This window comes from Chiloscyllium punctatum, chromosome 9, assembly GCF_047496795.1.
Source record: "Chiloscyllium punctatum isolate Juve2018m chromosome 9, sChiPun1.3, whole genome shotgun sequence".
NCBI lineage: Eukaryota > Metazoa > Chordata > Chondrichthyes > Orectolobiformes > Hemiscylliidae > Chiloscyllium > Chiloscyllium punctatum.
The window spans coordinates 57,940,145-57,998,349 of record NC_092747.1 but is presented as its reverse complement, the minus strand read 5'-3'; the positions used below and the strand labels follow the sequence as shown (position 1 = coordinate 57,998,349).

The 58,205-nt window shown below is 41.1% G+C and overlaps 1 protein-coding gene across 1 annotated transcript; it reads left to right on the top strand.

The window, feature by feature from the left end:
• Positions 1–6,855: 6,855 nt before the first annotated feature.
• On the top strand, positions 6,856–56,866 carry tmem182a (transmembrane protein 182a). The gene is made up of 5 exons (XM_072577593.1): positions 6,856–7,414; positions 23,392–23,512; positions 35,709–35,807; positions 40,903–41,040; positions 55,962–56,866. Exons 1-5 carry the CDS (start codon positions 7,079–7,081, stop codon positions 56,186–56,188), a joined length of 921 nt encoding a protein of 306 aa, XP_072433694.1. The 5' UTR covers positions 6,856–7,078; the 3' UTR covers positions 56,189–56,866.
• The last annotated feature ends 1,339 nt before the right edge of the window (positions 56,867–58,205 follow it).

Below are 58,205 nucleotides of genomic sequence, written 5' to 3'. Positions count from 1 at the left end.
ACTCTCAATCAACTGGACACTGCTATGTTACGAGCATTAGGTAGAGTGCTAGACATCAAAGTTTCCAGTTCATTTATATGCACTTACAGGCAATTTAAATGGCAATTAGTCATTTAATGATCTAATGGTTAGCTCTTCATGGTGGAAGCTTCAATTTATTTACCAGGAAGGTATCTTTTGCTAAATGCAAACTAAACCAGCAGTTTAGTTCAAGACTCCATTTTGATGATCTCAAGGATCATGTTGGCATTTGAAGTATCCATAAACATTCAGCTCCGTCATCTTTCTTGTAGGTTCCATGGAGGCAGGTTCTCTGACCTGACAGGATCATGCTAATAGGTTTACTAATGTCCTTTAGGGAAGGAAATCTTGTCATCCTTACCTGGTCCGGCATACATGTGACTCCAGACCCACAGCAATATGGCCAACTCTTAAAAGCCCTCTGGGCAATTAGGGATGGGCAATAAATGCAAGAGATTCCACATCCTGTGAGTGAATAAATGATAAAAAAAATACTCAATTTGTCTCTCAAACATAAATGTTGCATTGTGGGTAGGTTATGAAATCATCTGACTTTCATTTCTGTCCAAATAAGTGAAAATTAATGTTGAATGATTTATGAAATGAACAGATGATTCACAACAACAGTTAATGCCAAGTAACAAACTGGAATTTTAATCCATAGTTTCATTTTTGTGTTTTGGGTTTCCTCTCAATTTTATTTAATTATTCCTATGGCATGTGATTTAGATTGCGTGATGTTATATAACGAACAGCATCTAGTGTGGTCTGCTGCATGGTGACTTGGATGTTGATAAAAAGTCTCAGTACCAGTAAAAATAGCCATCTCAGTGCTGACAAACTACTTTTTATAACTAAGAACTGACCATATTCATTGACAGTATTGTATGTGTAGAGCTAGGTTTGAGGAAAAAATGAAAACAAACTGCATTTACAAAAATCACAAAATGTAGTGGCAGCTCAGGCATAGATTTGGATTTCATGTAATGCTCCATAGCTGCTATCATTTTATCTGCAACAGCTTTTATCCATTGGGAATCTGGATATTTGTAAAAGGCTAAGAGGACCATGTGACACCCTTTGCTTGTTAACATTGGGATTAGTAAATATCTCACCAGTCCAGAATGCCTCTGGTAAGGTCCTTTCTGTATTTTGGATTTTTCTGGATTATAGAATGACATTTGAAGGCCTAACTGCAAGTAACTGGGCAGAAAAATCTTATAGCAATAAACATTTAACATAACCTTACATATTGGTAAAGCAATATAATGCATTGAGATCCCTGTAGAGATGGATAACTTTGAAAAAAGATGAATTTTCCAAACAATTAGCAAAAATAATCAAAAGCTAAGGTTTCACAGTTTAAGACTTTTACTGCAAAAGGCAAATCAAAACAAACATAAATCAATCATTAGTTAACAGACAATTAAGAATACAATTTAAGAGGAAATTTCAGATTAATTAATGCAACCCTGATATGTCTCTGAACCCTTTTCTCTGTGCTTCAGACTTCTGGAAGGTGTGTGGCATTATAATAACAAAGCTGATATTACTCTCTGTTCTCCAACAAGCTCACTTCTCCTTACACGAGATTGCAACTTCCAGTCTATTTTAAAAAGCATGCCACTCAGTTTCCATTTTCTAGATCTGGCTTTTACCAGCAAGAGTCAAAAAGTGTGACGCTGGAAAAGCGCAGCAGGTCAGGCAGCATCCAAGGAGCAGGAGAGTCGACGTTTTAGGCATAAGTCCTTCATTAGGAACAGCTTATGCCCAAAACATCGACTCTGCTGCTTCTCAGATGCTGCCTGGCTTGCTGTGCTTTTCCAGCACTACAGTATTTGACTCTGACTCTCCAGCATCCAGAATCTTTACTTTCTCTCCATGACAATGCTTTTTATCAATTAGACTCCACTTGTCAACCATTCAATACTGTCTCTCCATGCGGTATGAATGCTTGGTTTTCCTGCTGAATTGTTGTTCTTGCAAATTGTCCTGATGAGTGTAAGACAAAAAACTTCAATAAAATATGTCCTTTTCAGAGTTACTTGGCGAATAACAAAGTGATGAGCAACTGTAACAGTTACATTTATCGACCTTTGCCTTGTAACTGAGAATTACCAGAAATTGTAACTGTAATTGCAATTTGTTAACTTGATTTGCTATGTTTTCCTCATCAAGAAACCACATTATTGCACATTTTCAGTGACGATGCTTAAACACTTTAGATCTAATAGTGTACATTTTATTTATGCCCAATTTTTTTTTTACTTACTAATACTAATACCATCATTTTTTGTCAAGTATAACTGGAATTTAAGAACTCAAACTAGTAATGTGAAATTCCTATCTCAATGCTAGAAGGAATAAAACATCATTTTTTTGGATGAAGATACTAAGTTGATATAATTGCAAATGCTGGATTTTTAAAAATAAAGTACATATGTTAAGCTGTTGCTATTGTCAGTTCACCTTCAATCATTGAGACGTCTCATAATTCACTGTAAGGACTGTCACGTTCACAATGGAGCTGGACATATTGATATTCATATGAACGAGAGAGTCCACAAGTTCACATGGGCTGGTTACTGAAGAAGACGAAAACATGTTCCTGCTAATTGCAATATCACTGTTAGTTTATTAAGATATTTAGTGACTGTCTTGTGTAAAATGTGACATACTTGTGAGAAATGAATCCAAATATTTTGAAATTCTGATGTCTTCAATCATGAATTATATTCCACATTCTCGACTTTGAAATAAAATATTTCATTATTTGTGTGTCATAATAGGGTGTGGGGTTCAATTGAAAGTGAACAAGCATTTATTTATTGCCTTTGTAAATTGGCAGCATACATAAATATGCCTGAGTAATATGGAAGAAATGAAATAGCTGTTACTCAAAGGAATTGCTGGTAAAGTGACAAGCAAAATAGTTATACAGCATGGAAACAGATTCTTCAGTCCAAACGTGTCCATGCTGACCAGATATCCTAAATTATTCCAATCCCAATTGCCAGCATTTGACCCATAACCCCCTTAGCCCTTCCTATTCATATATCCATCCAGATGCCTTTTAAATGTTAACATTGTACCTGCCTTCACCCGAAACGTCGATCTTCTCCACCTCCTGATGCTGCCTGGCCTGCTATGTTCTTCCAGACTCCTGCCTATCTATTTTGGATTCCAGCATCTGCAGTTTCTTTTTGTCTCTTCACCACTTCTTTCGGCAGCTCATTCTATACGTGCACCACTCTCTGCATAAAAAAGTTACCCCTTAGGTCCTTTTTAAATCTTTCCCCACTCTTTTTAAACCTATGTCTTCCAGTTTTGGACTGCCCATCCTAGGAAAAAGATCTTGGTTCGTAACCCTATCCAGACTATTGCAAGTGAGAAATAATGTAATGAATTACACCATATCATGGCAGTGTCAATTTAAGAAAAAGGCATATATTGCAAGTAAGACAGAATATACTTGAAACTCATTAGTTCAAGCAGCATTCAATAAGGAAACATGAGTCAGAACCCAAAGATATTGCAATGATCAACATTTAAGAAGAAGAAAGGAATGAAGAAAGACATGAAGTACAGGAAATGACACGATGATCTGTGAAAATGTGGATCAAGAAATGGCAAAAGTGCAGAAGTGATAAACGCATAATGAGAGGATTCAAATGAATAATAAAAAAAACAACCGAAGGAGTTTTAGCTTCTATGTGGGATGCTGTGGCCACTTTTAATGGCCAGCTACCTACCTGAAACAGGCATGCTTATATGGATTGTCAGTTTTGGGCCACAAAGGTTGAGCAGCCTGAAGGCCAACAGGCTGTCAGTCCCTTCATTCATTTCCTACAGTAACCCCATTTCAAAACTTGAGCTCTGCCTTGCACTCAGAGAGAGTTCAGGTGGGGGGGGCATGGTTGAGCAGCTGTGAGGCTGAAAGGTTATGTGTGTGAGAGGAGCACGGTGACACTGTGAGACCTAAGGTGGAGACAAAGTATTTAATCATGCCAAGCATTTCAAAATCAATCTTTATATTGGCTTTTTTTGGAGCCAGAATCAGGCATCAAGGATTGGTCAGTTAGGCAATACCCATCAGGTCATAAAACATGGGGACTTAAAGGAACTTGTAGCATATAATAATGCAGCCTTGTTAGATCAGAGCTCATGACCCAGAAATTATCTGGTGACCCATAGTTTGGGAAGCCCTGTTCATGGAGATGAGGTTTCACATATTTCAAATCTGAGGAAAGAGGAGCTGCACTGCATGTGTTTTAAGGGGGTGGGGCATATACACAGCTAGGCTACCCCACTATCAAAGGAAACTTAATCCGCCCAACGGACTGCCAATTGAAAGGACTATCCGACAATGATAACATGCTTAGGGGAAGCTCCAAAACTAACTAAAGGTAAGATCCCTGTTTGTCAGCAAACAGTATAGTTCCACAGCTGAGAGATTTTTTGTTCATTCATTCACAGGGTGAGGGTGTCACTGGCTAGGCCAGCATTCATTGCCCATCTCTAATCACCCAGAGGGCACCCAAAGAGACAACCACATTGCTGTGGGTCTGGAGTCATGTGTAGGCAGACCAGGTAAGGATGGCAGTTTCCTTCCCTGAAAGGACATTAGTGAACCAGATGGGTTTTTCCAACAATTGACAATGGATTCATTGTCATCATTAGACCTTTAATTCCAGATGTTTTTAAAAATCAAATTCTACCATCTGCCATGATGGGATTCAGATCCGGGTCCCTAGGATATTATGTGGGCCTCTGGATTAAGGTTGTCAGTTTACTCGCTGAGTTGGCAGGTTTGTTCTCAGATGTTTTGTCACCATGCTAGGTGACGTCAACAGTGAGCCTCTGGTGAAGCGCTGGTATTCTGCCCCATTTGCTATTTATGTGTCTTGGTCTGTTGTGGTGGGTGATATCACTTCCGGTTCTTTTTCTGTGAGGTTGGTAAATGGGGTCCAAATTGATATGTTTGTTAATGGAGTTCTGGTTTGAATGCCAGGCCATGCATGTCTTTGTTTAGCCTGTCGCTGGATGGACGTATTGTCCCAGTTGAACTGGTGTCCCTCTTCGTCTATGTGTATGGATACTAGTGATAGTTGGTCATGTCTTTTGGTGACTAGTCGGTGCTCATGTATCCTGGTGGCTAGTTTCCTGTCTGTCTGTTCAATATAATGTTTGTTGCAGTCCTTGTAGTGTATTTTGTATATGGTGTTCGTTCTGCTTGTTGTTACGGGGTCATAGAGTCATAGAGATGTACAGCATAGAAACAGACCCTTTGGTCCAACCTGTCTATGCCGACCAGATATCCCAACCCAATCTAGTCCCATCTGCCAGCACCAGGCCCATATCCATCTAAACCCTTCCTATTCATATACCCATCCAACTGCCTCTTAAATGTTGCAATGTCCTTGAAATTCATCAGAATTTGTTTCAATGTGATGGTAGCTTTGTGGGCTACCACGATGCTTAGGGGCCGGAGTAGTCTGGTTGTCATCTCTGAGATGTCTTTAATGTATGGCAGGGTGGTTAGAGTCTCTGGGCGTGTTGTGTCTTCTTGTTTAGGTCTGTGGTGTAGGAGTCGGTGGACTGCGCTTATCGGGGACCCATTGTTCCTAATACGTTGTATAGGTGTTTTCCCTCGGCTTCTCATAGTTCCTGGATGCTGCAGTGTGTGGTGGCTCATTTAAATAATGTCCCGATGCAGCTCCATTTGTGGGTATTGGGATGATTGCTCCTGTAGTTGGGTATTTGGTCAGTGTATGTTGCTTTCCTGTAGGCGCTGGTTTACAGCTCTCCATTGGCTTTTCGTTCTACTGTGACATCAAGGAAAGGAAGTCTGTTGTTGTTCTCTTCCTCTTGGGTGAACTTTACACCAGTAAGAATGTTATTTATGTGTTTGTGGGTTTCTTCTAATTTGTTGGATTTCATGATGACAGAGGTGCCTGGATTAATAGTCGAGCGGTAATACCCTCAGCCATCACCTGCCTAATCCTGAATACAGGAATAAAGCTTTCTTTACTGCAATTATCTAGAACAATGGTGAGATTACGTCTGGAATATTGTGTGCCATTTTGGTTCCCTTACCAAAGGAGACTTATACTTGACACACTGGGAATGCTACAGAGATTCACCGGATTGATTCCTGGGGTGTTAGGGCTATATTGGGAAGAGAGATTCAGCAGACTATGCCCAAATTCTTCAGAGTTTCAAACAATGTGAGGCAGCTCATCAAAACACAAAAAATCTTAGAGGTCTCAACAGGTTGGAAGCAGAAAGGATGGCTTCCTCTCTGGGGGCTTTTTCAACCCAGGATCACAGTATCAAAATAAAGGGCAGGTCAGACAGAACTAAGATGAGGAAGGAAATTCTTGCATTGGAAATTAGTGAATTTTCCAAATTCTCTATCCAACAGGGCTGTGCAAGCTCAGTCATTGGAGCTCAATTACTTAAGACCGAGATTTGGAAACATGAATGCCATCTCGGAATATGAGTTTGGAGCAGGAAAATGGGAAAAGCTAAACGAACAGCCATCATCTAGAATGACAGAGCAGGGCTTGAATGACTTAATGGCTTAGTCCTGCTCCATGTCCCTCCTCAATTCAAATCTCTCCATTAGATACTTAAAATGTATTTAGTTCACCCAAACCTTTCGCCATCCCAGCTGTTATCACCTTCGGTGGTCATTCCTTGTTTTATAATGCTCCTGTGAAGTTGCTTTGGGAGGTTTCATTGCATTCAGGCGCTGTACGAATATAAGTTAGTGCTGCCTTTCCTCCTTTCCCCTCGCCAGAAACATGAACAATCCGCTGAGGAGACAAGTGGGCCAGGTGTGAGGAAATGCGGAATGTCTGTGCTGCCTTTCTGCACAGAGCGACCAGGAGCCCGTTTGGACAAGCTGCAGCTATTTGCAGCGCGGCGATGTCATCTCTTCAGTTGAATTCCATTCTCCAGGATTCCAGGACTTTTGCGATCCACACGAAAAGGGAGAGGCCAGTGAGGCCTTCCTCAACCGCTGTGCACATGGGAATTACAATATGTCCCACTCATGGTTACAAGAAGGTCGGTTATTTTTGAAACGCCGCACCCGTGTGCAAAGAGGAGGGAAGGAGAGATCAGATTCCTGAAACAGGGCAGACACACACACACACACACACAGAGGGATCTTGCTGGAGAACTTCCTTCGGGCAATTACACAACGGTGAAGAATATAGAAGAAACCAAGTATTTCATTATGAAACTCAGCGTGGTGCTCTTCATCGCCGGACTGTTTGGAGCTCTTGGAGTTCTCCTCTTTCTAGTTGCTTTCGGCACAGATTACTGGCTGCTGGCCACTGAAACATGTCCCTCTCTCCGAAATAGCACGGATCCAATCCCCGCAGAGGTTAGTGTCAATCTCCATTACTTTGCAGACTCCTGCAACCAGAACTAGTGAAGGAGCACAGAATAAAATCGTTCATACTGTACAGCTAAGTGTGTTATCATTGCAACCCAGAAACTGAAAACGCCTTTTCTTTGTCGAAAATTGAAAACGCTTTACTTTCTTTCAATTGTGCACTATCTGTTCACAAAGCCTGGGGAACATGCAATGATTTTTGTTCACTAAAAATCCAAAGCGCTTCTGACCGTTTGAAAAGAAAGATCAGAGTGTAACATGCCGTAAAGCTTGAAACTTCACAATATCAGTTCCGAGGAAGAGTCACTGGACCCGAAACGTTAACTCTGATTGCTCTCCAATGTAGTTGCCAGATCTGCTGAGCTTTTCCAGCAATTTCTGGTTTTCTTTCTGAATTCCAGCATCCGCAGTTCTTTCGTATTTTTTTAATCCACAATATGCTGTTCAGCTTCTTATAGATTCTGACAGCTGCTGTATTAAAGCTATGCACAAACGATAATGCAGGCTCATAATGATTTTAGCAAGTCACAAGTTTAACAGTTTTAAAAATCCTTATATAAAATGCATGACGTTACCAACTGTAAATTGCACTTCTTACTGCGTGTATTATTATGTTGGACAAAACAACAGCAAATGTTGCACTATAGTTATGCAATACACTTTAAATATATATTGGAAAAGCAAACTCGTTTCCTCAGCCACATCTATTGAGAAACTGGAGTTATTTATCATTACAAATGCAGGATTTTTTACCTCTTCAAAATTCCATGATATCCTCTCATGCAGTGTGTGAGTGCTTTTTATTGTGAATTACGTTAAAACGGATGAAGCGAAAAGTAAATGAAGATAGGTACGAATTACCGACGTCGTAATGAAATAATTCAAGGACTAAAAGCTTGAAATTGTCAAAAAAAAACGGCATTGTAGGTGGTCTTTGGAGTGAATGTGAATTTGGAAGTTCTGTTCAGGTTCAGCAGTGCTTTCGTCAGAGGTAAATGTAAGGAAATCTAATCTAAAAAAACAGAAATCACTGGAGAAATTCAGCAGGTCTGACAGGGTGTGTGGAGAGAGAGCCGAGTTGGCTTTTTGCAATCCAGTGACCCTTCCAGGGACCTATTAGATCTGCTGAGTTTCTCCAACAATTTCTGATTTTTGTTTCAGATTTCCAGCCTGCAGACTCTATTGTGACCGCTATTGGTAATAACCTGGTTGAGACTGAGATAATGGCTGTGCAGGGTGTGAAGTTTGCAAAAGACCACAGAGTGTGGAAAGACTGAAAGATGGGTCTTCCTAATAATCAATTGCAGGGGAGTGTAGTTCATTCAAATTTGTATGTTGGACCAGAAATGATGGAGGTGGATGTTGGCAGAATTCGTATGGAATCTCGTCCCATGTTGGTGGACAATGTTGCAAGCGACCAAGTAGATGAGGAAGGGGACAAACATAAATTCATGTTGACTCTAAATGACACAGTGTTAGGAAGAGAAACAACTGTTCGAGGTGACACAACAGTGAATCTGTGCAGATATTGTCTTTGCTGTTGGAATTCGTGTATCTCTGCACATTGGAGTACATCTGGGAAAACTTAACAAACAGTGAATCCACAGTTGATCTTGGAGGAGCCTGGGTGGGAGAGTTCATAGCACAGGAACCGATAAGTGAATAGTTCTTAAGTGTAGCTTTGCTGTAAATCTACAATAATGAGTAGAGGTGGGTTCTTTCTTGATTATGTGTTTTATTGACATCTGTCTCTTGATTAAATTTTTTTAAAACGCCACAAGTATTAAGTTAGCCGGGAGCAGTGTTTTTTAGAGCAATAAGATAGCACTATTTTCTGGGTCTGTTGATTGTGAAGAAGCAAAAATGGCCTTTAGTAGAGTGATATGCTCATCTTATTGGATGTGGGAATTTAGGGAGAGTGTACATGTTACTGAGGACTATATCTGCAAGAAATGTCTTTGGTTGCGAATCCTATCATGTTGAATGGATCATTTGTTGTGAGAGAGGCAATCAGGAATTTACAAGAGCTAGGAGGTGTGATAGATGGTAGTTACAGGAAAGGAGAAAAGCTGCAGATCCAGTCAGGTAGGTGGGTTAATTCCAGGACTGTTAGGAGAGATAGGCAGGTAGCGCAGGTGCCTTCTGTGGCTGTCCCCATTTCCAACAAGTATGCTGCTTTGGAAAATGTAGGAGCTGATGGACTCTCAGGGGAATGTAGCACAAACAGCCAAGTTTCTGGTATCAAGAGAGGCTCAAATGTAATGAGGGGTACATCGGGTTCCAAATGATCAATTGTGATGGAAGACTCTCAAGCCAGAGGCACAGACAGACATTTCTATGGCCAGCAGCAAAAAATCAGAATGGTGTGTTGCCTCCCTGGTGTCAGGATCAAGGATGTACTAACTATACCTCCTATGTTCACATCTAAGTCATTTATATAAATGACAAAAAGTAGAGGACACAGCACCAATCCTTGTGCACTCCACTGGTCACGGGCCTCCAGTCTGAAAAGCAGCCCTCCACCACCACCTCTGTCTTCTACCTTTGAGTCAGTTCTGAATCAAAATGGCTAGATCTCCTTGTTTTTCATACGATCTAACCTTGCTAACCAGTCTCCCATGGGGAACCTTGTCAAATGCCTTACTGAATTCCATATAGATCATGCTCTGCCTTCATCAATCCTCTTTGACACTTCAAAAAACTCAATCAAGTTCATGAGACACGATTTCCCATGCAATGAGCCATGCTGACTATCCCTAATCAGTCCTTGCCTTTTCAAATACATGTGAGTCCTGCCCCTCAGGATTTTATAAACCTCTGTAATGTCACACCTCAGTCTCCAGGGAAAAAAGTCCCAGTCTATCCAGCCCTGCTTTATAACTCAAACCCTCCAGTCCAGGTAGCATCCTAGTAAATTTTTTCTGCACTCTTTTTCAATTAATAATATCCCTTTTATATTAAGGATGCTTGTGTGCTACTGTGGTAAATGCTTTTTAACAAACTGTTGTCTTCTAGTGTTTTGTTCCTTAACACAGAATTACCACTCTCATATGAGATTGGTCAGTAGCATAGAGTCAATTTATTTGAAAATCTCAAACATGTTTACTGAACAGACAAACTAATAGCTTGCAGTTACAGACCAAATTATTTTCACATCCTTCAGCTAGCATGCTGCTGCTTGGACACTTCATGACTGTTAGTCATGAGATATCTTCCTGGCACTCGGCGTATTAACATACATAGCACGTAAAACATTATCACTTTCTCCCTTTCCAAGACAAAATTAAATGCACTGCGTGAAAACACATTTACTTTAGATAGTTGCAAAACCATTTGTACAGAAACAAGAAATGAAATACGTGCAAGTTTAAAAGTCTAAGAGTTAATATAACCTATAGGTGATTTGTCAATCAGTTTTGCATTCTTGTGATGATGTTACCTTCTGGAGATCTAGACTTTGCACTTAGTATTTCTTGACCAGTATGGTGTTGGTCTTTTGTTTGCTTTTAGAATGTCGGTTGTTGTAATGTTGACCTTCTGCATCTTCATTATCTGACTGTGTTCTGCGCACACTTTGAGTTCTGAACAGTTCCCAGAGTTGTCTTCTGTTTCTCCTTAACGTTGCTCCATTTGGCATTGTGACTTTGTACAAACTACGCACACAGTATACTTTGCATACCTCTGTGAATATTGACATTCCTTAGGGAGGATATATGACCCTGACTTTCTGTACTATTCTCAGATCAAGCAGTTCTACACCATCTTCATTCACCCTTGGTTTTTATGAGAAGTTTATGCTTCATTTATTAGAAATTGGAGAGGGGATAGCTGTCTGGATTGATTTAACTTGCCTTCCAAGGTGATCTCAGCTGGCAATAAGAAACCCATATCCAGAGTTCCAGCTGCTGTATATAGCATCGTGATGCAAACATTCTGTTTTGTTGTCCGCACTTTGTAATAAATGTACTTCATAATAAAATTTATGGAGCAAGTCATTCATTCAGTAACACTTTTGGATCTGGGGTAATATGCTGAGGCTTAATAGCGATTTATGCCCCATTTGGCACAAATGTCCCCAAAAGGTCTGCCTGTATATTGCGGCCCATTGTCAGGTGTGACTTCTTCAGATACACTGAGTAGACTGAGTAATGCACTCATTGTGTTGGCCAGAAAGACCCCTGAATAGTCCTTTAACTGTCTGACAGTTGGAAATTTGAAAGCGTTGTTGGTGACCAAGAGAATAAATCAACTGTGCTAACTACAACTGTTAAATAAATCAGTTGTGATTTTGGATGAAGCGACTGATGGAGCTTTGTGAGGGTATAGAGGTTCTTTGTTTCAATGTGGTTGATAACTCTGGCACTCCGCAAATATCCTTAAATTCTTCTCAATGTTATTGTTGCTCTGTGGTCAATCCTCAGTATCCCATGCTCAGTGTCTTGCTCGCTCTATGCCTGTATGCTCTGAGTGACAATATGTCTTGGTGAAAAACCTTGGGTGCAAGTATTTGTTTCTACTTAAAAATTAGACTTCTGAGACACCAAGTTCATCTCTGTATGGCCAAAAACACCTGAGAGTTTGGCACATTTTGTATCATGTCAGGCCATTCTTCTATGATAACTTTCCATTATGCTTTCAGTCATGGTTCATTAATTGTTTCTTCTTGAAGCTGGTTTCATTTGTGTTGGCCAAACTTTGTCAAATTGACCTTAAGCTCACCTTATACCTTGATAGCTATACAGTGTATTTATAAGTTTTGTAGAATTTCTATATTCCAATTTAAATTCAATAATCTCTCTGAAGTATCAAACTATTTTGAAAACAGGTTTGCAGTAGACATCAAAGTCATATCCCTATACTTTGACTAGAAGTTGTTTTAGTTTTGGAGGTGCACTTGTTTTTGATATTAACAAGGTGGTATTTTACTGAAACATAAGTCACAATGCTGCAGAGTTTGCTTTAAGAATAAAACAAGGTTTGTAGGGGAATAAGACGGTGTTATTTTCTGGGTCTGTAGATTGTGAAGGAGCAAAAATGGCCTTTAGTAAAATGATATGCGCTTCTTGTCAGATTGGGAGTTTAAGGAGAATTTGTGGGTTACTGTAGATTATATTTGCAATAAATGCTGTTGGTTGCGAATCCTATCAGATCGAATGGATCGGTTGGAGAGACAGTTAGAGACAATGAGGAATTTGCAACAGCAACGGTATGTGATGGATGGCAATTATAGGAAGGGGGGAAAGTCTCAGATATAGTCACATAGATGAGTTAACTCCAGGAAAGGTAAGAGAGGTAGGCAGTTAGTGCAAGTGTCTTCTTTTCAAATACGTATGCTGTTTTGGAAAATGTAGGGGGTGATCGAATCACAGGGAAATGTAATACGAACAGCCAAATTTCTGGTATTGAGATTGGCTCTAATGCAATAAGGGGTACATCGGGTTCCAAGAGATTGATTGTGTTAGGGAACTCTCTAGTTCGAGGTACAGACAGACATTTCTGTGGCCAGCAGTGAAAAATCAGAATGGTGTGTTGCTTTCCTGGTGCCAGGATCAAGGATGTCTCAGAGGGTGCAGAATGTTCTCAAGGGGGAGAGACACCAGCAAGAGGTCATTATCCACAATGGAACCAATGACATTGGAAGGGAAATGGTTGAGATTCTGAAGGGAGATGACAGAGAGTTAGGCAGGAATTTGAAAAGGAGATCTTTGAGAGTAGTAATATCTGGATTACTCCCAGTGCTACGAGCTAGTGAGGGCAGGAATAGGAGGATAGAGCAGATGGATGCATGGCTGAGGAGCTGGTGTATGGGAAAAGGATTCACATTTTTGGATCATTGGAATCTCTTTTGGGGTAGAAGTGACCTTCTTGGGGTACAAGAAGGACAGATTGCACTTAAATTGGAAGGGGATTAATATACAGGCAGGGAAATTTGCTAGAGCTGCTTGGGTAGATTTAAACTGGTAAGGTGGGGGTGTGGGACCCTGGCAGATAGTGAAGAAAGAGATCAATTTGAGACTGGTACAGTTGAAAATAGAAGTGAGTCAAACAGTCAGGGCGAGAAGGGACAAGGTAGGTAAAACAAGCTGTATTCCTAATGAAGGACTTTTGCCCAAAATGTCGACTTTACTGCTCCTTGGATACTGCCTCAACTGCTGTGCTTTTCCAGCATCACTCTAATCTAGAACAAGGGACAAGGTAGGACTAATAAATTAAACTGCATTTATTTCAATGCAATGGGCCTAACAGGGAAGGCAGATGAACTCAGGGCATGGTTTGGAACATGGGACTGGGATATCATGATCAGGGATGGACAGGACTGGCAGCTTAATGTTCCAGGATACAAATGCTAAAGGAAGGACAGAAAAGGAGGCAAGAGAGGAGGGGGAGTGGTGTTTTTGATAAGGGATAGCATTACAGCTGTACTGAGGGAGGATATTCCTGGAAATTCATTCAGGGAAGTTATTTGGGTGGAACTGAGAAATAAGAAAAGGATGATCACCTTATTAGGATTGCATTATAGACCCCCTAATAGTCAGAGGGAAATTGAGAAACAAATTTGTAAGGAGATCTCAGCTATCTAAGAATAATAGGGTGGTTGTGGTAAGGGATTTTAACTTTTCAAACATCGACTGGGACTGCCATAGTGTTAAGGGTTTAGCTGGAGAGGAATTTGTTAAATGTGTACAAGAAAATTTTCTGATTCAGTATGTGGATGTACCTACTAGAGAAGGTGCAAAACTTGACATATGCATGGGAAATAAGGCAGGGCAGGTGACTGAGGTGTTAGTGGGGGAGCATTTTGGCGCCAGCGACCATAATTCTATTCGTTTTAAAATAGTGATGGAAAAGGATTGACCAGATCTAAAAGTTGAAGTTCTAAATTGGAGAAAGGCCAATTTTGTTGGTATTAGGCAAGAATTTTCAAAAGCTGATTGGGGGCAGATGTTCGCAGGTAGAGGGACAGCTGGAAAATGGGAAGCCTTCAGAAATGAGATAACGAGAATCCAGAGAAAGTATATTCCTGTCAGGGTGAAAGGGAAGGCTGGTAGGTATAGGGAATGCTGGATGACTAAAGAAATTGAAGGTTTGGTTAAAAAGAAGAAAGCGTATGTAAGGTATAGACAAGTGAATCCTTAGAAGCATGTAAAGGCAGTAGGAGTATACTTAAGAGGGAAATGAGGAGGGCAAAAAGGGGACATGAGATAGCTTTTGCAAATAGAATTAAGGTGAATCCAAAGGGTTTTGTGTGGAGTCACAGAAAATGGGAGCGATACTAAATGAGAAAAATCTGCATCAATATTTACTGTAGAGAAGGACATGGAAGATATAGAATGTAGGGAAATAGATGTTGACATCTTGTAAAATGTTCATATTACAGAGGAGGAAGTGCTGGATGTCCTGAAATGCATAAAGGTAAATAAATCCCTAGGACATGATCAGATGTTTACTAGAACTCTTTGGGAAGCTGGAGAAGTGATTGCTGGGCCTCTTACTGAGATATTTGTATCATTGATAGTCACAGGTGAGGTGCCGGAAGATTGGAGATTGGCTACCGTGATGCCACTGTTTAAGAAAGGTGGTAAGGATGAGCCAGGGAACTATAGACCAGTGAGCCTGATGTCGGTGGAGGGCAAGTTGTTGGAGCGAATCCTGAAGGACAGGATGTACATCTATTTGGAGAGGCAAGGACTGATTAGGGATAGTCAACATGGCTTTGTGCATAGGAAATCATGTGTCACAAACTTGATTGAGTTTTTTGAAGAAGTAACAAAGAGGATCGATGAGGGCAGAGTGGTATTTGTGATCTATATGGACTTCAGTAAGACGTTCAACAAGATTCCCCATGGGAAACTGATTACCAAGGTTAGATCTCATGGAATACAGGGAATACTAGCCATTTGGATACAGAACTGGCTCAAAGGTAGAAGACAGAAGGTGTTGGTGGAGGGTTGTTTTGCAGACTGGAGGCCTGTGACCAGTGGAGTGCCACAAGGATCGGTGCTGGGTGCACCACTTTTCGTCATTTATATAAATGATTTTGGATGTGAGCATAAGAGGTATAGGTAGTAAGTTTGCAGATGACACCAAAATTGGAGGTGGAGTGAACAGCGAAGAAGGTTACCTCAGATTACAACAGGATCTTGATCAGATGGGCCAATGGGCTGAAAGTGGCAAATGGAGTTTAATTCAGATAAATGCGAGGTGCTGCATTTTGGGAAAGAAAATCTTAGCAGTACTTATACACTTAATGGTAAGGTCCTAGGGAGTGTTGTTGAACAAAGAGACCTTGGAATGCATGTTCATAGCTCCTTGAAAGTGGAGTTACAGATAGATAGGATCGTAAAGAAGGTGTTTGGTATGCTTTCCTTTATTGGTCAGAGTATTGAGTACAGGAGTTGGGAGGTCATGTTGTGGCTGTACAGGACATTGGTTGGACCACTGTTGGAATATTGTGTGCAATTCTGGTCTCCTTCCTATCGGAAAGATGTTGTGAAACTTGAAAGGTTCAGAAAACATTTACAAGGATGTTGCCAGGTTGGAGGATTTGAGTAAAAGGGAGAGGCTGAACAGGCTGGGGCTGTTTTCCCTGGAGTGTCGGAGGCTGAGGGGTGACCTTATAGAGGTTTACAAAATTATGAGGGGCATGGATAGGATAATTAGGTAAAGTCTTTTCCCTGGGGTGGGGGAGTCCAGGACTAGAGGGCATAGGTTTAGGGTGAGAGGGGAAAGATATGAAAGAGTCCTAACGGGCAACCTTTTCATGCAGAGGGTGGTATGTGTATGGAATGAGCTGGCAGAAGGAGTGATGGAGGCTGGGACAATTGTGATGTTTAGAAGACATTTGGATGGGTATATGAATAGGAAGGGTTTGGAGGGATATGGGCTGGGTGCTGGCAGGTGGAACTAGATTGGGCTGGGATATCTGGTTAGCATGGATGGGTTGGACCGAAGGGTCTGTATCCATGCTGTACATCTCTATGACCCTATGACTCTAAAAGGAATTAAGATAAAATAGAATAACCCAAGCTTTCTTCTTAAACTACAAATTGAAAGAATTTTAAACACAGAAAAACATATAATTCCATTAATCCCAAAACACACCTTGATAAATTGGGAAGAAAAAAATAGCTTTTGTATTGTATCCAAAATACACCCTTCATTCAGTACCCAAAAACAAAATTTATACTGTATCCAGAAATGTCTTTTGTGGTGTTTACAGCAGAGTCGCTGACTCTAATGCTTCAGTAGTTTTAAGTCAACTTGTGATTTTAACTTATAGACTGGAACTACAGTTAGCTTCTTCTGAGAGCTATGAATCATTTGAGCTTAAACTTACTCAACTTTAAGTAATCATTTTAGGGTTTTATCTCAAAACTTATGACCGTTTTATTTATCCTTCCTTTCTCAGGAGCACAGCTCTAGGCAGCCACCTTCATCCAAAGATTTCACAGAATTGCTCAAAATTCAAAGTGAAACAAAAAAGAACCTCTCTAAGTAGTCAGTGTTTCCCTTAAGTTTGAAAAACTCACTCCTGAGCTTCTGACTGGAACTTTTTTTAATCTTGTTCATTCTTAAAATGCTACCAATGTACATAACAATATAAATTCCAGAGCTACACCTCAAAAACTGCTTTAAAAGACATCCACATGGCTACAGAAATATTCACAAGTTAATTATTAACTTCAAACACGCAGAAAAAGCCATTGAGTCATCAAGTCCTATAGCATGGAGACAGGCCCTTTGTTTCAAAGTAATCATGCTGATCAAAATGTTCATCTATGTTAACCCCATTTCCCTGCACTTTGGCCCATATCCTTCTAAACCTTTCCTATCCATGTATTTATTCAAATTCCTTTAAAATGTTTTTAATGTACCCACCTCAACAACTTTTGCTGGCAGCTCATTCCACATGCATACCACCCTCTGTGTAAAAAAGCATTACCCCTCCGGTTCCCTTTTATTTTTCCTCTCTAACCTTAAATTGATGCTCTCTAGTCTTCAATTCCCCAATCTGGGGAAAAAGACTCTTTCCTGTTTAATAACATCCTTCCTATAGCAAGGTGACCAAAATTGAACACAATACTCCAAGTGTGGCCTTATCAACATCCTACACAACTGCAACATAACTTCCCAACTTTTATCCCTATGTCCTAACTGATGAAGGCCAGTGTGCCAAAAGCCTTCTTCAATGCTGTCTACCTGTGACTCTACTTTCAGAGAACCTTGCACCTGAACTCCAAGGTCCCTCTGTTCCTCTACACTCCTTAAGGTCCGATCATTCACTATGAAACTCCTACCTTGATTTGACTTTCCAAAACGCAAGACCTCATACTTATCTATATTTACTTCATTTGCCATTTCTCGGCCCACTTCCCCAGCTGATCAAGTACCTTGCTAATCCAGAATCCAAGAACCCAAAATTGCAATAAGTTATCTTAGAAATATATGTACATCACATCATTTGAATCACACCATATGTTGCTTGATCAGATTCTGATTGACATTTTAACCAAAACATTATGCAGTATCTGAAAGCAATATCTTCCAAATGGTGTTTGAATGCAGTGATTTCTTGAGATTTCTTTGCCAAGTGAACCGACCAATTTGTCATCAGCTTGAAAAATAATTTAGCTCCAATAAATTTGGGATTCTATTTGTCTAATTTTGGAATTTTGTGTGGGCATACCTTTAATGAAAGATTTAGATGTCTCTCAACCAAACATATTCTGATGTGCCACCTTTCTTTCACAGTATTGCACCAGTCTGTGTGCTGGTTTCCATCACCTGTAATACCATTACATGCTATTTTGTCTAGCCTGCTTTTAAACTTCTCCTGTATGTGAATATCCCACTTTTCGGAAGTTCAATTTATGGAATTGCATCTTCTCTTTGTGCAATACAGTGTCATCTGTGAAGCTTCATATTGCAACAAGTCTGTCTGGATACATTTGTTCTAAGTCCAGGATGTATTCTTGACCTTTTTATTGTGATCGATATCTTGGCGATTTTTTTGAATGGTCAAATTGTTGTGTAATGTGCGAATAGTCCCATTTTGCTGGTCCATTTGTATCCACCAGGTGGAATGCTGATGGTTTCCATAAATAATTGCCATAGCTTTATTTCATTACCAAATCACCAACTGAACAACTAGGTGAATGGTTCTTGTGGGGACCATGGCCTGCCCCTACCTCTGAGCCAGGAGGCCTGGCTTCAAGTCACACTTTCTCCAGAGGTATCGTGTAATAGAGTCATTGAGATGTATAGCATGGAAACAGACCCTTCAGTCCAACTCGTCCATGCCGGCTAGCTATCTCAACCCAATCTAGTCCCACCTGCCAGTGCCTGGCCTGTTTGAAAAGGCTGGTTTAGAAAAATATCTGGAAGGAATGAGTGAACCGTAATGTCAATTGCACCCAATCAGTCAATATCACTATTGCAGGTTGTATTATTAACTTCCAATGAGATACAGTATTCATAAATCTAGATGGTAGGATATCTGCACTGGTATTGGGCTTGTCCTTACCAATTTTCTTCAGGCATATGATGTTAAAAGTGGCAAAAGCTTTTAATTGCTTGACTTCACAACACATTCACAATGTGGAACAGATGTTTAATGTCTTGAAGGCTTATCCATTCTGAATTTTCACCCTGGTCTGTCTTGCTGTAAACCTTGTAGAAGTCAGAGATCTGCCTGTTGAGAACAGATTTAAGGGAGCTTTTAGATAATAAAGGGAGCAGGGGTGTGGATCTCAGCCAGCATCTCTTCCTGATTCATTGTCCCTTCATTTGGCACTGAGTGTCTTTGATTGAGGGATCCCTTCTTCTCCACCGCTACCCATTTCGTTGGAAATCTGCAAGCAAAGCTAGCAAGGTTTTGCATTTAGGCCCCCAATTCTTGCCATGGAGGAATGAGACCTATAAGTGGGTACATTTATCACAAGAGGGCCTTCCTGCCCTGGACTCGATTGCTCATTTGGCTGGAGTGGAAAGGTGGTGAGCTCCTCATCCCACACCCTCTTGTTTGGTGAAATTAATCCCACCTGCCTTAAAGCATGCCACCAGGTACGATTAATATTGTTTTTTACTTTCATGTTTTAAAATATCAGTAAACTTCAACTGCTTTGTTACATTTAGAAAAGATTAACATTTCAGCTCTGTGGCAGGCACAGACCACACTTTAATTTATAAACATATTTTAGATGAGATGGGGATTTGCGTATGCGAGCTCTTGCTCACTGACTAATAGATGCCAGACAAAGAGTGATCCAAAACGTTCTCAGTGGCAGAACAGGTAAACAAAGATTTTGCATCTCCCAGGCTGAGATGGCAGAAGAAAAGCAGTAGCAAAAACTTGATCCTTGTCACCATGGCTGCCAAAATCTAACCATCAACCTGTCAAGATCAAGGACAATGAAGACATAAAGGTCCGCAAGTTAAACAAAGTCATATGCATGCTTCCACAGGGTCCATCAGCCAAAGCCTGTGGTGAAAGGCTAGGGCTGTGAATCTGGGAGTCCCTCAGCAAGACTGCTCACACAGATGCGAGATATATGTAGGTCTTTGGACGTTCGTGATGGGACAGAGATATCTTTAGGTAGTGGCATCCGTCACTTGCTTTGGGATCTGACATCACCAAGTCCTCCCTGGCCATTATAGTGGTTAACAGTCTTCCAACGCAAGAAAGTTATTCTTTCCAGCCTTTCTAATGAAATTCACACCTCAGTGTGTGATTTTTGGCAATTCAGCAGCCATTAATAAAGCTGGACAGGATTTATTTTAATTGGTGTTAAAGATGTGAGAAAAAAGAATTATTTTGGAAATGTCTTTATTTTCTAGCTTTGTGCCGGTCCCACTCTAAAACTGAAAGTTCAACATATTATTTCAGCTCTTTTGTTCATGCTTGGACCAAGGTTGAAATGGTGTTGTGCTGACAGTGCCCAATCTGAGCATCAGTGAGCAGACTTCCTCATTGATTTACAGAGGACTGATGGGAGGTTCTTTGGATTGAATTTTCCTAGACAGGATAAGCTTGAGCCGCATTCCACATTGTCAGGTAAACGTTGGTGTTGTAGCTGCACTGGAACAGGTTGGCTAGTGGTGCATCTAGTGTGGTGCTGGAACATTCCTGATGAAGAGCTAATGCTCGAAATGTCGACTCTCCTGCTCCTTGGATGCTGCCTGATCACCACACTTTTTGACTCTGATCTTCAATACCTGCAGTCCTCACTTTCTCCTAGGGGTGCAGCGAGTTCTGGAACATGTCTCGAGCATTGCAACTAGAATATTGTTATGGTCTAACGCCTTTGTTGTATCTGTGTGCTTGCCAGCTTCTTGATATCAGATGGAATGAATCAACTTGCAGTTCTGATGAAGATGGTTATAATTCTTCAACCTTGCTGTTTTGTACTTTCATGCTGTGCCGTGATTTAATTGCGACAAGGATTTTTGTGAAATCTCTTTGTCTTAATTGTTTAATTGTCCAACACAACGAATAAAACCTTTGCATTGTATCTTTTAATGTCAGAAATACATTTCTTAGCCACAAAACTAACTTTTTTATTATGTGTATCAAAACAGACTGCTGTGAACTATGTTCTAGCTAAGACCCAAAAATCTCATGATCAACACTTTGGCAACTTGCTCTATTTTAGATGTAATGCAAATCGATGGGAAGCTGGGTTAAACTTTTAACGCTGCTTAATATAGATCAATGAAGTCCAAAAGATTTGTGAAATCATTGGACTTTATCCGAGGAATTCAAACAGTTAGCTGTTTTCATTAGCCAATTGCAGAGCAGTACTGTCAAATATCTTCAAACAACTAATTACTCATCTCTTACATCCCCTAATGAGGTGTAGGAGAGACGGAGGAAATGTAAATAAAATAGCCATTTAATCCCTGCAAAATCTAATGTGACTAACAGTAAAACAGTCTACACTTCTATAGAATGCATTTTATTAAACTTGAGCTGGTGCAAAAATAATTTGCAAGGATATTGCTGGTTTTGGATGGTTTGAGTAATAGGGAGAGGCTGGAAGGGCTGGGGCTTTTTTCCCTGCAGTGTGGGAGGATGGGGCGGGGTGGGGGTAGGTGCGTGAACCTTATAGAAGTTTATAAAATCAAGGGCAGCAGGGATAGGGTGAATTCCTCGGGTGGGAAATCCAAAGGTGAGAAGAAAAAAATTTTAAAAAGACTTGAGGGGCAACTTCTTCACTCAGAGAGTGGTGAGTGTATGGAATGAGCTGCTAGAGGAAGTGGTGGAGGCTGGTACAATTACAACTATTAAAACCCACGGGTATTTGAATAGGAAGGATTTAGAGGGATAAGCGCCACATGCTGGCAAATCGGAAGAGATCAGATTGGGATGTCTGGTCAGCGAAGGTGAGTTGGACCAAGGGGTCTGTTTCCATGCTGTATGACTCTATGACCCCATAAAACCATTCACAATTGAATGTAATGGGACCGCAGAGCTCAGATCTGATCTTTTGGATATGGCATTGGTTATCTCTGTCCATAGCATGCCATCTCCATTGATTAGCATGCATATTGTCCTGTGTTGCAGATTCACCAACTTGACACCTTGGTGTTAAGAATGCCTGGCATTGCTCCTCATTCACACTCCTTATGGAACTGGGTTAAGTTCTCTAGCATGATTATAATGTCAGAGTGAGAAGTAGATCAGGTCATAGAGTTATATATTGTGTTAGAAAACAGTTTTGTAATTGGTGGCTTATAGCAACCTAATTGTGAGCTATTGGATCTGTTTTGAATCCATCCCATTCAGCAGGATGGTAGGGCCACACAACATGATGGTGGTGCGTTCACGAAGAAGGAGGGGCTTTGTCTGTGTAAGTACTACACAATGGCGGCTTTGCTCAACCCTGTCATGGAATGATGCATTTACAATGGGTAATTTGATATGTATGGAGTTTAGATAGTTTTTACTGCTCACATTGATGCTCTCACCACCTACTATAGGTCTAGCCTTTGAGGCTTTGTCTTGCAGAACATAGTCAGCTTGGTTACTGGAGATACAACTGAACCACTTTTGGTAACATGCCTTTGCTACCCTCACTGTTTGTTCGAAATGATCTTCATAATGGAAGAATATTGTTTCATCAGCAGAAGCACAATGGAAGGTGGTAATCAGCCAAATATTTGCTTGCCATTATTTGACCTATTGCCAATGTTAAGGACTGTCATGATAACTCCCTAAAATGTGTTGTCAACTCTGTTGAGTCCTCCAGTGGAATAGAGTCTATTCAGGGAAAGTAAAGGAGTGGCCAAGGATGAGTCTGGGCTCAGTTTTAAATGCTTGTCTGTTCACCATTCCTGGAAGTGCTTTAAGATGCTTCACTGCATTAAAGATCCCACAAGAGAATAAAATGAAGTTGTTAATATTTTTTGATTTGATAAATAGATGCCATTCACATGAACAGATTGTAAACAAACTAGTATGCAAATTACTTGCATGTGTTTCCCTCAAATCTTTATAGTTGAATGATTTCTGTGGGTTTGTTCCTGAAATATGGCATAATGGTGGCACTAAGAAGAACAAAGCTCATGTGAAAATCCATGGTAATCCCACAATTTGCATGCATCATAGGTAAATGTTTTCATAGCTACTGGAAGAGTTTGCAAAACATTTTAAATTGCAATGTTTTGATTACCAGTTAATATATAATAGATGTCTTCATATAAGTTCATCAATTCAAACATAATTTGATTTAAAAATGTACATGAAAGGTTCTATTTCAAAAGTACAGATGTGTATTTGAGAAAAACTTATAATGATAAAAGTGATTTTGTCAGTTTTTTTGTGATCAGTAAACTTAATTAGAACATCAACAGAATTTCAACAGTGTAAAATTTAAAACAATAGTAATGACATTGCAAGTTTTATGCTTTCTTGTATTATGATACTGCAAGTGATGGAATGATGAAATGTTTCCTTTCATGTTTAGAAGGGAGATATCATTGTACCTCCCCATAAAGCTGGAGCCACTTTTCATCATGAGGGCTTCTTCTGGAGATGCTGGTTCAATGAAGCTGTTGTCGATGACAACATCTGGAAATTCTGGTTCAGTAAGTAAGATTATCTTCTCATTTAGAAATTTAGAAAAAGTAACGATAGTTCCATCATGAACATTTTCAAATGTTTTGAATAACTGGGGCTATGGGAAGTGCTTCAAACTAAATAGAGGAAGGGAAGGTTTGGGAGAGGGGAAATATTGACTTACAAAGGAAATAGATATGGCAGTGTTACATGGCAGCTATTTGGATAATGATACTTACAGTAGGACAAAGGTACAATGTATACAAATCTGAAAATAAAGCACAAAGTAAAATCAAAAAGAGAAAAAATAATTAAAAGGCAAATTTAATAGTTCTTTATTTGAATATGTGTAGCAAGGAGAACAAAATAAACCAATTAATGGCTGAAAGACAGGTTAGCGGTTATGATCTTACAGCCATTACACAGACATCGATACAAAGAGATCAAAGCTGGAAACTAAATATTCAGGGATATGAGACCTTTCCACAGGACAATCAGGAAGGAAAGGGTTCTCTGGTAGCAAAGTTGGTATAAAAGAAATAAGATAGCAAGAAATTATCATGCCTTGAAAAATGCAGAATCCGTATGTGTGGAGGTAAGCAATACAAAAGAAAAGAAATCCCTCGTAAGGGTAGTCTTCGGCCCGCTGACAGCAGTAAAATGGGGGACAGAGAATGAACCGGGAGAAAATGAGGACATGTAACAAAGACCATATATTAATCATGAATGAATTATTTAAATTACTTAGAGTCATAGAGTCACAGAGATGTACAGCACGGAAACAGACCCTTCAGTCCAACTCGTCCATGCCAACCAGATATCCCAACCCAATCGAGTCCCACCTGCCAACACCTGGCCCGTATCTCTCCAAACACTTTTTATTCATCTACCCATCCAGATGCCTTTCAAATGTTGCAGTTGTACCAGCCTCCACCACTTCCTCTGACAGCTCGTTCCTCTGCGTGAAAAAGTTGCCCCTTAGGTCTCTTTTATATCTTTCCCCTCTCACCCTAAACCTATGCCCTCTAGTTCTGGACTTCCCCACCCCAGGGAAAAGACTTTGTCTATTTATCCTATCTATGTCCTTCATGATTTTGTAAACCTCGATAAGGTCACTCTTCAGCCTCCGATGCTCCAGGGAAAACAGCCCTAGCCTATTCAACCTCTCCCTATAGCTCAAATCCTCCAATCCTGGCAACATTCTTGTAAATCTTTTCTGAACCTTCCAAGTTTCACAACATCTTTCCAATAGGAAGGAGAACAGAATTGCACGTAATATTCCAACAGTGGCCTAACCAATGTCCTATACAGCAGAAACATGACATCCCAACTCCTGTACTCAATACTCTGACCAATGAAGGAAAGCATACCAAATGCCTTCTTCATTATCTTATCTACCTATGACTCCACTTTCAAGGAGCTATGAACCTGCACTCCAAGGTCTCTTTGTTCAGCAACACTCTCTAGGACCTTACTATTAAGTGTATAAATCCTGCTAAGATTTGTTTTCCCAAAATGCAGCACCTCACATTTATCTAAATTAAACTCCATCTGCCACTTCTCAGCCCATTGGCCCATCTGGTCCAGATCCTGTTGTAATCTGAGATAACCTTCTGCTCTGTCCACTACACCTCCAATTTTGGTGTCATCTGCAAACTTACTAACTATACCTCTTATGCTCACATCCGACTCATTTATATAAATGATGAAAAGGAGTGGACCCAGCATCGATCCCCGTGGCACTCCACTGGTCACAGGCCTCCAGTCTGAAAAACAACCCTCCACCACCACCCTCTGTCTTCTACCTGCAAGCTAGTTCTGAATCCAAATAGCTAGTTCTCCCTGTATTCCGTGAGATCTAACCTTGCTAACCAGTCTCCCATGGGGAACCTTGTCGAATGCCTTATTGATGTCTATATACATCACGTCCACTGTTCTGCCCTCATCAAACCTCTTTGTTACTTCTTCAAAAACTCAATCAAATTTGTGAGACATGATTTTACATGTCCAAAGCCATGTTGACTATTTCTAATCAGTCCTTGCCTTTCCAAATACATGTACATCCTGTCCCTCAAGATTCCCTCAAACAACTTGCCCACCACCGACGTCAGGCTCACCAGTCTATAGTTCCCTGGCTTGTCCTTACCACCCTTCTTAAACACTGGCACCACGTTAGCCAACCTCCAGTCTTCTGGCACCTCACCTGTGACTATCGATGATCCAAATATCTCAGAAAGAGGCCCAGCAATCACTTCCCTTGCTTTCCACAGAGTTCAAGCGTACACCTGATCAGGTCCTGGGGATTTATCCACTTTTATGCGTTTCAAGACATCCAGCACTTCCTCCTCTGTAATATGGACATTTTTCAAGATGTCATCATCTATTTTCCTACATTCTATATCTTCCATGTCCTTTTCTACAATAAATACTGATGCCAAATACTTGTTTAGTATCTCCCCCATCTCCTGCAGCTCCACACAAAGGCCGCCTTGCTGATCTTTGAGGGCCCCTATTCTCTCCCTAGTTACCCTTTTGTCCTTGATGTATTTGTAACAACCCTTTGGATTCTCCTTACTTCTATTTGCCAAAGCTATCTCATGTTCCCTTTTTGTCCTCCTGATTTCTCCCTTAAGAACACTCCTACTGCGTTTGTACTCTTCTAAGGATTCACTCGATCTATCCTGTCTATACCTGACATATGCTTCCTACTTTTTCTTAACCAAAGCCTCAGTTTCCTGAGTCATCCAGCATTCCCTATACCTACCAGCCTTCCCTTTCACCCTAGCAGGAATATACTTTCTCTGGATTCTTGTTATCTCATTTCTGAAGGCTTCCCATTTTTCAGCCATCCTTTACCTGCGAAACATCTGTCCCCAATCAGCTTTTGAAACTTCTTGCCTAATGCTGTCAAAATTAGCCTTTTTCCAATTTAGAATTTCAACTTTTAGATCTTGTCTATCCTTTTCCATCATTATTTAAAATCTAATACTAATAGAATTATGATCGCTGGCCCCAATGTGCTCCCCCACTGACCTCAGTCACCTGTCCTGCCTGATTTCCCAAGGGTAGGTCAAGTTTTGCACCTTCTCTAGTAGGTACATCCTCAGACTGAATCAGAAAGTTTTCTTGTACACACTTAACAAATTCCTCTCCATCTAAACTCTTTACACTATGGCAGTCCCAGTCTATGTTTGGAAAGTTAAAATACTCTACCATAACCAACCTATTATTCTTACAGATAGCTGAGATCTCCTTACAAATTTGTTTGTTAATTTCCCTCTGACTATTATGGGGTCTATAATACAATCCCAATAAGGTGATCATCCCTTTCATATTTCTCAGTTCCACCCAAATAACTTCCCTAGATGCCTATCCGGGAATATCCTCCCTCAGCACAGCTGTAATGCTATCCCTTATAAAATACGCTACTCCCCCTCCTCTCTTGCCTCCCTTTCTATCCTTCCTGTAGCATTTGTATCCAGGAACATTAAGTTGCCAGTCCTATCCATCCCTGAGCCATGTTTCTGTAATTGCTACGATATCACAGTGCCATGTTCCTAACAATGCCCTGAGTTCATCTGCCTTTCCCTTTAGGCCCCTTACATTGAAAAACTGCAGTTTAATTTATTAGTCCTACCTTGTCCCTGCCTGCCCTGACTGTTTGACTCGTCTCTGTTCTCAACTGTACCAGTCTCAGATTGATCTCCTTCCTCATTATCTCCCTGGGCCCTACACCCCCACCTTACTAGTTTAAATCCTCCCAAGCAGCTCTAGCAAATTTCCCTGCCAGTATATTAATTCCCTTCCAATTTATGTGCAATCTGTCCTTCTTGTACAGATCACTTCTACCCCAAAGCAGCTAACAATGATCCAAAAACATGAATCCTTTTCCCATCCACCAACTCATCAGCCATGCATTCATCTGCTCTATCCTCCTCTTCCTGCCCTCACTAGCTCGTAGCACCGAGAGTAATCCAATATTGCTACCCTGAGGACCACCTTTTTAAATTCCTACCTAACTCTCTGTAATCACCGTTTAGAATCTCAACCTTTTCTCTTCCAATGTCGTTGGTTCCAATGTGTACAATGATCTCCTGCTGGCCCCTCTCCCATTAAAAACATTATGCACCCTCTCTGAGACATCCTTGATCCTGGAACCAGGGAAGCAACACACCATTTTGATTTTTCACTGCTAGCCACAGAAACGTCTGTCTGTACCTCGGACTAGAGAGTCCCCTAAGACAGTTGATCGCTTGGAACCTGACGTACCTCTCATTACATTAGAGCAAGTCTCAATACCCGAAACTTGGCTGTTTGTGCTACATTCCCCTGAGAATCCATCACCCCCTACATTTTCCAAAACAGCATCCTTATTTGAAATGGGGATAGCCACAGAAGACTCCTGCACTAATTGCCTAACTCTCTTACCTTTCTTGGAGTTAACCCATCTATATGACTGTATCTGAGACCTTTCCCCCCTTCCTATAACTGCCATCCATCACACCCTTCCTCTTGTAAATTCCTCATTCCCTAACTCTCTGTCCAACTGATCCTTTCAATCTGATAGGATTCTCAATCAATGACATTTATTGCAGATGTAATCCTCAGTAACCCGTAAACTCTCCCTAAACTTCCGCATCCAACAAGAAGAGCATACCACTTTACTAAGGGCGATTTTTGCTTCTTTCTCTGACTCCTCCCTTGACTTCCTCGACGTCTGTTTCCATTTCTGGGAAATGTGGTGGCTGCCGTATCCACTAAAAACCTACTGACTTCCAGAGTTACCTTGACTATCCATCCTCACACCCTGCCTCTTGTAAAGACTATATTCCATTTTCCCAGTTTCTCCACCTCCATCACATTTATTCTGATGATGCCACATAATGCAAGGGGCCTCAGAAAAGTTCACCTCTTTCTTCATTCAATATTCCCTAATACCATAGTTGACAAGGCTCTTTGTTCCATCTTACACACTTCTACCCTTACCTCTTCGCTTCCCTCTCACAACACTGATAAAGTTTCCTGATCCTCACTTTCCACTTACCCAGAATCCACATCCACAGGACCTTTAGTTGCCTTTTTTTACCATTTTCTGCTTAATGCTTCCAACAGACACATAATCCCCTCCACTCTCTTGTCAGCATTTCACAGGGGCCATTCCCTCTGGGGCACCCTGGTCCATTCCTCCTTCACTCCTAACATTCCCCACACCCCTATTGCACCATCCCCTACAATCACAGAGGGTGTAACATTTGGCCATTTACTTCATCCATTCTCACTATCCAATGGTCCAGAGACACCTTCCAGGTGAAATAGCGATTTACTTGTACTTCGTTCAATCAATTCTACTGTTTTCACTGCTCACAATGTGGTCTCCTCCACACTGGGGAGACGAAACACAGACTGAACAACTGCTTTGCTGAACACTTAAGTTCTGCCCAGCAAAAATGAACCCAAGTTTCCAGTTACCTGCCATTTCAATACACCACCGTGTTCCCTAGCCAACATCATTGTCCTGTACCTGTGGGAGTACTCCAGTGAGACTCAGCGCAAACTGGAAGAACAGCATCTCATTTCCCCTTGGGGACCCTGCAGCCTTCAAGACTCAATAGGGAGTTCAATAATTTTAGAAACTGATCACCTCCTTCCTTGTCCTTTACCCACCCCCATACCACAGGCCCCTTCATATAACAACTTTAGTTTAGAAGTGAAGGAGACAAAAGCAGGTAATTATAGAGCAGTCATCTTAACAAGTGGGTGGCACGGTGGCACAGTGGTTAGCACAGCTGCCTCACAGCGCCAGAGACCCGGGTTCAATTCCCACCTCAGGCAACTGACTGTGTGGAGTTTGCACGTTCTCCCAGTGTCTGCGTGGGTTTCCTCCGGGTGCTCCGGTTTCCTCCCACAGTCCAAAGATGTGCAGGTCAGGTGTAGTGTTAGGTGAGGGGTAAATGTAGGAGCATGGGTGGATTGCGCTTCGGTGGGTTGGTGTGGACTTGTTGGGCCGAAGGGCCTGTTTCCACACTGTAAGTAATCTAATCTAAGTTATTGGCAAAATGCTAGAGTCTATTATATAAGGTGTAATAACAGAGCATTTAGAAATACTTACCGTGGCTTTAAGTGCTGCTCCTTTGTGGGAGAAGTAATTACTGATTTAATGAATCTTATATCGATTTTGGAATGTTATAAAGAAAGATCAATAACAATAATAATACTTCAAATGGGAGGAAAGAGAGGGGACAGGAAACAAAGTTTTTGGAGAACAACAATATGGGGAGGTCAGAGGAACAAGTAGTGCACTTTCACAGCTGACTGAATGTGAAATTACAAATTTGGAACTTTGGAAAAAAAGAGTCAAAAAAGAGTCAACTTTAGAACTTTGGAAAAAAAGAGTCAAAAACAACAGCTGTTTTAAAAGGAAGAAGAACAGACAAAGGAAGCACATGGTGAGGTCAGTTCAGGAGAGAGAGAGAGAGTGAGAGAAAGAAACCCACATTGCTAACTGACACAGTTAGCAGTTACTGCCTTTGCTGTTGACTTCATGTATCGCTGGACATCAGAGTGCATCTAGGAAAATTAATAAACAGTGAAATTCAGAACTGATCTTGGAGGAACTTTTTGGAGAGGTTGGAGCACAGAAATAGATAAGTGGATGTTTTAAGCGTGGTCTTAAAATAAGTCTGCACTTGTGAGTAGAGTGGGTTATTTCTTAATATTATGTTTTACTGAGCTATGTCTCTTGATTAAACTTAAAATATAAGCCATAAGTATTAATTTAACCTGGAGCAGTGTTTTGTAGAGGAATAAGACAGTGCTATTTTCTGGGTCTGTAGATTGAAAGAAGCAAAAATGGCCCTGAGTAGAGTGATACGCTCTTCTTGTCGGATGTGGGAATTTAGGGAGAGTTTATGGGTTACTGAGGATTATATCTGCAATAAGTGCCATTGATTGTGAATCCTATCAAATCAAATGGATCAGTTGGAGAGGCAGTTAGAGGCAATGAGGAATTTACAAGAGCGAGGGGGTGTGATGGATGGCAGTTATAGCAAGTGGGGCAAGTCTCAGATACAGTCACATAGATGGGTTAACTTCAAGAAAGGTAAGAGAGGTAGGAAGGTAGTACAGGAGTCTTCCATGGCTATCCCCATTTCAAACCAGTATGCTGATTTGGAAAGTATAGGGGGTGATGGATTCTCGGGGGAACGTAGGACAAACAGCCAAATTTCCGGTATTGAGACTGACTGTAATGTAATGAGAGGTATGTCGGGTTCAAAGCAATCGATTGTCTTAGGGGACTCTCTAGTCCAAGGTACAGACAGACCTCGGATCAAAGATGTCTCAGAGAGGGTGCAGAATGTTCTCAAGAGGGGGAGGGCCCAGCAGGAGGTCATTGTACACAATGGAACCAATGACATAGGAAGGGAAAAGGTTGAGATTCTGAAGTGAGAATACAGAGAGTTAGACAGGAATTTAAAAAGGATGTACTCGAGAGTAATAACATCTGGATTACTCCCAGTGCTACGAGCTAGTGAGGGCAGGAATAGGAGGATAGAGCAGATCAATGCATGGCTGAGGAGCTGGTGTATGGGAGAAGGGTTCACATTTTTGGATCATTGGAAGCTGTTTTGGGGTAGAAGTGATCTGTACAAGAAGGACAGATTGCACCTAAATTGGAAGGGGACTAATATACTGGCAGGGATATTTGCTAGAGCTGCTCAGGAGGACTTAAGCTAGTAAGGTGGGGGGTGGGACCCAGGGAGATAGTGAGGAAAGATTTCAATCTGAGACTGGTACAGTTGAGAACAGAGGTGAGTCAGACAGTCAGGGCAGGCAGGGACAAGGTAGGACTGATAAATTAAACTGCATTTATTTCAATGCAAGAGGCCTAACAGGGAAGACAGATGAACTCAGGGCATGGTTAGGAACATGGGACTGGGATATCATAGCAATTACATGGCTCAGGGATGGACAGGACTGGCAGCTTATTGTTCCAGGATACAAGTGCTACAGGAAGGACAGAAAGCAAGGTAAGAGAGGAGGGTGGGGTGGCATTTTTGATAAGGGATAGCATTACAGCTGTACTGAGAGAGGATATTCCCAAAAAATACATCCAGGAAAATTATTTGGGTGGAAGTGAGAAAAAAGAAAGGGATGATCACCTTATTGGGATTGTATTATAGACCCCCCAATAGTCAGAGGGAAATTGAGAAACAAACTTGGAAGGAGATCTCAGTTATCTGGAAGAATAATAGGGTGGTTATGGTAGGGGATTTTAACTTTCCAAACATAGACTGGGACTGCCATAGTGTTAAAGGTTTAGATGAAAAAGAATTTGTTAAGTGTGTACAAGAAAAATTTCTTCTCTTGTACTAGAGAAGGTGCAAAACTTGATCTACTCTTGGGAAATAAGGCAGGGCAGGTGACTGAGGTGTCAGTGGGGGAGCACTTTGGGGCCAGCGACCATAATTCTATTTGTTTTAAAATAGTGATGGAAAAGGATAGACCAGATCTAAAAGTTGAAGTTCTAAATTGGAGAAAGGCCAATTTTGACGGTATTAGGCAAGAACTTTCAAAATTTGATTGGGCGCAGATGTTCCCAGTTAAAGGGATGTCTGGAAAATAGGAAGCCTTCAGAAATGAAATAATGAGATTCCAAAGAAAGTATATTCCTGTTAGGGTGAAAGGAAAAGCTGCTAGGTATAGGGAATGCTGGATGACTAATGAAATTGAGGGATGGGTGAAAAAAAAGGAAGCATATGTCAGGTATAGACAGGATAGATCGAGTGAATCCTTAGAAGAGTATAAAGGTAGTAGGAGTATACTTAAGAGAGAAATCAGGAGGGCAAAAGGGGACATGAGATAGCTTTGGCAAATAGAGTTAAGGTGAATCCAAAGGGTTTTTACAAATACTTTAAGGACAAAAAGGTAGCTAGGGAGAGAATAGGGCCCCTCAAAGATCAGCAAGGCGGCCTTTGTGTGGAACCACAGAAGATGTGGAAGATACTAAACGAGCGTTTTGCATCAGTATTTACTGTGGAAAAGGACATGGAAGATATAGAATGTAGGGAAATAGATGGTGTGACATCTTGCAAAATGTCCATATTACAGAGGAGGACGTGCTAAATGTCTTGAAAAGCATAAAAGTGGATAAATCCCCAAGACGTGATCAGGTGTACCATAGACCTCTGTGGGAGGCTAGGCCTTTTACTGAGATATTTGTATCATCGATAGTCACAGGTGAGGTGCCGGAAGACTGGAGGTTGGCTAACGTGGTGCCACTGCTTAAGAAAGGTGGTAAGGACAAGCCAGGGAACTGTAGACCAAGTTGTTGGACGGAATCCTGAAGGACAGGATATACGTGTATTTGGAAATGCAAGGGCTGATTAGGGATAGTCAACATGGCTTTATACATGGGAAATCATGTCTCACAAACTTGGTTGAGTTCTTTGAAGAAATAACAAAGAGGACTGATGAGGGCAGAGCGGTAGACATGATCTATTTGGACTTCAGTAAGGTATTTGACAATGTTCCCCATGGGAGACTGATTAGCAAGGTTAGATCTCATGGAATTCAGGGAGAACTAACCATTTGGATACAGAACTGGCTCAAAGGTAGAAGACAGAGAGTGGTGGCGGAGGGCTGTTTTTCAGATTGGAGGCCTGTGACCAATGGAGTTCCACAAGGATTGGTGCTCTACTTTTCATCATTTATATATAGTTAGTAAGTTTACAGATGACACCAAACTTGGAGATGTAGTGGACAGCGAAGAAGATTATCTCAGATTACAACGGGATCTTGTTCAGATGTGCCAATGGGCTGAGAAGTGGCAGATGGGATTTAATTTAGATAAATGCAAGGTGCATTTTGGGAAAGCAAATCTTAGCAGGACTTATACTCTTAATGGTAAGATCCTAGGGAGTGTTGCTGAACAAAGAGACTTTGGAATGCAGGTTCATAGCTCCTTGAAAATTGAGTCGCATGTAGATAGGATAGTGAAGAAGGTGTTTGGTATGCTTTCCTTTATGTAGGTCAGAGTATTGAGTACAGCAGTTGGGAGGTCATGTTGTGGCTGTACAGGACATTGGTTAGGCCACTGTTGGAATATTGCCTGCAATTCTGGTGTCCTTCCTATTGGAAAGATGTTGTGAAACTTGAAAGGGTTCAGAAAAGATTTACAAGGATGTTGCCAGGGTTGGAGGATTTGAGTTATAGGAGAGGTTGAATAGGCTGGGGCTGTTTTCCCTAGAGTGTTGGATGCTGAGAAGAGACCTTATGGAGGTTTACAAAATCATGAGGTGCATGGATAGAATAAATAGACAAAGTCTTTTCTCTGGGGTGGGGGAATCCAGAACTAGAGGGCATAGGTTTAGGGTGAGAGGGAAAAGATATAAAATAGACCTAAGGGGCAACTTTTTCACTCAGAGGTTGGTGCGTGTATGGAATGAGCTGCCAGAGGACATGGTGGAGGCTGGTACAATTGCAACCTTTAAAAGGTATCTGGATAGTTATATGAATAGGAAGGGTTTGGAGGGATATGGGCCAGGTGCTGGCAGATGAGACTAGATTGGGTTGGGATATCTGGTCGGCATGGACAAGTTGGACCAAAGGGTCTGTTTCTGTGCTGTACATCTCTATGACTCTATGACTCTATGACTCTATGTGTATATACCAACAGGAGAAATAGTGCATGGCAGGTGCGGGAACACTTTGGGTTCAGTGATCATAGTTCTGTTATTTTTAATATACTTATGGAAAAGGATAAACCTGCTGTAAAAGTTGAAGTTCTAATTTGGAGTAAGGCTAATTTTGACATTATTAGGCAGGAACTTTCAATAATTGACTGGGGGAGAGTATTCGCAGGTAAAGGCACAGTTGGAAAGTGAGAGGTCTTCAAAAATGAGACAGCAGGATTTCAGAGACAGTATGTTCCTGTTAATCCATTTAACTCTACTTTAGAATCCACTTCCCAAGTATTGCCATAACATTGAATTGCACATGGAATTTACAAAATTAACTGCATATCGATATCCACAATGATGCTTTAACCTAAGCTAACATGCCACTTTTGGTGTCCTCTGAGGTCCAAACTCATGGTTTAACAGAAGAGAATGAGTATGACTGGGTCTTCTGGAAAAACAAGATCCACTGCTCAGCATTTCCTTCCACTCATTGATGCTCTGTGTATCAACTAGAACACTTCCTTCCATCTCAATCCTGAAATGTTATGGCATAGTGGTACCTCAATTTACATTGTTTGTTAAGTAGGGCGCTGCTTTGCTCCCTGTCATTAGATACTTACTCATCCTATTCTGGCACAAAACAAGAGGAAGAGGGAGAAGTATGCTATAATTAGGTTCTTCTGACAAGTCTTCACTTTGGCTTTCTGAAGAATAGCTACCTGGGCTTTTGTGGTCTTCAGTGCCAATGAAAGGGTGAAAAGGCTAATAAACAAAGCAACCACCTGATAAAGGAGCAGTGCTCAGAAAGCTAGTGCTTCCAAATAAACCTGTTGGCTATAACCTGGTATTGTTGATTTTTAAAATTTGTACACCCCAGTCCAACACCGGCACTTCCAAATTATAATGGGTATGGTGACATGTACAATAATCATTTGCCACATTACAAGGGAACGCTTATATCGGGAAACATAGTTACAATTGTCAATCAAGGAGTGTCCACATAGGAAAATTGTTGCTGTGAAATGTGGCTTGCTGCATAATTGACATTCATGCTTATTATTTAAAATACTGTGACAGTTTTTAGGGGGAATCAGTTCTTAACATCATTAAAAATAGTATTAATATAAAATTATATTATGGATCTACTATTTGCTGAATCTGGGAAAATAGTTTGACTTTTATGACTTGAGATATAATACTTATTTTGCAAACAAGTGTGCAAACCTCTGAATATATTTCATGTATGCTAAGTATAATTAAATCAACATAATTTAATGAAGAAAGCTTTTTGTTTATCAGCAATATGGTATATAATTTTACAAATGTTTAACCTGTTCATATGAGGCAGGTTTTAAATAATTATAGCCTCTGTTAAAGTAACACTGTGGACATTTGATAAATGTGTTGAGTTCATATGTTATTATCTGATAGCATATTTTGATAACTATCAATCGTAACCTGTTTATCAACAGCAGTTGCTGTATGTTTTGTAGGATTTTTATAATTAACAAATGCATTTCACACTATTTACTTTTTTATTACATAGCTAACCAACCTCCTTTGAAATATTGTATGCACGCCTATCTCCTTCCGTTCCCTCTGACAACAGAGACATACAACTCCACTGCCTATGAGACTGCTATCAGTAAGTAAATAGATCACCTTACATGGAATCATAGGAATTTCTTGATTAATTGGCAGGTATTGGCAATGATCATAAGTGAATCAGATTTTCGGCAGTTATAAGCCATAAGAATAATGCACTTGTTTGCTTCTGTCACTAAAAGTACAATGAGATTACAAACTTCATATCACTCTAGGATGTTTTACAGTTATCATGAATTTGTCATTGATTTGTCAACAGGAGCCCTCAGATCTTTGTGTTTTGGTCTCACATTTCAAGTTATTCACAAATAACCAGCAAGTGTATATTAGAAACTGTGATAATCAAAATAAGTTTTACAGCATTATCAGTTAAGATTGTAAATGAATATTTTCTGACAAATATTTACATATTTTGATGAAAACTTTGTATTTGTCTGTTTGCATTTGTTAACATAAATTATTAGAAAAATGCCACAGACCTGTTAGTTATTTAATTCAAATGCTAAGAATAATCTAAGTTGAAAGTATTTTTACAAAAATGTAGAAGTACAGGCGTTCATATTACTTTGCAAGATTAGATTCTGTATATTTCAATATATCTTTACCAGCCACAGTTCAAGTTGGTTGTTTTAAACGCTCATTGTTGCCAAAGTAATCATACCTATTTAAGCTGTAGCAACCTTTGTAACTGCCTATAATTTCATTAATTAAGTATAAAAAAAGTCATCTGAATTATAAATCAGATAAAAGTCAGTAATATATTCACAACTTGTGAATTACTTATTTTGCTTAATAGAAAAGCATGCCTCTCTTTTGGGTAATGGTCCCTTTTGACATGTTCCTGCTTTGTGGTATTATTTGGTGTTGTAAGTCCATAGCTTTCTAGCTGAGAAAATGACTGACATGCTCAAAGTCTTTTTTCAACACCACTGTAACAGGTATGCATACATGAAAAACAGCCTGGAGTGACTGTAAATATCCCCCTTCCTTTCTTTAAGGAAATCATAGAATCCCTATAATGTGGACCAGCCATTTGACTCATCGAGTCCACACGACCCTCCAAGGAGCATCCCACCCAGACCCACCCTATCACAGTAACTCTGCATTCCCCATGGTTAATCCACCTAGCCTGCACATCCCTGGATACCATGGGCAATTTAGCATGGCCAATCCACCTAATCTGCACATCTTTGGACTGTGGAAGACAACAGGAGCACCTGGAGGAAACCCACGCAGACATAGGGAGAATATGCAAACTTCACACGCAGTTGCCTGAGGCTGGAATCAAACCCAGGTCCCAAGCGCTGTGAGGCAGCAGCGCTAACCATTGAAACACTGCCACCAATGATATTTTAGTTTCTACAGTTGGTGAATTCAGCATGTAAAGGATCATCAGCAAGAATCTATGCAGCACTCCTTGACACTGCAAGGCTGCATTATAGCAGCTCATAATTCTATACACTTTCTGATCACAGACACTCTTTCTAAAAATGCACAGTTACTTTATTCAATCAAGGAATGTGGGCATCACTGACATGACTATCATTTATTGCCCATTGCTACTTGCTCAGAGGGCAGTTAAGAGTTAATCACATTGGAGTCACATATGGGTCAGACCAGGTTAAGATAGCAGATTTCCTTCTCAAAAAGGCATTAGTGAACCAGATGAGTTTTTATGAAAACCAACAAGGGTTATACCAATGCCATTAGGATGAGCTTTTAAATTTTGATTTTTTTAAACTGAATTCAAATTTCTATGTGCCCTAGTTCAAGATAGCAGGGTTACAGGGACAGAGTAAGGGTCTGGGTGGGATGCTGTTTGGAGGATTGGTGCAGACTTGGTGGACAGAATGACTCTTTCTGTGCTGTAGGGATTCTATGATTCCATAAGGATTTCTCCACTGGAGGAAATATCTTAATATCTCCCCTGGCAAGCTCTCTTAGAACATTGTATGTTTCAATAAGATCATCCCCTATTCTTTTAAACTCTAAGGAATAAAAACCTAATGTGTTTTGCTGCTTTTATTAAATCAACTCCTTCATCTTAGTAATCAACCTAGTGAATCTCTTTTGAACTGTCTCCAATGCCAGTTCATCCTTTCTTAAATACAAGCACCAAAGCTGTGCACAGTACTCCAGGTACAGCCTCACCAACTCTCTATACAATTGTAATAAGATTTCCTTACTTTTAAACTCCAATCCCCCAGCAATAAAGACAAAAACTCCATTTGCTTTCTTAATTACTTGCGGCACCTGAATGCTAACATTTTGAGTTTTATGCTCTGTGTTGTACTTTATTGGTGTCTCTCTGCATTTAAATAATAATCTGCCTTTTGATTTTTCTTACTAGAGTGCATGACCTCACACTTTCCTACATTAAATTCCATTTGCCAAGTTTTTGCCCATTCACTCAACCTCAGTACAACCCCTTGGAGATTCCTTATGTCCTCATTGCAACATACTCTCCCACCTATGTTTGTATTACCAACAGATTTGAATACTTTATACTCTGAACCCTTCTCCAATCATTAATATAGTAAGTATTTGAAATCCCAGAACTGATCACTGTAGCACTCCAATACTAACATGTTTCCAACCTGAAAAAGACCAATCCTGAGTCTCTATCTTCTGTGTGTAAACTAATTCTCGATCCATGCGAAAACATTATCCCCAATACAAGGGCATCCTCAGAAGCACTGAGGAACATTGCTATAACAGAATGCAGCTTTGCATGTCAAGGAGCAGTGCATACATGTCCACTGGTCCACTTGGCAACAGGACAGGTAGATAAAATGCTTAGGAAGGCATATGGGATATATTTGTAAAGCTCTGCAGGTCTGGCAGCGTCTGTGGAGAGAAATCAGAGATACTATTTCAGGTTTAAAGAGAGAAGACCAGTTGGCCTTTCAAAGGAGTGAATAATTATTAACCTAGGTGAATGAATAGCTGCTAATGGGGATACAACAATGGGTTGTGTGTAATAGCAGACCATGTGAGAACAAGGACTGGTGTGTGTGGGGGTTGGAGAAGGTGCCTCCAGCCCTAAAGTTATTGAAACTGATATTAGGTCTAGAAGGTTGTAATGTTCCCAAAATGAGGTGCTCTTCCATCTTGCACTAAGCTTCACTAGAGCAGTACAGAAAGCCTGAGACAGAGATATTGGCCAGGGGACACAGTGGTGTGTTGAAGTGAAGTGAAATTCTGCCATGTTTTGATGGCTACCCCTATAGGATCCTTAACTGTGAGATCTCTTAGTTCTCCTACCTCATTATTAATTACTAGATCTAAAATAACATGTTCCTAGGTAGTTTCTGAATGTACTGCTATAAAAAATCCCTAATGTTCTCTGCCAATTCATCTTCATGTCACTCTTGTCCATATGATTTATTTTGTCTATAAGCAAATAAAATCAACCATGACAATCGCAGTGCTCTTCTTACACACTTCCATCATTTCCTGATTTATATATTGTCCTGTAGTTTGGCATCTCTTCAGGATCATTAGATGACTCCCACCATGACTTTGTTTCCTTGCTATTTCTTATTTCCATCCAACATCCACATCATGATCCATCACAACAATATCACTTCACTTCATGATTACTCCTTTATTAACAAAGCTACACAACCTTATTTCCTTTTTTTGCCTATACTTCAGTAACATTGCATATCCTTGAATATTGAATTCCAGTCTTGTTCACCTTGTATTCATGTCTCTGTAAAAGCTATAAAGTCATTTTCATTTATTTCTGTTATTGCCATCAATTGATCCATCTCATTACAAATACTGTAAGCATTCAGATGAAGAATTTTAAGATTTGACTTATTCCCATTATTACTTTGGTTTGAATTTCTATTGAACACCTCTGCATGTATGTTCTGTACCTTGCTTATTCACACTTTGATTATTATTTACCTCTTCACTACTTTGCACCACTGATAATTTTGTTTTGATTTTTTTAACCTTCCCTTTAATTTAACTTTTCACTTCCAATTAATTCATTTTAAACCCTATCTACAATCTTATTTATGTGATTTGCCATCGAATTCCACTGAAGATATAATATGTATTTCAGATTATAACATTTATGACAAAATAGTGTTGTGTGTAAATTATCACAACTACTTTTAATTTAGTTACTTATTAACTCAAAGGCAATCAAATATTGAAACAAATTAAACTTTATTATATGTAGCAATTAATATAAAACCACTCAAGTAATACAACTTAACCCTCATAATCCAACTTGGCTATTCCTCAATTAATAGTGGAATTTAGCTATAATTCCAACAAACAGGCTCTAATGTTTAGGGTTCAATTCTTGGACAGTGTCGTTCTTCAAAGTTCTGCTACTGAAGAATCCTAGAGTTGAATTCTGATCATATTTTCTGCCCTTCAAGTTTATGGTGTGACATTGTTGATGGTCCTTTAGATTTTTTTATCCACAATATTGACTCCACCTCTGGAAACATCAAGTCTGCAGCTTGCCTTCTTATCAGAAGTGGCTTCCCTGCTCCTTGTTACATTTGGCATTGATTGCCTGTCTGACAACACAACGTTCCTGCAGTTAATTCCTTAAATTATTCTGCAGGATAATAACGTATCCTTTTGGCATAAGGCAGCCAGCTGTCAAGCAGTTGTTCAAACAGTTTTATTTATGTAGCTTCGATTCCTTCTTTTTGCAGAGGTGACGAATTGCTTCCAAATGCTGTACAACAGTTTGTCCTTGTCCATTAAGTTTATTTTATAGAGAGTTCTTTCAATTCATGAAGTTATTAAAGTTATGAATTTTACAGTATCACAGTTCCTCCTATTGTTCATTATTGTCAATGTTTATAATTGGTCTTTTCCCACCACATCAGTTCATATCCAATTTGAGTTGGTATGCCACACAGTTTAATAATGCATTATTACACAGTATAGATAAACACAAAACAATAGTCAATAAAGAATTACAGAATAATGATCAGTAAATAAATTACAAAACAAAAACAGAAAAATAAATATGCACAAAACAAAAATGGATCAATAAACATTCCTAGATAGACAATAGGCTATTACTGTGAGATAACCCTATACTATATTTGTTTTTACAATCTGATCCTAAATTTAATTGTTGTTGTTTGTATTTTCAGTTTACCGTGGTTTCTGGTCAGTGTTCATGATGTTGGGTATCATTGCTGTCATAGTAGGAGGCTTTGTCATCATCTGTGCAGTCCCATTTCCTAATCATAAGCTCTACAAAGCAGGAGGTGGACTGTTTCTATCCGCTGGTAAGTGGAATATTCTTTGTGAATGCTTTGCAATAAATAACTCCTTAACATTTGGAACAGAATGAATTATGAGCCAATGACATGAATGTCTATTTAGTTGATTGCTTCAAAATTAGCTGGTTCACTAGTTAATTTAACAGTAAGTTGAACTATGTGAGTTCTTTCAATTTTAATGACCAATAAGTAAATCAGGCTCCAGATAGAAAAATGTTCTATAATAATTTTACATTCATATAATCTCATTTTCTAATTATATGCACACTTTGAATAATGGGTGCTTTCATTGTGGCATGTTTAGAATGGCGAATGGTGTGGCATGGTAGCTCAGTGGTTAGTATTGGTGCCTCACAGCGCCAGGGACCTGGGTTTGATTCCAGCCTCAGGTGTCTGTCTGTGTGAAGTTTGCACATTCTCCCTGATTCTGTGTGGATTTCTCTGGGTGCTCTGGTTTCCTCTCACAGTCCAAAGATGTGCAGGCTATGTGGATTGGCTGTGCTAAGTTTTCCATAGTATCCACAATCCCACATTGCACCTGATAATTTTTAAATATTCAGTATAAAACTAGCAGCTTCATGTGGTGTAATGGTAGTGTCCCTACCTCAGAACCAGGAACCTCAGGTTCAAGTCTCATCTGCTCTAGGGGTATCTAATAACTTCTCAGAGTAGGTGATTCAAAAATATCTACAATGTAAAACTTGTCCCTGAACAGCAACAACCAATTATAATTATTTGTTGTATAGAAACCCATCTGATTTACCAAAGTTCTTTAGGAACATGATGATGGTATGCCAGGGAGAATGAGCTACTAATAGGCACACCATAAATGGGTGAAAATGGGTTGGCTATACTGAAAACAGCCCATGCCATGATGGGGCCTGAGGTGTGGGGGTGGATAAAGGACACTGAGGAAAATGTTCAGGTTTTTAAATTATTGAATGTGATATTAAGTCGTGAAGGCTGCAAGATCCCCAAATGGAAAATGAGATGCCATTTTTCTAGCCGGAGCACTGTAGCAGGCTGGAGCCAGAACTGGAGGTCAGGGAGCATGGTGGTCTATTGAAATGAAAGGCAACTGGAAGCCCCAACACCAGTAGGATCCCTGATCCTCACTATCCACCCCACCAGAATCTGCATCCAAAGGATTATTCGCCGCTATTTTCAGCTCCTCCAGTGTTTTGCAGATACATGTTCCGTCCTCCCCTTTCTCAGCTTTTAGCAGGGACTGTACCATCTGGGGATACACTAGCTCATTCCTCCTCCTCCATTCCCAACACATCCCCATACCCCCACAGCAGCTTTCCATGCAAGCATAGAATGTGTGCTATTTACTCATTTATCTGCCCCCTCCTCATCATTCAAGGCTCCAGTCACACCTTTCAGATGAAGCAGCAATTTCCTTGCGCTTCAGTTAAGCTAGGCTACTGGATTCCTACTCTCGTCTACACTGGGGAGACGAAACGCAGACTGAGCGACTGCTTTACAGATCACCTACGTTCTGTCCGCAGTCGCCTGCCACTTCAGTAGTGGAGTTTCCTGGCCAACATTTCCATCTCAAGCCGACTGCAGTACCTCAGTGAGGCTCTCCTGCAACAGAGAGATGTTTCCATGGGTCAGAGACTAGCAAGCAGGAGGACCCACCATCCTTACTGAACCTACAGGGAGCAGAGCTGCTTTTACGAAATGATCTTTCCACATGGCAGAGTGCTGATATGCTACCGACAGAGTGGTAGTGGGCAAAGGAACTTAAATGGCACTTAATCGATCACTTAAGGGCCTCAAAGACCCATTTTCCCTGTTCCTAATTGTGTTAACTGCATAGCACCAAAAGGCAATGTGCACTTGCCCTGCTTTCCCTTATAATTCTGTACTCAGTTCTACAGACCATTCCCAGGAGCAAGATTAAATTACATCCTTGGTGTGGGAATGAGTTTTTAATTGAGCAAACAAGATTCCATTCCTTCAAGAACATTAGTGAACTAATTTGATGCAATAACATTCCAGCAGCTTTTATAGTTGATCTTTCTACCAGAGCTGTAAATGTATTTGCATAATTTGTCATGGTGAGATTTGAACTCATTACTATTAGATTTATACACCAGCTCTATAAGCTTAATACCAAGATCAAATATTCTTGGAGGGCAAGAGTGAACAGCTACTGAGTGACGGCTACACAAGAATAATTGAGAGTGACAGAACTAAATGTTAATATCTCTGAGGGGGCATTTAAACATCATTCACATCATCCTCACTAAGATTGGAAACTTGCCATAACTCACATCTTTTTACTATTTGTGATCTCTAAGAATGAGCTTGCCAAAGCTTGAGTAGGCAAGAGAAAATTGTTCCAAACCTTTCCAACAGTTGAGATAGTTTATTTTTGACAGGAGGCTTGGGCTTTCTGGCTGAGAGGGGTGGGCGGTCAGGAAAATGTAGGGTAGTGGTCTTGGCATTTCAGGCTGAGTTGTTGCGGCGTTGACAATTGAGCGGGTGTGCAAGAAAACCTCTACCAGCATGACACTGAGGGAACCCTGGAAATCCCACACTTCCTAACTCAGGACGCGAAAACAAAGGAAGTGCGAAGTGTCATCAAATCAAAACATTTTCCTTCCGCAACTAGCTGCTCCTGACTCTATTTAATTGTGAGCCTTTCTGAGCATTGAAAAATGTAGCCAGTAATTGTTAAACTTAAATCAGGTTCCTAACTGGATTGTGAGAGTCTAATATCAATATCATAATAAACCGTCCCACTTCTCAAAGCACAGAATATCACGCAACCTTCAACTATAAAAATGGTGTGAGAATCATATGTGGTGGTCTAAGCTCGTGTTTTGTAATTTTACATTTTTACTGTTCCCTGTGGCCAGGATAGTGGTTAACATAGTTGAGTGTGGTGCTGGAAAAGCACAGCAGGTCAGACAGCATCTGAGGAGCAGGAAAATTGACGTTTCATGCATAAGCCCTTCACCAGGATATTAGTGGTTGACATGTACCCCCTAGTGGCCACTGATTCACATCTTTGACAAAGAACTGATTGAATGTAATTTTTTTAAGGGTTTAATATTACCCTTAACAGGTCATAATACTTCACTGCTTGTACAAATAATATTGCAAAGAATTTCTCCGTTGATAGTTAAAGGGCAAAATTCTACCTGATATCTTCCTTTAATCAAACATGGTTGAACTAAACTGATTGAAAGACATTACAGATAATAGTAAATAAGATCAGTTATTGTTAAATGGCTCTTAATTTCATGTCCCTCTTTTTTCAATATTCTAATTCCCCCTTGGCCACCTACTCTCCTTCATAAATTTGAGCTCACTATATTACTGCTAATGAAATCCTAACTTACTTAGCGTGCTGGTGTGGCAATACCTCAATTTCAAAATTTTCTTCCTTGTTTTCAAATTTCTCCTTTGCCTCACTCCTTTTGACATCTGTCACTACCCTCCAGTCCTAAAACTCTCCAAACTATCTCTGCTCCTCCAGTTCTAACCCCATGCAGATCCCTGATTATTAATCCCTGATTAATATCAGATACCGGATGTACATTTGCTCACTGAGCTGGAAAGGCTCATTTCAATAGGATCTCTCAAGTTCATTAGCTGCTGTTTTAGTGTGTTGTTGGGTTTGTGGGCTACCATGATGCCAAGGGATCTGAGTAGTCTGGCAGTCATTTCCGAGATGTCTTTGATGTAGGGGAGAGTGGCTAGGGTTTCTGGAGTGTTTTGTCTGCTTGTTTGGGTTTGTTGCTGAGAAATTGGCAGATTGTATTCATTGGGTACCCATTCTTTTTGAATACACGGTACAGGTGATTTTTCTCTGCTCTGTGTAGTTCCTCTGTGCTGCAGTGTGTGTTGGCTCGTTGAACTAATGTTCTGATGCAGCTTCATTTGTGGGTGTTGGGATGATTGCTTCTACAGCAGTGCTTCGCCTGAGGCCCTCTGAAGATGTTACCTAGTAGGGTAATGAAATGGCTGGAAATGAACCTTCCAGCTCAGCGAGCAAACCTACATCCAGAACCTCAACCTGAGCTACAAATTTTCTCAAAACTCGCTATCATCAGATACCCATTGGTGGTCATGCCTGTATGTCAACTCATGGAAGTCCTCCATGTAAACATCCTCACTGCTCCATCGTCCTTCCCTTCTTTGAGATGCTCATTAACAACAACTGTACAATAAAGCTTTTAGTCATCTGTTTATCAAATTTTTATATGGTCCATGTCAAATTCTGGGTAGACAAGCTAAAGAAGAGTTTCATCCAAAACATTGACTTAGAGTCATAGAAATGTACAGCACGGAAACAGACCCTTTGGTCTAACCTGTCCATACTGACCAGATATCCTAAATTAATCTAGTACCATTTGCCAGCATTTGGCTCATATCTCTCTAAACTCTTCTTATTCATATACCCATCCAGATGCCATTAACATGTTGTAATTGTATCAGCCTCCACCACTTCCTCTGGCAGGTCATTCCAGACACACACTACCCTCTGCATGAAACGTTATCCCTTAGGTCACTTTAAATCATTCCCCTTTCATCTAAAACTTATGCCCTCTATTTTAGATTACCCCACCCCAGGAAAAGATCTTGTGTATTTATCCTATCCATGCCCCTCATGATTTTATAAACCTCTATAATGTCACATCTCAGCCTCCGATGCTCCAGGGAAAGCAGTCCCAGCCTATTCAGCCTCCAATCCTCCAACCTTGGCAAATCCTTGTAAATCTTTCCTTAACCCTTTCAAGTTGCACAAAGTCCTTCCTATAGCAGGGAGACCAGAATTGCATGCAGTATTCCAAAAGTGGCCTAACCAATGTCCTGTACAGCAGCAACATGACCTCCCAACTCCTGTACTCAATACTCTGTCCAGTGTAGGAAAGCATACCAAACACCTTCTTCATTAACTTATCTACCTGTGACTCCACTTTCAAGGAAATGTGGACCTGCACTCCAAGGTCTCTTTCTTCAGCAACGCTCCCCAGGACCTTCCCATTAAGTGTATAAGTCCTGTTCTGATTTGCATTTCTAAAATGCAGCACCGCACATTAATCTAAATTAAACTTCATCTGCCACTCCTCAGGCAATTGGCCCATCTAATCAAGATCCCGTTGTACTCTGAGGTAACCTTCTTCACTGTCTACTACACCTCCAATTTTGGTGTCATCTGCACACTCACATCCAAATCATTGATATAAATGACAAAAAGCAATCCTTGCAGCACACCACTGGTCACAGGCCTCCAGTCTGAAAAGCAACTCTCTGTCTTCCAGCATCGAGACAGTTCTGTATCAAAATGGCTAGATCTCCCTGTATTCCATGAGATCCAACCTTGTTAACAAATCTCCCATGAGAAACATTGTTGAACACCTTACTGAAGTCCATATAGATCACGACCACTGCTTTGCCCTCCTCAATCCTCTTTGTTACTTCTTCAAAAATCTCAGACAAGTTTGTGAGACATGATTTCCCACGCACAAAACTCTGCTGACTATCGCTTATCAATCATTGCCCCTCCAAATACATGTCAATCCGATCCCTTTGGATTCCCTCCATAACTTGCCCACCACCGATGTGAGGCTCACTCATCTATAGTTCCTTGGCGTTTCCTTACCAGCTTTCTTAAATAGTGGTACCATGTTAGCCAACCTCCAGTTGATTTCTCCACCTCTTAGAACATAGAATAATGCAGTGCATTACAGGCCCTTTGGCCCTTGATATTGCGCCGACAAATCTGAAGCCCTTATAACCTACATTATTACATTCTCATCCATATGCCTATTCAATGACCATTTAAGTGCCCTTAAAGTTAGTGAGTCTACTATTGTTGCAGGCAGTGCGTTCCACGCCCCGACTACTCTCTGAGTAAAGAAACTATCTCTGACATCTGTCCTATATCTATCACCCCTCAATTTAAAGCAAGTCCCCTTGTGCTAGCCATCACCATCCAAGGAAAAATGTCCACCTTATCTAACCCTCTGATTATCTTATATGTCTCAATTAAGTCACCTCTGAACCTTCTCTCTTATGAAAACAGCCTCAAGTCCCTCAGCTTTTCCTTGTAAGACTTTCCCTCCATAGCAGGCAACATCCTAGTAAATCTCCTCTGAACCCTTTCCAAAGTTTCCACATCCTGCCTATAATGCGGTGCCCAGAACTGTACGCAATACTCCAAATGTGGCTGCACCAGAATTTTGTACAGCTGCAGCATGATTGCATGGTTCCAAAACTCAGTCCCTCTACCAATAAAATCCAACACACTGTATGCCTTCTAAACAACCCTATCAGCCTGGGTGGCAACTTTCAAGGATCTAGAACATAGAAAAATACAGCACAGTACAGGCCCTTCAGCCCTCGATATTGCGCCGACCGAAGCCTACCTAACCTACACTAGCCCAATAACCTCCATATGCTTGTCCAATGCCCGCTTAAATGACCATAAAGAGGGAGAGTCCACCACTGCTACTGGCAGGGCATTCCATGAACTCACAACCCGCTGAGTGAAAAATCTACCCCTAACATCTGTCCTATACCTACCACCCCTTAATTTAAAGCTGTGTCCCCTAGTAACAGCTGACTCCTTACGCGGAAAAAGGTTCTCCCTGTCAACCCTATCTAAACCCCTAATCATCTTGTACACCTCTATCAAATCTCCCCTAAACCTTCTTTTCTCCAATGAGAAAAGTCCCAAGTGCCTCAGCCTTTCCTCATATGATCTTCCTACTATGCCAGGCAACATCCTGGTAAACCTCCTCTGCACCCGTTCCAATGCCTCCACATCCTTCCTGTAGTATGGCGACCAAAACTGCACACAATACTCCAGATGAGGCCGCACCAGAGTCTTATACAACTGCAACATGACCTCAGGACTCCGGAACTCAATTCCTCTACCAATAAAGCCCAGTACACCATATGCCTTCTTCACAGCACTATTTACCTGGGTGGCAACTTTCAAAGATCTGTGTACATGGACACCAAGATCCCTCTGCTCATCCACACTACCAAGTAGTCTACCATTAGCCGAGTAATCCATCTTCTTGTTACTCCTACCAAAGCGAATGACTTCACACTTAGCTACATTGAATTCCATTTGCCACCTTACTGCCCAGCTCTGCAACTTATCTATATCGCGCTGTAACCTGCCACATCCTTCTTCGCTGTCCACAACTCCACCGACTTTCGTGTCATCCGCAAACCTGCTCACCCAGCATTCAAGCCCCTCCTCCAGGTCATTTATAAAATGACAAACAGCAATGGTCCCAAAACAGATCCTTGTGGAACACCGCTAGTAACTGCGCTCCAAAATGAACCTATACCATCAACTACTACCCTCTGTCTCCTTCCAGCCAGCCAATTCCTAATCCAAACCTCTAATGCACCCTCAATGCCATACCTCCATAGTTTTTGCATTAGCCTGCCATGGGGTACCTTATTGAACGCCTTGCTAAAATCCATATACACCACATCTACTGCTTTACCCTCGTCCATTTCCTTGGTCACCTTCTCAAAGAATTCAATAAGGTTTGTGAGGCACGACCTGCCCTTCACAAAACCATGCTGACTATCCTTGATCACATTATTCCTATCCAGATGCTAATAAATCCTATCCCTTACAATTCTCTCTAAGACTTTGCCCACAACAGAAGTGAGACTGACTGGCCTATAGTTACTCGGGCTATCCCTGCTCCCCTTCTTGAACAAGGGGACCACATTCGCGATCCTCCAGTCTTCTGGCACTGTCCCCGAAGACAATGACGACCTAAAAATCAAGGCCAATGGCTCCGCTATCTCCTCCCTAGCTTCCCAGAGGATCCTAGGATAAATGCCATCAGGCCCAAGGGACTTATCTATTTTCACCCTTTCCAGTATTCCCCAGACCTCTTCCCTACGTACCTCAAGACCATCCATTCTAATCACTTGTGACTCAATATTCACATCAGCAACAGAGTCCTGTTCCTGAGTGAATACTGACGAAAAGTATTGATTTAGTGTCTCACCAATCTCCTCCGCCTCCACACGCAACTTCCCACTCCTATCCTTGACTAGACCGATACCTACCCTAGTCATCCTTTTATTCCTGACAAACCTATAGAAGGCCTTTGGGTTTTCCCTAATCCTACCAACTAAGGACTTTTCATGTCCCCTTCTCGCTGCTCTTAGCTGTCTCTTTAGATCCTTCCTGGCTACCTTATAACTCTCAATCGTCCCAACTGAACCTTCACGCCTCATCTTTACATAGGCCGCCCTCTTCCCTTTCACAAGGGATTCCAATTCCTTATTAAACCACGGCTCCCTCACAAGACTCTTTACTCCCTGCCTGACTGGTACATACTTATTAAGGACACCAAATAGCTGCTCCTTGAACAAGATCCACATATCATTTCTGTCCTTCCCTTGAAGCCTATTTTGTGTGTATCCACACATCCTAAGTCATGCCTCACCGCATCATAATTTCCCTGCCCCCAGCTATAACTGTTGCCCTGCAGTGCACACTTATCCCTCTCCTTCACTAGAGTAAAAGTCACCGAGTTGTGGTCACTGTCCCCGAAGTGCTCACCTACCTCCAAGTCTAACACCTGGCCTGGTTCATTACCTAGAACCAAATCCAGTATAGCCTCACCTCTTGTTGGCCTGTCTACATATTGTGTCAGGAAACCCTCCTGCACACATTGGACAAACACCGACCCATCTAACGAACTCGAGCTATAGCTTTCCCAGTCAATATCTGGGAAGTTAAAGTCCCCCATAACAACCACCCTGCTACTTTCACTCTTCTCCTGAATCATCCTCGCAATACTTTCCTCTACTTCTCTCGGACTATTAGGAGGCCTGTAGAAAACTCCTAACAGGGTGACCTCACCTTTCCTATTTCTAACCTCTGCCCACACTACCTCAGATGGCAAGTCTTCCTCCATCACCCTTTCTACTGTTGTAATACTATCCTTGACAAGCAATGCCACACCTCCCCCTCTTTTACCCCCATCTCTGACCCTACTAAAACATTTAAACCCTGGAACCTGCAACAGCCATTCCTGTCCCTGTTCTACCCACATCTCTGTAATGGCCACAACATCGAAGTCCCAGGTACCAACCCATGCTGCAAGCTCACCTACCTTATTTGTTATACTTCTGGCATTGAAGTATACACACTTCAAGCCACCTTCCTGTTTACAGGCACCCTCCTTCGAGATCGATGCCATGTTCCTAACCTCCCTACACTCAAGGTCCTGTACCCTAAAGCTACAGTCCAGGTTCCCATGCCCCTGCAGAGTTAGTTTAAACCCTCCCAAAGAGCACTAGCAAACCTCCCCCCAAGGATACTGGTGCCCCTCAGGTTCAGGTGGAGACCATCCTGTTTATAGAGGTCCCACCTTCCCCAGAAAGAACCCCAGTTGTCCAGAAACCGGAATCCCTCCCTCCTGCACCATCCCTGTAGCCACGCATTTAACTCTTCTCTCTCCCTATTCCTCGACTCTCTATCACGTGGCACGGGTAACAAACCAGAGACAATGACTCTTTTCGTTCTAGCTCTGAGCTTCCAACCTAGCTCCCTGAAAGCCTGTCTAACATCCTCACCCCTCTTCCTACCTATGTCGTTGGTGCCAATGTGGACCACGATCTGGGGCTGCTCCCCCTCCCCCTTGAGGACCCGGAAAACACGATCAGAGACATCATGTACCCTTGCACCTGGGAGGCAACATACCAAACGTGAGTCTCTGTCGCCCCCGCAAAACCGCCTATCTGTGCCCCTCACTATTGAGTCCCCAATAACAATCGCTCTACCTTTCTCCACCCTTCCCTTCTGAGCAACGGGGACAGGCTCCGTGCCAGAGGCCTGAACCTCGTTGCTTACCCCTGGTAAGTCATCCCCCCCACAAGTATCCAAAACGGTATACTTGTTCTTAAGGGGAATGACCACAGGGAGTCCCTGCACTGGCTGCTTCCTCCCACTCCCCACTCACTGTCACCCATCTCTCTATAACTTTCGGAGTAACTACTTCCCTAAAGCTCTGATCTATGACCACCTCTGCCTCCCGAATGATCCGCAGTTCATCCAACTCCAGCTCCAGTTCCCTAACACGGTCTTGGAGGAGCTGGAGATGGGTGCACTTCTTGCAAGTGTAATCAGGAGGGACGCTAATAGCTTCCCTCACCTCATACATGTTGCAAGAGGAGAATGTGGACACCAAGATCTGTCTGCTCATCTACAATACCAAGAATCCTACCATTAGCCTAATACTCTGCGTTCCTGTGGACCCAAAACAGATCCTTGCAGAACCCCACCAGTTACTGAACTCCAGAATGAATATTTCCCATCAATCAATTCTTTCAGCAAGCCAATTTCTGATCCAAATTGCTAAATCACCCTCAATCCCATGCCTCCATATTTTGTACAATAACCTACCATGGAGAACGTTATCAGACACCTTACTGAAATCCATATACAGCATCAACTGCTTTACCCTCATCCACCTGTTTGGTCACCTTCTCAAATAACTCAATAAGGTTTGTGAGGCACGACCTACCCTTCACAAAACTGTGTTGACTATCCCTAATCAACTTATTCCTTTCTAGATGATTATAAATCTTGTCTCTTATAATCTTTTCCAACACTTTACCCATAACCGAAGTAAGGCTCACAGGCCTGTAATTCCCAGGGTTGTCTCTACTCCCCTTCTTGAACAAGGGAACAACATTTGCTATCCTCCAGTCTTATGGCACTATTCCTGTAGATAATAACGACATAAAGATCAAAGCCAAAGGCTCTGCAATTCCTCTCTGGCTTCCCAGAGAATCCTAGGATAAATCTCATCTATCCCAGGGGATTTATCTATTTTTACACTTTCCAGAATTGCTAACACCTCCTCCTTAGGCACATCTAGTCTAGAAGACTATATATTTTCTCCTCAACCACATTGTCTTTTTCTAGTGTGAATACTGATGAAAAGTATTCATTTAGCACTTCCCCATCTCCTCTGACTCCACGCACGACTTCCCACTACTATGCTTGATTGGTCCTAATCTTACTCTAGTCATTCTTTTATTCCTGATATACCTATCGAAAGCCTTACGGTTTTCCTTGATCCGATCTGCCAAAGACTTCTCATGTCCCTTCCTGGCTCTTCTAGCTCTTCTTAGCTCTCTCTTTTGGCCTTTCCTGGCTAACGTGTAACTCTCAAGTGCTCTAAGTGAGCCTTCTCATCTCATCCTAACATAAGCCGCCTTCTTCCTCTTGACAAGAGATTGAACTTCCTTAGTAAACAACAGCTCCTGCGCTCGACAGCTTTCTCCCTGCCTGATAGGTACATACTCATCAAGGACCCGCAATAGCTAGCCTCCACCACTTCCTCTGGCAGCTCATTCCATACACGTACCACCCTCTGTGTGAAAACATTGCCTCTTATGTCCCTTTTTTTTAATCTTTCCCCGCTCACACTAAACATATGCCATCTAGTTCTGGACTCCCCAAAGGGAAAAGACTTTGTCTATTTATCCTATCCATGACCCTCATAATTTTGTAAACCTCTATAAGGTCACCCCTCAGCCTTCAATGCTCCAGGGAAAACAGCCCCAGCCTGTTCAGCCTCTCCCTATAGCTCAAATCCTCTAACCCTGGCAACATCCTTGCAAATCTTTTCTGAACCCTTTCAAATTTCACAGCATCTTTCCAATAGGAAGGACACCAGAATTGCACGCAATATTCCAACAGTGGCCTAACCAATGTCCTGTATAACCGCAAGATGACCTCCCAACTCCTGCACTCAATACTCTGACCCATAAAGGAACGCATACCAAATACCTTCTTCACTATCCTATCTACCTGCGACTCCACTTTCAAGGAGCTATGAACCTGCACTCCAAGGCCCCTTTGTTCAGCAACACTCCCTAGGACCTTACCATTAAGTGTGTAAGTCCTGCTAAGATTTGCTTTCCCAAAATGCAGCACCTCACATTTATCTGAATTAAACTCCATCTGCCACTTCTCAGCCCATTGGCCCAGCTGATCAAGATCCTGTTGTTATCTGAGGTAACCTTCTTCGCTGTCCATTACACCTCCAATTTTGGTGTCATCAGCAAACTTACTAACTGTACCTCTTATGCTCACATCCAAATCATTTATATAAATGATGAAAAGTAGAGGATCCAGCACCGATCCTCGTGGCACTCCATTGGTCACAGGCCTCCAGTCTAAAATGACAACTCTCCGCCACCACCCTCTGTCTTTTGTCTTTGAGCCAGTTCTGTATCCTATTGGCTAGTTCTCCCTGTGCTCCGTGAGATCTAAACTTGCTAACCAGTCTCCCATGGGGAACCTTGTCGACCGCCTTACTGAATTCCATATAGATCCCATCCACCACTCTGCCCTCATCAATCCTCTTTGTTACTTCTTCAAAAAACTCAATCAAGTTTGTGAGACATGATTTCCCACGTACAAAGCCGTGTTGACTGTCCCTAATCAGTCCTTGCTTTTCCAAATACATGTACATCCTGTCCTTCAGGATTCCGTCCAATAACTTGCCCACCACTGACATCACGCTGACTGGTCTATAGTTCCCTGGCTTGTCCTTACCACCCTTCTTAAACAGTGACACCATGTTAACCAACCTCCAGTCTTCTGGTACCTCACCTGTGACTATCGATGATACAAATATCTCAGCAAGAGGCCCAGCAATCACTTCTCTAACTTCCCACAGAGTTCTCGGGTACACCTGATCAGGTGCTGGGGATTTATCCACTTTTATGCGCTTCAAGATATCCAGCACTTCCTCCTCTGTAATATGGATATTTTTCAAGATGTCACCATCTATTTCCCTACATTCTGTATCTTCCATGTCCTTTTCCACTGTAAATACTGATGCAAAATACTCGTTTAGTATCTCCCCCATTTTCTGCAGCTTCACACTGAGATGGGGTTACAGGAATCCATTGGAAGCTAGCACTTACGGACTGTTTGCTAAAAGGACAGTATATCTAAGAAGAAAGAGGTGGCACTGTGGCTCAGTGGTTAGCACTGCTGCCTCACAGCACCAGGGTCCCAGGTTCGATTCCAGCCTTGGACTGTCTGTGTGGAGTTTGTACATTCTCCCCATGTCTGCGTGGGTTTCCTTTGGGTGCTCTGGCTTCCTCCCATTGTCCAAAGATGTGCAGGCCAGGTGAATTGGCCATGCTAAATTGCCCATAGTGTTAGTTGCATTAGAGGGGAAAATATGTCTGAGTGGGTTACTCTTCGGAGGGTTGGTGTGGACTGTTTCCACACTGTAGTGAATCTAATCTCATACAAAGGCCGCGTTGCTGATCTTTGAGGGGCCCTATTCTCTCCCTAGTTACCCTTAATGTATTTGTAAAAACCCTTTGGATTCTCCTTAACGCTATTTGCCAAAGCTATCTCATATCCCCTTTTTGCCCTCCTGATTTCCCTCTTAAGTATACTCCTACTGCCTTTATACTCTTCTAAGGATTCACTTGCTGAAAGATGTGTTGCTGGAAAAGAGCAGCTGGTATGGCAGCATCCAAGGAGCAGGAGAACCGACATTTCGGGCATAAGCCCTTCTTCAGCAATGAGGAGGGTGTGCCAAGCAGGCTAAGATAAAAGGTAGAGAGGTAGAAGGGCTTATGCCCAAAACATCGATTCTCCTGCCTCCCTACCTTTTATCTTAGCCTGCTTGGCACACCCTCCTTATTCCTGAAGAAGGGCTTATGCCCGAAATGTCGATTCTCCTGCTCCTCGGATGCTGCCTGACCTGCTGTGCTTTTCCAGCAATACATTTTTCAGCTCTGATCTCCAGCATCTGCAGTCCTCACTTTCTCCTAAGGATTCACTTGATCTATCCTGTCTATACCTGACATATGCTTCCTACTTTTTCTTAACCAAGCCCTCAATCTCTTTAGACATCCAGCATTCCTTATACCTACCAGCCTTTCCTTTCACTGTGACAGGAATATACTTTCTCTGGATTCTCATTATCTCATTTCTGAAGGCTTCCCATTTTCCAGTCATCCTTTTACCTGCGAACATCTGCCCCCAATCAGCTTGACAACTTTCTTACCTAATACCGTCAAAATTAGCCTTCCTCCAATTTAGAACTTCAACTTATAAATCTTTCAACTTTTCCATCACTATTTTAAATCTAATAGAATTATGGTCGCTGGCCCCAAAGTGCCCCCCCTCCAATGACACCTCAGTCACCTGCCCTGCCTTATTTCCCAAGAGTAGGTCAAGTTTTGCACCTTCTCTAGTAGGTACATCCACATACTGAATCAGAAAATGTTCTTGTACACACTTAACAAATTCCTCTCCATCTAAACTCTTAACACTATGGCAGTCCCAGTCCATGTTTGGAAAGTTAAAATCCCCTACCATAACCACCCTATTATTCTTACAGATAGCTGAGATCTCGTTACAAATTTTTTTTGTAATTATTCTAATAATTCTGGTTGGACCTTCTATTAATGGTATTCCCAACTGGTAGCCTGGCTGGTCACTGTGCAGGAACTGAGTTTAGAAATACTAATGAAGTCTTGCCATTTGATTCACACCTCTGAGATATCACAGATAACCCCTCTCCCACTACTACTACGTTCCTCCACTCCCTCTCAGTCTGTCCCGTAAATATTCGGTATTTTTGCAATATGTAAGAATGATAATGCCACATTATCCATTTTCTACAGTTACGCTGCATTCAGTGCCTACTTCCACAATAAAGTAGTTCAGTGTGGACTAGAGTGTAATATTTGCAACTAATTTTAATTAAAATCTTCAGCTGTTCTGCATGGAGAGGAAGGTAGATCAATCAACTGGTTTGATCTAGTGCTGTTAAGATGAACACATAGCAAAAAGCACTTAAAAATAAAATATTTGAAAATAAAGGTGCTTTAAAATGTTGTTTTAATTCTTTTTTTCTTTTTTACCTTTCCAGGAATTTTATTTACAGTACTCGTTATTATGTATGTCATCTGGATCGAAACTGTTATTGATATTCAAGAATACATTCAGAAGCAAAGAATTCAGCTCTGTCTTGATATTACACTAAACATTCAATATGGATGGTCCTTCATAGTTGCAGCCATTGGGATATTTTTCTCATTGTTCTCAGGCTTGCTGTTCCTCCTTGCAGGCCACACCATTCACATTCATTATGATTAAGAGACAGCCTTTGGTTTGCTTTGAATAATTAGAAGCCAATTATTTTAATACAAACAGTTTGCTAAATATGCACATTGGCAATGAAAGTTTACTTCTCTGTATTTCCAAACAGCATGTTTGGTAATTCTGTTCATATACTGTATAGCTTTTGTCTTGCTAATTATTTGGAAGTATGCTGGAAAGTAAAATTTATAATAGCCTCAAACCAAAAGTTTTAAAGTCTTGCAATTAATTGCAATAAATATCCCATCCCATCTTAAAAAGACAGTATTGTTATGCTTAACAATTTACAATGCATTTACACTACTCTAAGGAATTAAAATTTTCTTGATTTCTTCTAAGACAATATTAAAGAATAGCATAATATAGTAAATACAATGTTTTAAAGAATTCATGAATTTTAGGAGTGGAGTTCAGATCATTTAAGTGGGTTTCAATGTCTAATGATTCCAGGAATATTGTTGATATGCATGTTGAACCAGTTACCCATTGGAAATAGTAAATACATGTTGCCAGTAATTATACATGCATCAGCTATGAAAGCACCAATTAAACTCATTGACTGATGTCAGGTTAATCTAAATGGGCTGGATTTCTTATTTTGATCATGTAATTCTTTTGTACAGGTGTTACCTACAAGTACGTGGAATCTGTGGAATAAACCATTTGCTAAACTCAGCTAGATGACTGAGTAGTGGACTTTTTGTCTTATTGGTGGACAAAGTTAAAATATTTTGTCCACCCGAGTCCAACACTGGCACCTCCACATCATGTCTTATTGGTGTAACAGGAAGAACAAATTTAATATCTGAATAAGCAATGGTCACATTTTTAAGCTAAGAGAATTTCCTACACCAAGCAGGAAAAGAAAATCAAAGAGCATATCGTACATTTAACTTTATCATACAAACATGTACATCATTAGACAGCACCAAACAATTTTGAAAATAATGTTTGGTTTGCACGATAAATGTTGTTGCAAGACGAGTTAACCTTACCCTTTAAGTATACTGCTAAGTATTTTGATTGCTAGAACTTAGGGCAGCACAGTGGCTCAGTGGCTAGCACTGCTGCCTCACAGCACCAACATTGGGCGACTGTGTGGAGTTTGCACTTTCTGTGTTTGTGTGGGTTTCCTCTGGGTGCTCTGGTTTCTCCCACAATCCAGAGATGTGCAGGTTAGGTGAATTGGCCCTGCTAAATTGCCCATAGTGTTCAGAGATGTGTAAGTTAGGTATTTTAGTCAGGGGTAAATATAGAGTAATAGGATAGGGGGATGAATTACTCTTTGGAGGTTTGGTGTGGACTTGGGCTGAAGGGCCACACTCTGCTGTAATTCTGTGAACTGGTTGTTTTCCAGTAGGAGGGTCATATCAAAGATGGAGCAAATAAGAGGTAAGGAGTAACATTCTGCATATAAACCGACATTTTCCTAGCTACCATTATTTCTGAGGAAGGGTCACTGGACCCGAAATACTAACTGATTTCTCGTCACAGATGGTGCGAGACCAGCTAAGCTTTTCCAGGTAACTTCTGTTTTTGTTCAACATTCTACAGTGGTTAGCTCTACTGCCTCATTGTTCCAGGGACCCAGATTTGATTCTAGCCTTGGTTGACTGAGTGGAGTCTGTGTGTGTTTCTACTCTGGTTTCCTTCCACAGTCCAAAATATGTGGGTTAGGTGGATTGACCATGCTGAATTTCCGCGTATTGTCCAGGATCATTCAAGTTATGTGGATTAGCCATGATAAATGCGGGATTATAGAGATAGGATGGGGGGATGTGGGTCTGGGTGGGATGCTCTTCTGAAGGTGAGTGGCCTATTTCTTCACTGTAGGGATTCTATGTTTCAAGTGGCAAGTTTTCCCATCCCCTCACTGAAAATAAAATCACCATAAAAATGGTCCATTGCAATGAGTTGGAACCAAATGGTAGGCACATTGAGGAAGAGTTCAGTAAGTTCAAGAAAGGAATCCCTATTAAGGGGCGATGGGATACAGAAAGGCTAGGGGGGATGG

Excerpts from the sequence above, each read along its gene's own strand:
- tmem182a (XM_072577593.1), top strand. The coding sequence starts at position 7,079 with ATGGTTACAAGAAGGTCGGTTATTTTTGAAACGCCGCACCCGTGTGCA. Across the intron at positions 23,513-35,708 it reads CATCTGGAAATTCTGGTTCA|CTAACCAACCTCCTTTGAAA; the intron begins GTAAGTAAGATT and ends TTTATTACATAG. Across the intron at positions 35,808-40,902 it reads TGCCTATGAGACTGCTATCA|TTTACCGTGGTTTCTGGTCA; the intron begins GTAAGTAAATAG and ends TTGTATTTTCAG.